At 42.2% G+C, this 72,089-nt stretch overlaps 1 protein-coding gene across 1 annotated transcript; it reads right to left on the bottom strand.

Moving 5' to 3' along the window:
* Positions 1–3,473: 3,473 nt before the first annotated feature.
* Positions 3,474–48,588, bottom strand: SLC9A8 (solute carrier family 9 member A8). The gene is made up of 16 exons (XM_024207299.2): positions 48,484–48,588; positions 46,908–47,086; positions 42,436–42,516; positions 30,431–30,489; positions 22,469–22,552; positions 20,918–21,019; positions 20,164–20,198; positions 18,239–18,382; positions 16,671–16,809; positions 13,844–13,949; positions 11,644–11,760; positions 9,854–9,936; positions 8,148–8,259; positions 7,454–7,674; positions 5,099–5,245; positions 3,474–3,780 (listed from the first exon to the last, which is right to left on the bottom strand). The coding sequence occupies exons 1-16, from the start codon at positions 48,495–48,497 to the stop codon at positions 3,673–3,675; spliced, it is 1,731 nt and encodes a 576-aa protein (XP_024063067.1). The 5' UTR covers positions 48,498–48,588; the 3' UTR covers positions 3,474–3,672.
* Positions 48,589–72,089: the final 23,501 nt, after the last annotated feature.

Genomic DNA, 72,089 nt, shown 5'->3' on the forward strand with positions numbered 1-72,089 from the left:
TCCTGCAAATGGACAAAGAGCTGGGCAGTGGTGGGTCATGGCTGACAAACAGATTTCTGAAATTATTACAATCCTAAAGGCACAAATGAAGAAAAACCAGAATAAGCTAACGAAACTGAGGCACACAAAGGCTAACTGGCTTGCCTGAGAGTCACATAGTGAGTCTGCAGCAAAGCTAGACTAGAACCCAGGAGTCCTGATTCCCCAGTGATGTGCCTTAACCACAAACCCATCCTTTCCTCTCAGATGCAAGTCTTTGATAAATCCATTAAATAGGATCTCGTTGTTAAAGCTTTTGCACAGTTGCTTTTTACATTTAAATAAAGTAAATATGCCTTGAAATTAGGAGTTTCAGGCTGCTTTCGTTAATTCAGAAAATATCAGTTCATTGCATCCATTTAATGTGTATTAAATTATTCGCAGCAAATGTTTCCTAATTTAGATCCAACTGTATTTTCAAAAATTACCAGCAGAGGGCAGGAAATGATCAATTTATCATGAGCTCTAACTTCCACAGAAGTCCAATATATTAGCATAGAACCTTCATTCATTTTATAGATTGCCTCGTCTTTCAGTGAAATAACTAGCTAACTGAGAACAGTGGCTCTGATCTTCGGCTGTTTTATGTTGCATCACCATTACAAAGTGGCTCTAAACCCATCCTAATGGCCACAGGGCAATCAGGGGACTCCAGTGGTGCAAGAGGCAACATAGCAGCTCATGTGCCACTCCTTCTCTCCACAGCTAACCTGTGGAATGTCTACAGAACAAGAGGTATGGCCAAGACTTCCCTAAACAAAGGGAGCACAGAGTGACTTAAAACTGTCTTTGCAGCTCTCCTGCTCCATCTGGAGGTGCACAGTGCACTATGCAGGCGTAGCCAAGAACTGGTACCATTGTGTTCTACACCACACAATTCTTAGGAACAGGTAAATCAGGACAATAGCTGCTATTTATTACTAGAAAGTTGAAATGATTGACATCTCAAGGATACAAAAATACCTGCAAGAACTGACAATTAACCTCAATTATTTAGTTACCATAGTGCATCAAAACCACAGAAACTGCTGTCTAACACGCAGCCCATTGTTTGAATGGGGAAAGCTGGGTCTCACCTGTATTTAAAAAAAACCAACACCACAATTTCTACCATTCTCCTGTAAGCCAAGAGCATATGCATCTGGCAAAGCGATTCTCATATACTCAGCAACCTCAAAAGGTTCCTAGCCCCCACAGCTTAAACTATTCTTTGTGAGCAAGTGTGACATCCCATAAAAAAACATACAAACGGGCACTTACTCTGGATGGGCACCTGAGGAAATAGCTGTATTATAAAGTGGAATTTACATTTTTCTCGCTCTCTATCACACACCCCTACCTTATAGTACTGCAGCTAGCGTTTTCACATCCTAAAAAATGTTTTCAAGCATATACCCCTAACTCTGAACTAGGAACAAAGATCAAATATTAGAATTTCCTTCAGCCTGGTTAGTATGATTCTTTACAGATCTGTTCTCCTCCCAAACAACAAGCAAGATGTGATTCTTCAGTACTCAACACTGGAAACAATCTGAGTTCATTCCCCTTCATGCTCACATTACGCAGCATGTTCCAGTTCTATAAAGCATGAAGCCAAATTCTGTTCACGTACAAGGGTAGGAAATAAAGTGCATTTCATGGTTGATTAGCAGAGAGAGGTTCCTTGATTTGTTACCCCCAAAAACATGTTATTTCCTAGTGAGATTAATTAGTTTTCAAGTGAAAATGTAGAAGTGAGTCTGAAATTAAAGTGAGGAGGGCTGGACTATACAATCAACCTTTTAATGGCAGCATCATGCAAATCACACATTGTCTCCCTCATTGGTGAGAGCACATTCTCTAACAGTTCTGCTTCTGCATGGGGCATAGCTTTAGGAGGCCCACATATTTAGTAATGCTCTGCTTCAAAGCTAAATTAATCAGCTATCAATGCCTAACTTTAGCATGTCTAATTTACAGCTGTTGGAAAGCTGCCAGCATCGAGTGCTGCCACTAGACTTGTTTCAAAGTGGGTATGTAGAAAAGGGAACCAAAACTTTAATTCACTTCCCTATTCACCTTAATCTGTATTGATTTAGGGGGTGCAGATATCACTAACGGTGGCTCGAAAGTACAGAATGCTCACCAGAGAGATTAGCCAGAAACTGCTGCACTTTTTTTTCTTAAACATCAGGACCAGCTTTCAAACACACACATATGAAAAACTAGTAAGTCAATCCATATTTAGGATTTTGAGCATTTATGCTTTTTGAACACATTCCTGAAGTGTCCTTTATTTGTCCAGAAAAAATACAATAGACCCATGATTGAAAATGCTCAGTAAAGTTTTTTTTTTTTTTAAAGCATGTGCAAATGACCAACTAGGCAATAAAAATTTGTATTTACTGTAGCTGAAACACAGTAAGTGTGCACCATGAAAAGGTGCACACGTGTGTGTGTGCAGTTCTGAACAAATGGTCCATTGCATGTGGGAAAAGCAAAACAGTGCTGATCATTTTTACACACTACTATGACCATAAAAAAATTAAAGTAGCAGGACAACTTAATGGAATGCTAAGTGTCTGGCATTTCCCAACAGAGGATGCTGCAGCAATGCATAATAAAGTCTTCCACCGCTGGGTTAGGTTTTCTGGGGACTTTTTCTGTGTTTCCAAAAAAACTATATGGAAAAGCCTGCTACTGATGCCTCTAGAATTTAAAAACCTTCCTACATTCCTCATGAACCCTCAGGCGTGTTAGGGATATTTCAGGAATTTAGGCAAAGCAAAAACGGCTGCTTCCTGAGATTCAAAGCCTGTAGCTAGGAGCAACCTTTTTTATTATAATTTTTGTTAAAAAAGTGTAACCATTTATAAGTTACAGGCGAGTGTGTGTGTGTGGTGGGGGGATAAGTAAAAAAACCTATGGATTTCAAATCCAGTTCTACGCTTTCTCATTTAAAAACACACTTTAGGCAATGGCAAGTACTGTGGATTAAGTCATTTCAACATTAAAAAAACAACAATGGCAGACACACTGAGTATTTAAAAGGTTCTGGTGCTTTTGTCCATGCACAATATCTGCTTCTTGTCTGGGGGCTCACTATGCATTCTGGATCCATAATATGCAAATTACAGTTTTGGTCCAGACAAAGATTCAATTATTTTTATTGGCACAAATTCACAGTATAAACCATCATGACTCCCCAAGATATGAATGAGTATTAAAGTATACAATAAAGTGCAACTCATTCTGTTTTGTGGAGCCGTATTATGGAACCTGTACTGTAACATGCATTTACAGCTTACATCAGAATGGAAGACACTCTTCTTCAAGGTTATTTCAATGCAGTTTTGAATGGGCTGAGTGAAACTTACAAGTGCTGTGATATTCAGAATTAAAAGGTACAGCTCTATCCTCAGCCCACATTCTGCTTTTGTGTTACTGTAGGGGGGGTCCTGCAGCGACCGGTCTTATGAAGTACTGTGTATATGGTTCTGTGAAATCTAAGTACAACAGCACATGGTGGGACCTGCAGTGGGAAGTCTTCAATCTTAATACCCTGGGCTTTTGTACAGTCAGAATCTTTTGTTACTTAAATCTAGTTTTTGGTGCTCTATGATAAACTCGTTACAATCCTCCTCCTCTAGCCTGCTATAGCAGCTCCTGTTCATCATCTTCAGACCCTGAGGGTCCTTGTCGCACCTCTTCATACCATTTGTTGGTGAGACTTTTCATCTGTATGCGTCCATGATGTAGGTCCTAAGGCAAAAGGAAATCAAAATTTCTGTTTAGATACAGCACTGTGTGAGTGAGAGTGACGATTTACTGCATCTTCATTAAATACCCTTCATTCCCATCGCTCCTGTCCCTAAGTGTAGACACAGTTATGCTCACAATGGAAAATAAACATCAATGTACAATCCGTCAGTGGTTATTTTCAGCAACAATTATTTCTGATGACAGATTTTTTCCCCCTGTGTTCTCCAGAGGCCCACAGAGCTGAGCTGTCAGCAGTAATGTTTTCTGGGTGGCCTGGCTCCGAATCGCCTTTCTTTGTATGTGCGTCAGGTTGAAGCAGGAAGCTTGTAGTCAGCTTCAGTGGCTCATTCTATCTTCCCAGGCCTTGGATGCTGCTCTGTTTTCCCGGCAGCCTATATTCTGGCTCCCTGGCACAAGGTGGACTGTAGCTCTGGTTTCCCAACCCCCCCCCGCCCCCCCACTGCCTGGTTCTATGGAACAGTGCAGGGAGCATGCCCTGGAATCTAATTAATTTTCTCTTGCAGGGAAAGGCGCAGAGCAAGAAGTAGCCTGAAAGCAGGTTTTACCAGGGCCCAGAGACAAAACAAAACATGCATGGTGCAGCAAAACGGTGAATTCCGCAACAAAAAATGCTGAATTCCACAGCATGTGGGGAAAAACAATCTGTGGCCGCAGAATCCCAGAGTCTACGGGGCTCTGAGTGAGAAGAGTAGAGCAGTTCACACCTCTCAGTCATAATTTGTAGAGAGCCTGAAGCAGAGGCATCAGGTTGCTTTCGAGTCACAGTTTCAAAATTCTCTTCACAAGGAGAAGGAGCAGAAACTTTTTAAGTGAGAGCTACAATTCCAGTGCACAACTCTGTGACAAAGGGTGAATTCTACAGCAAATCCCACAGCTGCAATATAACCAGTACTGCACCTGCTTGTGCCACAGGGTTTTTAAAAAGCATGCATGTGTGTGGGCAACATTTTACACTAACATTTTAGCTTTGCCAGGTCTGATGCTTCCATTTTTAGGCACAAATGTCTACTAAGCCTAGGTTTAGTAACCAAACTGTTGAAATAGGTATCTTAGTCTGTAACATTAAAGAAGAGTTTAATAAAAGCTCACACTTCTGTACATTTATTACAAACTTTGGAAGCCATGAAAAGTGTTAACTTAAATCAAATTAGCATTTTACAAGGCAGTCAACTCTCAATAAACAAGTAAGACTGGTCACCTCACTATGCCCAGCTCAAAAGTTGCAAGCCTTTGAATGGAATTCCACAAAATGCTATGCCAACACTTACCACAGAACAACAAAACAAGCAGAACCCACCTCCTGTGTGAGCCGCCTTGTGAAGAACGGATTCAAATACCTGGCATCAAGCCACATAAAGCCTTTGAGATCCTGGCGCTTTATGTAGTGGGCTTCATACTCTTCCTCTGTGAGTTCTGATAAATGTTCAGATTCAATGGTATTACCCTAAAAAGATCAGACATATTGGAATAACCTTATAAATCTGACCACTGCACCTTTGGCTTTTGTTTTGAACTTGTTCCTTTAAACAACTTTCACCTGCCTCTCATGATTGAGGTGCCAGTGGCCTCCCTCAGCGACACGGGACTAGCTATTATCGATTTGTATATGACTTAGTCCATCCTGAATCTTGCCTGTGTTTCCATGGGGGTTACTTTATTTTGTGCTGATCTATTTGTAATTAGATTGGGTTATAGTCATTACGTTAGATCCCTACATTTTCAATAGAGTTACTCACATAAATGTTGGTTTAGTAATGCTTTTACAATATTTTAAAATGACAAGCAGGGCTGGCTCCAGGCATCAGCTGAGTAAGCTGGTGCTTGGGGCGGCCAAAAAGCCAGAGCCGGCCCTGGTGACTAGGTTTTATCCCTTAGTGTATTTTCATAAGAACAGCCACACTGGGTCAGACCAATGGTCCATCTAGCTTAATATCCTGTCTTCTGACAGTGGCAAATGCTAGATACTTCACAGGGAATGACCAGAACAGGGCAATTGTCGAGTGATTCATCCCCTGTTGTCCAGTCCCAGCTTCTGGCAGTCAGAGGTTTAGTGACACAGAGTATGGGGTTGCATCCCTTGCCATCTTGGCTAATAGCCATTGATGAACCAATCCTCCATGAACTTATCTAATTCTTTTTTTAACCCAATTATATTTTGGCCTTCACAACATAACTTGGTAACAAGTTCCACAGGTTGACTCTGCATTGTGTGAAGAAGTTCATCCTTAAGTTTTTTTGTTTTTAAACCGGCTGCCTATTAATGTAATTGGGTGATCCCTGGCTCCCGTGTTATGTGAAGGGGTAAATAACACTTCCTTATTCACTTTCTCCACACCACTCACGATCTTACAGACCTCTATTGTATCTCCCTTTAGTCGTTTCTTTTCCAAGTTAAACAGTCATAGACTTTTTAATCTCTCCTCAGATAGAAGCAGTTTCATATCCCTAACCATTTTTGCTGCCCCTCTGTGTACCTTTTCCAATTCTAATATATCTTTTTTGAGATGGCTGACCAGAACTGCATGTAGTATTCAAGGTGTGGGCATACCATGGATTTATATAGTGACATTATGATATTTTCTATCTTATCTATCCCTTTCCTAATGGTTCCTAACGTTCTGTTAGCTTTTTTGACTGCCACTACACATTGAGCAGATGTTTTCAGAGACCTATCCACAATGACTCCAAGATCTCTTTCTTGAGTAGTAACAGCTAATGTAGATACCATCATTTGGTGTGTACAGTTGGGATTATGTTTTCCGATGTGCACTTATCAACATGGAATTTCATCTGGACCAACTTCTGTTGGTGAGAGAGACAAGCTTTCGAGCCAAACAGAGCTTTTCCCTCAGGTTTTTTTTATATATATATAGTGGCATTATGGTCACTATAATAGTGACCTAAAGAGCTCTCTGTGGCTCGAAAGCTTGTCTCTCTCACCAACAGAAGTTGGTTCAATAAAAGATATTACCTCACCCACCTTGTCTCTCTAATATCCTGGGACTGCCATGGGTAGAATTACTAGAACCCTTTGTAACTTTTCACAGTCAGCTTTGGACTTAACTATCTTGACCACAAGTTGAAAACCAACAATAAAGAGAATCCCCTAAACCAGGGGTTCCCAAACTTGGTTCGGAGCTTGTTCAGGGTAAGCCCCTGGCGGGCCACGAGACGCTTTGTTTACCTGAGCGTCCACAGGTACGGCCGCTCGCAGCTCCCAGTGGCTGCGGTTCGCCGTTCCCAACCAATGGGAGCTGCGGGAAGCGGCACAGGCTAGGCCACTACTTCCCACAGCTCCCATTGGTCGGGAACGGCGAACCGCGGCCACTGGGAGCTGCAAGCGGCCGTACCTGCAGACGCTCAGGTAAACAAAGTGTCTCGTGGCCCGCCAGGGACTTACTCTGAACAAGCCACAAACTAAGTTTGGGAACCCCTGCCCTAAACAAATCCTCCCCTAAAGGATGTCTCTGTCTGAACTGTGTGCTCCTCCACACTGTCTTAGCCCTTAATTTAAAAACTCCTTTCTTTGCTTTCATCTCTTTTTCCAACAGAAAGTACCACTGTATATTTATTATGCATTGATCTTTTTTGAAAATTAAAGAAAAGTATCAATGATCATTCATTTAAAAAAATCAGAATAAAAGGAACAAACCATCTTTTCAGTCTTGCTGAGGTTAATATCCTTCTTGTTTCTTCTTCGCGCTTTAGAATCCTCAATATCAATCAGTCTGATAAGGGGCATGGTTCCTCCACCCAACAATAAAATTGTGAATAACACAATAATGATAGTTGTGGTTCCAATGAGCTGCCGCTTTTCTATTGGCTCCAAGCCCAAATGGAGGCTCAGGGCATATGGAATTGCCCCACGTAAACCTGATCAGAGAGGATTATAAACCAAGAATAAAAACTACATCAACAGCAAGATTTGGCCTCTGCATCCTTATAAATGAACATGATGTTCAACCTATTAGAAGTCTCTTCTTCTAAACCTATTTCATGTTTTAAGGCTATCTAGGTTCGTATGATGTGCCCATAACCCTAGCATTTGATTGCCTATCTGAATTTCTAAACAAATCAGATCTCTACAGCTTTTGAATGCAAATCTGTCAAGCTATTAGGTCCCTAAAATCAGGCTATTTTAAAGGCAGTCTTTGTACACTTTCCCGGGCTGGGCTCTTTACTGCCTGGCTCACCTGCATAGGGAAAACATAGCATCGCGGCTGCATGTAGATTTGAGAAGGACACAAATGCCCATTTAGCGTTTGCACCATAGACAGAGGCACAGTATCATGCAGAGCAGCACCTACTATGATACACTATGCTGTAAACTCCAAGCTTAGACTTACCACTAAACCACATGATGAACATCATTTTGGGGGTGATTTTATGATCACGAAAGAAGTTGAGCAGGTAAGAGAGAGGAAAAATATTCACTGCTCTGCCAAACAGGACAAGCACCTGTTAACAGCAACAAATTAGATAATGAGTTAAAGGCTATTTAATGCATTACATCCATTCTCTATAGAGCAGTAAAAATTGTAACCAGTTTGTGAATAGTCAAGGTAATGTATTACTCTCAACATACATGCCTCATAACTAGCTATACTGGTAATCCAACTTAAAGCAATTGCTCAGCATAGGTCAATGTGGAGCTTACATTTTCAAACACCGAGTCATTGGAACTAAAACTCATTACAGAGAGACTATAGAAATAATTGAAAAAGTTACCAGATGCTGTTTTACAAATGACAAGTGAATTGAAAGCCAAGAGGGCATTCCAAAAAACCCAGGGATTCATTTGAGTGCAGGTTGAGCGCCTCTGATAGCCCCCCAAAAGCAGTCCAGCTCCTTTAATCATTTGTGGAGCATCTGAAAGGCAAGCAGAAATTTCTGCTGCCTCCCCATAGGCCAGTGCCTCAGAGAAACGGGCGGAAAGCCAAACGGCTGGTTATAATTCAGTCCCTCAGCACTTCCCAGAGATCATTGTAAAAGAACATACCCAATATGTGCAAATAGAATTATGAGAACTGAGGATAATTTTCTTCTACACAATGAATGTCAACAAATGACAAGGAAAATTCCGCTTAATAAGGTGGAGTTCCAGTAATGCTGCTCATCAAAGAACACCGCAATAAACATGCCTTGACAAGATAAATATCCTAGAGCTAGAACGTGTGGGAGTTCCTAGGGCTGTGCCCTTTTTCTGCATGGCAACCAGCCATAATTACTGCCTTTGCCTTTGGGCTGTGAAGGCAGTCTCCAACAAGAATGAAATGCCACTCTGCTTGTGAGAAGAGGTAGTTAAATGTAATGCATTGAGAGCAGCCTCTCAGCTCCCACAGATGAGACCAACACCTCAACGTCTCTCATGGCAGAACAAGGGCGCTTCTGAAGTATACACTCAAATGTGGCAGCATCTGGTGCTACCCTCTAGGCCAGCCCCACTGTGGATTAATATTTTGTTCTTTTCCCTCTGCGAAAGGGGAGCATGTTATGCATTTGTAAACTGATATGATAATAGTAACAGGCACGTTATCCTCGTGTGAGGCATAATCTAAAGTATCATTTATTTCTTTTACTTTGTAATTAAAATATGTAAAAAATTCAGGAACTTAAAATGTTACGTAGAGAAGAAGTGCTCCCCTCATAATCTTTCCACCCTTTGGGACTTCTGAAAAGGTGCTATTTTAATAAATCTGATTGAAAGTCAGACTCAAGCAGGGATTCTTCAGGTCTTTTCAAATAATCTCATACACACAAGCTGCACTAGCTACACTAGAATTCCTTAAAATATGCTCTTAGAAATCCATGCCAAAGTCGTGTGGACAATCAGAAGAAATAGTTAATTTCATTTCACTGCTGGGGATTCGGGATGCATGATGTACAATATAGAAATAGCCTGAGAATATTTTATGAAAAGATAAACATAGGAGGTTTTGTAAAAACATAACTCTTGAGCCCTATAGACCATGAAAAATACTGTAACGTTTTGTTTTGTTTTACAAATACTGTAAAAGGTTTTAAAAGCTTTCAGAGGAAAGTAAATACTTACTATGCACCAGATGACAAAGGACATTTCAAACTTGTGAGGAAAACTAAAAATGGACAGACCAAGAAATGCAAAAACACAGGTTTCTGAAAAAGAGATCAAACTTAGTTATTCAAATAAAACTATGCTGGTCAATAAAAGCTGGTATCTAAAACCTTTCCTACTCCTGTAATAGGCTATTACATACATTATATATATGCGCGCACACACTCCCTGCTTCTTTGACTCAGGCCAGATTCAAAATAGACATATCTACCATAATGCAGGGGCCAGATTCTGCCACCCTTACTCTCACTGAGCAGCACCTTACTCCATGAGTAGTCTGATTTCAGGAGTAAATATTAATCAGCGTGAAGAAGGCTAGCAGAATTTTACCCTAAATTACTGAAAAATGTCTTCACTGGTATGCTTGCCTGCTTGAAGAATTTGGGCCTGTTTCAAAGCCCATTGAAGTTAATGAAAAGACGCCCATTGACCCTAGTGGATTTTTTTAGATCAGGCCCTATATAAAAATGAATATCTCACAGAACTTTCAAACATTCTGAGTCAAACATTTTATTATAACGTTACATGCATAAATATTTAAATCTTACTAAATTACTGCACTTCTTAATGCTTTGCATGATAAATTAAAATACTGCATTATACAAGCAAATATATTGTTCTAACAACACATGGAAGTTATTTTTACAAATGTCTCTGATAGTGCCATTAACAATTACTAAGGCATTTTCATAATATCACTTTATTTCTGAAGCACAAAGTCAATATGCTATTTAGAACATTCAATGTGTTTTAAAATTATTAGACTTTGCATGTATATGATTACTGCATTTTCAGCTGATCTAGTCCTAGCAAAGCGGGCTCTTTGTTAGGAAGAGAGACAGAGACACTGAGACCTGGTCTACACTGGCCGGGGGGGGGGAATCAATCTAAGATACGCAACTTCAGCTATGAGAATAGCGTAGCTGAAGTCGACCTATCTTAGATCGAATTAAAATTACTTACTTTGCGTCCTCGCGGCGCGGGATTGACGGCCGCGGCTCCCCCGTCGACTTTGCTTCTGCCTCTCGCACTGCTGGAGTTCAGCAGTCGACGGGAGAGCGATCAGGATCGATTTATCGCATCTACACTACACACGATAAATCAATCCCTGATAGATCGATCGCTACCCGCCGATCCGGCGGGTAGTGTAGACATACCCTGCTATTCCTCTTGCACAAGGTATGGTATCATGCAGGTGCCCTTAAACGTAAGTTTATATTGTGATGCAGAATCTTCTCCCTTTCTTCCTCACAAATTTGGCCAACAGGAAAAAAAGGAAAGGCTACCAATTGCGTTGCTCTGGGTGGTTTGACTGGAGATACCTATTAATCTTTGCCAATGTCTGAAACACTATAATTTTTTCAAATAGCTTCTTTATATCCAAAACCGTTTTAAAAATAGGGACATGTTCAAGTCTCCTTCAATTGAAACTAGGCCAGAGGGGAAAAGGAGGCAAGAAGATCTATTTGGTTCTCAATTGTGTGTCAAGTCTTAGCTAGAGCTTGGACTGAAGGATGTGGGAGGGAGAAGATTTACTGTATAGCTTACCCAATATGTCAGTAAAGGTGACTTTAGACTACCTGGCAGCCTTCATAGTAGTAAGTGTGTTGGTAGAGACATGTAGTACTGATATACGACTGGCTAGAGGATCACTCAGCCTTCCCTCCTGACGCTAACAGAATCTTCCTTTCATACAAAACAAATATTAATCTAATGGATATTAGGCTCAAGCTAAAGGTAGTACCTACCACACATGAAACCAACGGCTCTCAGTGTCTGTTGCATTAGGATCTGTGTAACTGGGGAAAGGTTATGGTGTGTGTAGTGAGACATCACAATGCCAGAGAACAGGATTGCCATGATACCTGTGGATACAGTGCAACTGTCAAACAGCAGAATAATACTTAGCATTTATATGGAACTTTACAAACACTGCCTACTTAATCCTCACAACACCATCACAAGGTAGGATTATCCCATTTTACAGTTGGGAAAGCTGAGGAAGAGGTTAAGAGGGTGTCTACTCTAGGGGAAATTTTCCCATCATTGCTAACACTGGTTCAGCGCCATAGTCATAGGAACATTGGGAGCTCTAGTGTAGATGGATTGCTGGCTGCTGTTGGAATGTAATTCACCACATCAAGCTTGCACAGGTGTATTCAAGGGCAGGATCTGGAACTCCATGTCTAGTTTAAAGAATAAACCCTTGTTCTTTCAGGTTTTCCTATCAGGATGTCCATGAGGTGTGTAATACGCTGAACCCAAACCATGTTTTCCTGCTTTTAAATTTCCCTGACAAACAGCAAAGATAGGCAAGATCAAAAAGGAAAAACTCAAATCTATGGGGCTAGGAAATTGCATCATTTAATTCTCCAAGCAAAGTTTGTCTCCCCGCTCTACACACTGCTCACTATCAATCTGAGACAGGGGGGAATTTTATCGTTGGTAGGGAGAGATGGCACAATCCTTACGGCCCATGATGGAGCCAGGGTAAAGCTGCTGTGCAAGGTGGGCCTATGCACTCCCAGAATAATGCAGAGGGGGCCTCTAACCCAGCCATTTTAGGTTAGCATGGAAGGTAGCAGTGAGAGAGCTAAGGGAGGGGACATTAGGTTTACAATTATAAAGATCCTGTGGCCCTAACACCGTATGCAAGTGGCAGGTTGAGCCAGCAGTTGATATTCCACCCCATGGGCTGGAGCAGCAGCCTTAGAAAGTGAGGTAGTATGGTGCAGTCCTGCACCCTTGCTTTAAGTTGGGGGAGGATTACTTTACTCCATTTTCCATCCAGTTCTTGGGCTATATGTTTTACTTTCTCTGAGCACTCAAGAAGCAATAAGAAAGCATTATGTGCAGTGTTCAGTTGTTCATGGAGAGCTGAACATTTTAAAAAAGGCTTTAAAAGTTTCAAAAGCAACCCCAGGGTCTTGTTCCTGTGAAAGAGTGATTCCAAGATGGTGGCTGTGATTTTTGCAGTTCTGTGGAAACACATTACATTACTCACTTGTGAAGTTACTATGCTGTCACCTGTAAGGAATTTGTGGAATAAGTAAGCACAAGGCCACAACATGTTCCTCAAGAGGAAATCAACTGCGGTGAAGATTACGGAAAGGACTAAATGACATTTGGGAATAATGATAAACTTAATTGAGGGTTATAACACAATGCCCTGTTTAGTCAAAAACAAAGAAAGTTTGAAAAGCTAACAGTATTTGACTACAGCTACATGCCCAAACAGGAGTGGCCCTGATGAACTGGAATGGAAGGAAAAGAACACGTATCTGAAGTGTACTCAAAAGAATCCTTTGTTTGGAATGCAGAGATGACCTTTGTAGTTACAGAACATGACCAAGGTTATTCAGAGTTTCTACTCTTCTGATAAATCATTTTTGGAAGTAGTTTGAACAAATAAGGGAGTTTGTCGTTACAATGTGTTATGTACTTAAAAAAGAAGTGAAGTACTTTCTAATGTCAGCAATTAAGAAGTCATATTTGTAAACATTCTCTGCCATATACAATAATTAATGACTAATTTACAGTATTTTACTATGCAATACGTACCAGGAATAAAAAGGTTTCATGTTTTGAAATGTTTATGTAATATGCTCAGTATTTTAGCATAGCTTGTTTACAGGGCAAAGCCTATTTTCACAGCAACACCAAATACTTTAACACATTAAACCACTAGGTCAGGTTTCAAAATAGTTTACATTTCCATTTGTATGCCTTAGTAATGTGACTGTATGCACAGAGTAATTGTGCATGCAAATATGCAGAATGAGTCATTTGAAACTACAGTATTAATATTAGTGTCAATAGGTATCTCACACACATTGGAACACTGGGGGAAGAGAACCCAGTACCAGAAACTGAAAATCCTGTACATCCAGATTGCTAACTTTTTACAATTCAATAACTAATTTTGCACATATTCACTTTGCTGCCTACCTGAGAGTGAGATTCCTTCTGCAAGTCCATAAGGAAGATAAGCAAAGATAATCATCATCCCAAACTCCAGGGAGGGTGTTTTCCTTAAATCAATGTGCTTTAGTACGTACATATCAAACCATTAAGGAAAAAGTAAGAAAAGAAATCCACAGAAAAATTCTAATCTATTCCATATAGGTTCACCACTCACCACATTTCATATATTTGTTTCGTGAATAGCTAATATTACGCCTGTAAAACATCCTGTGGATTGATTAATCATTTCTGGGATGGAGGGTTTGAAGTGAAATTAAAGTTGGTGAAAGCTGTTAGACAGCCCTAGAGACTGAAGGCCACTGTTTTTTTACCGAGTACATAAAATATGGACAGCAGCATGCCAACGTGTTTAAACCTGGATCTGGAAGCACCACTTTTGTATGCACATTCACTTGTTGACCCCTCCACTCAGACTAGCAGACATTTCCAATCATGATGTGTATTCCTGTTCCTTCAGAACTGAACTGAGACCATCAAATTTATTGCAGAGAAGTCACAGAACAGTCTTCAAACAATAATGGCTTTCTATCAATATGGGATGGGTTAGAAGCTGGGACTCAGAACTGAAATGGCCCACACGTTTTCTCTCATTTCTACTTTTGACAGAAATAAAATCCTCTTTTGTCCTTGCTGAGACATTTATGAAAATGTGAGCTAACTTCTGACTGCATCTGTATTTGTTCTAGAAAGATTTACTAGGAGTGAAATCCTGGCTCCATTCAAATCAATGACATAGCTTCCACTGGTTTCAGAGTAGCAGCCGTGTTAGTCTGTATCCGCAAAAAGAACAGGAGTACTTGTGGCACCTTAGAGACTAACAAATTTATTTGAGCATAAGCTTTCGTGGGCTACAGCCCACTTCATCAGATGCATAGAATGGAACATATAGTAAGTAGATATATATACATACAGAGAACATGAAAAGGTGGAAGTAGCCATACCAACTGTAAGAAGCTAATTAATTAAGATGAGCTATTATCAGCAGGAGAAAAAAAACTTTTGGAGTGATAATCAAGATTTTAGACAGTTGACAAGAAGATGTGAGGACTGACTTCAATGAAGCCAGGATTTCACCCTGGCCTAGATTGCTTTTGAAGCAGCTGTAATACAGTTATTTCCCACTTAGCATCAAAGATTGAAAAAAATTAAAAGCAAAATGATTCTTTACTGTGAAAGTGCAAAGAGTTTAAGTTAGAACCAAACCTGGACCCCACATCTTAGCTGGCCAGGCTGCGAGCTGGGCTTCTCTCGGGAAGAAGGAAGCAGAGCAGAATCAGAGCTGTTCCATAGCTGGGGTTACAGCCTCAGGGCTGCAGCAGCACCCAAAGCAAGTGAATTCCCAACTCAGGAGGAGATTTAACCAGTGGCTCAGCATACACTACCTGTGAATCAGTGTAATCCACCAGTTCAGATTCACTGTAGCAGACCTCTACTACCTGTATGAGAGCGTCCCCTCTCCATATCATGCAGTGGAAATACAACATGGTTGCAGAGGAGGGGAGCAAGATTTCACCTTATATGTTTAGTAGGGCAAACATGCTCTATCTGTCATCAGTTGTATATTCAGCTAGATTTTGAGTTAGTTCCAAAAGGACATGACTGATCAGCGATAACATCTACATCAACATGTTCATGCACTTGACGAATCATGCTCTTGTCTCACTTTCAAAATAGTCCACATTCATCTTTGTTAAAATTCAGAAGACATCTGTGACATGGAAGTTCAGGTTCCTCCAGGCTAATGAACAGGCAAGTTTCAATCATATCTATCTGCCGGCAACTATTATAAATTTTATTTGCTTCACAGAAATATTTTACTCTAGCTAATATTTTCAGGCTCAAACAACAATAAAATATCAGAGCAGTTAAACTGCTTTTCTGTTTGGCCTTTTTCAGTTAGATATTATTGAATGAAAAATAGCTGCATCAGGAAAATGTCAGTCTCTCTCTTTTGCTGAGATGTTTTGAATGAATCAAAAGTGCATGGAACAATTCTAATGAACAAAGATAGCAAATGTGCCCATGTTTAAACAAACACTCTGGTCCTCTCATTTACAAAACAAAGTACTTGACAATATGGACAGGTTAAACAAATAACTAGCATAAGGCTAGCGCAAAAAATATGAAACAGGTTTCTATTTTAAACATTGAAGCAAGCTTTCAAAAGCAACAAAGGTGTCTGGTTTAAACAAACATCCTTCCTTATCTTAGGGGAGAAGCTCTCAGGTTGTTTAGCAACCAATTCAAGCTGGTGTAGAAAGCCACAGATATAATTCAGCATATAAACCCAAACTGAGCGGTATCCATATTCAGTTCGCTGAATATGACATGTAAGGCTGGAAGATTTCATGGTCTGACTTAAAAATTTCTTGGGGAAAGATATTTTTCTTATTTTTTAAAAATTAATTTACCATTTTTACATGTGAAAACTAGGACGTATGCTATTAAAATGGATCAATGTTGAAAACAGAATTAATATTGTGAATTTAGAAAACAACTAGCAAATTTATAACACTCTATCTACATATAATCTAAAATAGTATACAATAATTTAGACCTTAATTACAATCATCTAAGCATACAAAGCTTTTATGTAAGGTTTAAAAATAGGCCCATTAGTACTAATATTACAAACAAAATAAGCGAGAGAAAATATCATGCCCACAAAAAGACCTTATATAAAAATCATCCCTCTAAGGAACATTACAGAATGACTGGATGAAAATCATTGTTAGAACGGTAGACTTCACCAATTTATGCATGTGCATCACATTACCCCAAAAAAGGATATTAATGCAGAAATAAGGCCGGTAAGAGTGCCAAGTGCTGCAGAGCCAAAGAACATCTTAAGAAAGTAACCCAGTGCCTGGAGAAAGGTTTGCCATCCACTTACATCTGACATATTTTCTCTTGTCAAACCTTCTGCTGTGCTGGGAATGATTTTAAAAAAGAAAAAAACATTAGCAACAAACAGTTATGAAGACTTGATCTGAAAAAGCCAAATGTCTTTAGAAAAAAATTCAAGCAACCTACAGTTCTCTGTTGCTACTGCTTTTAAAAGGCTTTTACTGTGATATAACAAGAGCAATGTCAGAAGATATTAAATCAAGTGTTGGTATAATCCCTAAAGGGAAACCTAATTCCACTAAAAATCTGGAAATCTAACATTGCTCTTGTGAAATCTTCTCACAATGGATCAATAGGCTACAACGATGCCCAGCACAGCAACACAGGTTCCACACTTTTAGCAGGGAAAAGAAAATGCATTTTTCAATGGTAAAAACTCAAGGTTGGAGAAGGAATAAAAAGACAAATCACATGATCCTTATGTGGGAGAGTAAACAAACAAACAGAAAGCCCCATCCCCATATGGAGGAGAGAGGCTGCAGGGTCACTGAAGAAGGGCAAAATAAGTGATTTAGGGGAGAGGCTGGGAGGAAAGGGGAGAGCTCTTTGGATCCCATGGAATATGAAACTGCTACAACATGAGGCAATATGGAAAGAAAGAGCCCAATTGTGTTAGAGCTCACAGACCCCATGGCCTTATTGAAAAGTACCTATGATAGATAGTGGTTAAAGTACATTTCTTCCCTGAAAATGGCTATGTAAATATAGCACCTTTTTACTCAGGAGATCTGCTGTCCCTATGTATTCTTAGTGACATCTACTGACTTCAATGAAAACAGTAAAACTGGGGAACATTTTATTCCTGTCAGCCCTGCAGAACCAACATAGCTAAGAGAGGGTGAACTGGATTCTCTTCTGGCTCATGTACTGTCAATAGAATTCTTAACTTAATTCCCTTTGCAGGGCCACTAGTGCAACCCCACTGGCTTGCAGTCAGGATTCCATAAACCAATGACCAGGAGTCAGAGGCGCAATGACAGAAGGATTTGGCTAGCAAAATCTTTCTAAATAAGCCAGAAAGAACAAAGCTTGCTTTTCAGATCCCAGGACTGGGGTGAGGAGGGAAAAAATTTAACATGTAAACTGAGCAAATCTGATCTGGAATCAATGAAATAGTACTGAAATAGAGCTCAACAAAGTCACTTTATAAGGTAATTTTTCAGAGTAGAACTGCACTTTAAGAATAAGAGATAGTCAAGCTAATGTGATTGCTATTATAATATTAGAATAGAAGCAGAATGACAATACTTAGTTCTCCTGTTCTAACTTTGGATACATAGGCAAGCAACACAACGATATGAGATGAAAAACATGTATTTTCTGCCTGTACAGTTTTTGTTAAGAATCAGGAATTTTGTAAGTCTAAAAGGGGATCTGTAACAAAATTAATTAGAGCTTTATGGCCATCTACAAGGGAGTGCTACAGTACAGTACAAATTCAAATGCACTTACTTTGTCAGGACAATAGAGACTGCATCATTGAGAATACTTTCTCCAAAAACCAACATGTTAAGCACAGGATCTACGTTAAGGGCATTGAAGATGGCAATAGTAGCCACTGGGTCCACAGCAGATATTAAGGAGCCAAATGCAAAACTACGAGAATAAATAAAATCCAAAAAAGAAAACATGCCAATATAAATGTACAGCATATTTGATAATACTGACGAATGAAAAAGCCTGGAAAATACCAGTGGATTTTCTAGGGAACAGTATAGGTATATTTTGCAGAAAGTTGTATCTTCTCATTAAGGAGCACTTGACTAGCAAAATTTAAAACAAAAAGTAAGAGAATTTTTTTCTCTCTTTTTGGAAGAAAGGATCATCTGTTAAATACAGCAAAACTTGTTAATAGACCATGAATTCATGGGGATCTTGTGTACTCTGAGTTTTCCACCAAGCCTGATAACTCAGGCTGACCTATGGATGTCCAAGTTGCAAAGAAGTAGGAGCAATATGCCTCCCCAGACTTTCAGAAATAAGTAAAAGTGTCCCACTAAAAGCAAGAAAGGGAAATCTGTGGAAACAGATTTTCAATATGTGACAATCCAAACCACCAAATCAGATATGTACAATGATAGAGAGTGAACAGACTGTATAGAATCCCATTAACAATGTAAAACCTGCCCTAGACAGTTACTTGAAAAACTGACTGTGGTCACACTTGTATTTACTGTCATGCCATTAAAGTTATTGAAATTGAAAGAGGCTTTATCAACTAGGTGATGCCTAGTTTTCTTTCACAGTTAGAATATTTTACATTTCAGATTTCACATACACTGTCAGACTGTCAAACTTTTTTATTTTATTTTTTTAATGTAGGTTTCCTTACATCAGTATGTTGGGTTTTAGTTGTGCATACATAGTGGGGAACTTAATTATTTTGTCAGAAAAACCCCTGACATAGGAACTGACTCTCACATACTTATTCGTAGACTAGGCGACTAACAGAAAAGACTGAGTCAGACCAAAACAAGGAGCTGGTTTAGCCATGCTATCAGTTGCTACTTACAATACTCCTGCTATGTAGCACAAAAGGGAAACATTTAAAAAAAGATGCTAAAGCTTCCTTAGATCTTATACCAAAAGGTAGAGACCACAAAATCAAGAGCTGTCAGCTGTGCAAAGCCAGATGCTGGAGCCAGTAAGGAAGACATTTGCAGTTCATGCATACTTCTTCTTGTCACGTTTCCTGGTTCTGACTAAGCCAACAGATTTGTGGACTTTAATACAAATCTTCTGTGCTTGTGTACACGGTAAAAGACAAACCAAAACAAAAAAACAAAAAAGTAAATGCAAGTTCTCCATCCAGTTACACTGGATTTATACTAGTGTAACCAAGAGCAGAAATCTGACCTCTTGTGCAGTTTGGGGAGTTTCTAGAAAACTATGTTGAGCCTTTGCCAGCCAAGTGCTCTGAAAAGTCTATGGTATTAATTCTCACAAGTTCACTCCTTGTTTAAGGAGAAGCTCTGGGTAAGGAGGCCATCCCTTTATAATATATTTTAATTATGTCAGGTTATCAAACACACATCACAATTTACACATTTTAATTTTGAAGAAAAAAAAGATTTTGCAAGGAAAAAAATACTGTGAAAATATTTTTGTGCCAAGCTGTTCGTTATTGTGTTTCTGCTGCTCCAGTCACTTTGATCAGATAATGCTATCGATTAGTAAGTCTTAATATACTTCATTAGGAAAAAGGCATTACAAGAATTAAAAATGTTAATTCTGATTAATGATTTTACAAGTGATATTAAATCTAAGCGATCCAGAACACAATCAGAACACCTGGGCGAGTACTGTTCATCACATCTACTGCAGTATTTTGAAGAATGCCTCTTGGAAGATACTAGGCAATTTTACCAAGAACTTACCTGTCTGTCATGTTCAGTTTATAAATTACCTCAGCCTAAAAGGACAGGCCAAAAAAAAAAAAAAAAGTTACAATCAGCTGTGTAAAGATTTCATTTTATTAGTTTTACTAGGTATACATTTAGTATAATTTCATAAGAAGCTTTGTTTCAAACTTCACTTTAATCCTGATGTACACGTGTGCATCAGACAGCAAAATGATAAAAATGTTATAATAAATTAATAATTAATACCCAAGAAGTGCTTTACAGACTGTAAATTCTAACTAGAACTCACAGGACATCAGTGAGGTAGGGAATTATTGTTAGCCCCATTGTAGAGATGAGGAAATAAGAGATAGGAGAAAGATTAAATGAAGTTGCCCAAGCTATTCTGTGAGTCCGTGACAGAGCTAAGATTAGAACTCATAGAGGTGCCTTACTCCGGTCCTATGATCACTTCTTTAGTTTAGCCCATGCTGCATTTCTGAAAAAGCAATTCATTCTGATTCTCCTGTTTAATGCACTTTTCCACCTTGATACACCTTTTGTGCACCTCAGTTGCCTGACTTCAGGAGCTAACTAGGAAATTACATACACTGATAGACCTTCCCCCGCTTTTTGTAACGTAATGTGTGGGATACATGGTAATGTAAAGCTTATCATCAGTTCCTGTTTTATATAATCTTTTCCATTGACTATTGACCCTTCTTTGAAAGAATGGGCTTTCGAAGGACCATCCTATTACATGCAGGAGTTTCAAAGACATTTTTCTTACCTGACCCAGAAAATAAATTCCTCCACCTACAATGAAAGCTGAAATTGCTGTGCCAAACACAGAAAACAGAGTGATGGAACCTATGTTCTGAAAGAAGTTACCCTGAAAACACAAAAGCAAGACAGAGTGAGGTAGTGAAAATAAACTGTAAAACTAAAAATCCCCAAAACAACCTAAGAAGTTAAAAGCAGATTCCTATATATTTGTCCTCCAATTGCTGGGTTATCTGTGCTTAGCACTTGGTTGGACTGGGCTCAATGTACCCATATTCATATCTATACGAAGCAGGCAGGGGAAAGACATTTACAAGACTTGCTTTGACAGTGTGCATACACATGTACCAAAGCACAGCTGGGAGGCCTTCGTTTATTTCTATCAGTCTTGACCCTTTACGAACAGAGTTTCACCCTTAACTCAGAATCTCCTTGCTTGTTTTGTTATTTTCTTCTACATCCTTCAAATTAAATACATATTCTCCTACTATAAATCTGGAAATCCTTTATGTGCAATACTTTTTTAAAACTAATACATTTTGATGTTTGTACTTTACAAGTATGATTAAAGTGAAATTTTATTTCATTGCACAAACTTACTTTACTCCTAATAATTAAAATAGATTACACTAATCTCTTTCCTGGTCTTCTTTATGCAGGATCTAATTCTCATTTAGCTCAGTATGGTTATTAAGATTCTCCACACAGTGATACTAGAAGCCCTGGCTGATATTAATCATGGAATTAAAAGTTCATTCAGATTTAAGCTGTTATTAAAGAGCTGAGCAGCTAAAAGTACCTCCCAATATGTTGTAACAAGAAAACCCATCTGTTTTTTTAATAACATGAAGAATATATTTTAATATATTTACTTCCTATTTAGGGCCAATAGCTTTGATTTTAAACTCTTTGGGGCAAGGAATGTGTCTTCCAGCTTGTCACTAAAATACAACAGGGCCTTCTTGACTTCAGCCAAGCCCAAAGCAAAGGCTTAAAGTGTGGACACTACAGCCAAGTTCTAAAAAGGAAGAGAAAACTCTCTAGGGCTATGTCTACACTACACAGCTTTTAGCGACATGGCTGTGTCGCTAAAAGTCGCGCAGTGTAGCCGCTGTTTGTCGGCTCTCCTGCCGACAATACGCTGTTCACACCTGCACTTGTCGCAGCAAAACTTTTGTCTTTTGGAGGGTGCGGGGGGTTAACACCTCTGAAAGACAAAAGTTTTGTCATTCAATTGCCAGTGTAGACATAGCCAAGGTTTCTTCTTAGATCCTTCTTCCTTGATTTGCCTGCATCACATTAGAAACTTCTTGGAGAATGGAACATGACTCTTTATGTTTTTATAGTACTTAGTACATTGCCAATGCTCAGTTAATATGAGCAGAAACTACATGCCCTGCATTCTGGGTCCAAGAGGCCAAGTTCCACTCTCAATTCCATGAGTGTAAGTATGGTGGAATTCAATGCAATTATTCCAGAGTTGCATCACAGTAACTGAGGCAGAATTTGGTCCAAAGGAGAGATCAAGTTGTAAAATGATTACCTGGCAGTATCTCACCTTGTGTAATGAATATCCAGATTCAAATATAATAGGTGGAAGCAAGAGAAGAAAAAACATATTTGGACGAAACATTTCTTCCTCCTGCAAAATAAAAAACGCAAAGGGATTTCAAGGACTGCACAATAACTGAAATAATACCAAATCTAGTCCCTTCAAGTTTCTATCTAAATGGAAACATTTTTAAGAAGCAAAAATACTTGAAAATACAAATTATATTTAACCTGTCTCATTTTCCACCACTAAATAAAAGAGGATTACAGATGGTAAACAACCGTAGGATTGCCTTTTAAATAACTTTTTTACCTGATGTTTGAGACAGGACATGTTATTTATCATGAACCACTGTTCCCAAATGTACTGTATGGAAAACAGACTGCTTGCAAAAAAGAAAAATGTTTCTATATTACAGAAGCATTACCATTTTTATTGCAGGCTTTCAAAGCCTGAAAGGAAATTGGTGGAAAATGCTAAAAGGACACACCTTTCACCTTTAGGTCACTGATCTGAATCTAGTCCAGGACAGTAATTGCCAAATACTGTTGCCATTAGATAGCTGATCAGGGGACCATGTGAAATCAGTTCATCGTCTCAGTACAGTTCCTGGTGGGCACATGTGCATTTAAATACTTTGCATTTCTAAAGTGAAGACCTCACAGTGCTTTACAAAAGGTGAGTAAACTTTATTATCCCTTTCTTTACAGAGAGAGAAAACAATGAAGAAAGAGATCAAGGTCACATAGGGCCTGATCCAAAGTCCATTGCAGTCAATGAAAAGACTCATTTATTTCCATGAGCTTTAAATCAGGCTCACAGGATGCCAATGAAAAAATTTAAAGGGCTTGAGTCACATTTGCAAATGTAATTTATGTCCAGGTTAATGCCCTTTTACACTGTCACAGTGATGTAAATGAGCCTTAGGCTATTTCTACACTGCAAGCTAGGGGTGTGATTCCCCTGCTCATGTGCACATACTATCATTACGCTAGGCATGGCTATAAATAGCAGCGTATGCACAGTAGCACTGGTAGCAGTAGCACAGGCATGGCTGAGACATGCCAAGTACATACTCATCACAGGTAAGTACTCAGCACAGCTCATCAATGCCTCCACTGCCGCTACCAGCGCTAGTGCAGCTCCGCAGCTATTTATACTCACACTAGCTTGATGAGAGCTAACACGAGTATGTGTACACGAGCAAGACAATCAGATCCCTAGCTTGCTGTGTTGACATAGCTTTAATGTAAATGAGAATCAGGCTCTTAAGTCTCCTGACTCCTTGTCCTCTACTCTAAGCACTTGGGCTGCACTGCCTTACAAAAAGCCACCCTCAAAAATGGCTTTTTTTTTTTTTTTTTTGCTGGCACTCTGAGCAAAGAAGCTGAATCATTCGTGCACAATCTTTGGCCCAGTGTGGTTCTCTTTACATCCCCTGGTTCCCTGAAGATTCCAGGGGCACTGCCTAAGAAGCCTGCTGCCTTTATAAACAGCAACAAGGATTCTTTAAATCCAGGTTGAACAATATTAAGTCCTGACACTGTAACTCCTACGCTGTATCCTTGCAAGGACAAACTGCAACTTTGTTCCTAGTATCACCCTGCAAAACAGAAACACTTATCTATTTAAAACCTCATTCACATTTGCACATGTAATGAATTTACCTTCTTAACACAGAGGATTTATGTGGACTCATCAGCATACGAAACTCATCTCTCACACTGAAGTTTATTTCATGGAAATATAATTTATTAGATTTTTCCTTTATATGAAATTCAGTTTAGTAATATCTAATAATACCAGGTTTTCACTCTGATTTAATAACTGTACACTAGGCTACCCACTAAACACATTCTTTCTTTAGTATTACAATTTTTTAAATCTAGGTAAAAGTGAGAGCATAGGAAAAGAAGAGGACGAATTTAAGCACAGGACAAGCAGGTGATTATGGTGTCTGTTTTAGCCACCAAGAATCATATGAAAGTAAGTACAAGCTTTGCTGATCTCTAACTCAGACTTGGCTGCAAGAAATCTAAGTTGTAAAATTCTTAGGGCAAGGATGGGTTTCCTTATGTTTGTACTGAATGCAGTGCAAGTTCAATAAATAATAAAACTGCTATCCAAGACCTTGTTTGCTTCCTAGCCAGTGTCACCTTGACCTGCACCTCAACATGCTGCTGTTCCACACCGGAAATACTACTTTTAATGGATTGTTACATCCTTTGAAACAAATTAAGATCATAAGAATGGCTCTAGTGGGTCTGAAGTCCATCTAGCAGTGTCCTGTCTTCCAACTGTGGCCAATGCCAGATGCTTCAGAGGGCAATCATCGAGTGAGTCATCTTGACCTGACCATCTTGGCTAATAACCATTAATGGATCTATCCTCCATGAACTTATCTAATTCTTTTTTGCGCCCATTATATTTTTGGCCTTCACAACATCCTCTGGCAATAAGTTCCACAAGTTGACTGTGCTTTGTGTGTAGAAGTACTTCCCTTTGTTTTAAACATGGTGCCTATTAATTTCATTGGGTGACCTCTGGTTCTTGTGTTATGTGAAGTGGTAACATTTCCTTATTCACTTTTCTCCACACCATTCATGATTTTATAGACCTTTATTGTATCTCCCCTTAGTCATCTCTTTTGCAAGCTGAATAGTCCCTGTATTTTAATCTCTCCTCATATGGAAACTGTTCCATACCCCTAATAATTTTTGTTGACCTCTGTACTTTTTTCCATTTATATCTAATATATCTTTTTTGAGGTGCGGCAACCAGAACTGTATGCAGTATTCAAGATGTGGGCATACCATCGATCTATATACTGACATTATGATGTTTTCTGTCTTATTATCTATCCCTTTCCTAATATTCTGTTAGCTTTTTTTGATGCAGCTGCACACTGAACAGATATTTTTAGAGACCTATCCACAATGACTCCAAGATCTCTTTCTTGAGTGGTAACAGCTAATTTAGACTCCATCATTTTGTATGTATAGTTGGGATGATGATTGCAAATGTGCATTACTTTGCATTTATCTGCCATTTTGTTGCCCAGTAACCCAGTTTTGTGAGATTTTGTAACTCTTCGCAGTCTGCTTTGGACTTAACTATCTTGAGTAATTTTGCATCATCTGTAAACTTTGACACCTCAGTTTACCCCTTTTTTCCAGATCATTTATGAATATGTGGATCAGCGCAGGTCCCAGTACAGATCCCTGGGGGACACCACTATTTACCTCTCTCCATTCGGAAAACTGACCAATTATTCCGATCCTTTGTTTCCTGACTTTTAATCAGTTACTGATCCATGAGAGGACCTTCCTTTTTATCCCATGATTGCTTAAGAGCCTTTGTTGAGGCACCCTGTCAAAGGCTTTCTGAAAGCCCACATACACTATATCCACTGGACCACCCTTGTCCACGTTTGTTGACACCCTCAAAGAATTCTAATAGAGTGGTGAGGCATGATTTCCATTTACAAAAGGAATATTGTCTCTTCCCCAACAAATTGTGTTCATCTGTGTCTGATAATTCTGTTCTTCACCACAGTTTCAACCAATTGGCCCAGTGCTGAGGTAAGGCTTACCAACCTGTAATTGCCGATCACCTCTGGAAACTTTTTGAAAAATTGGAGTCACATTAGCTATCCTCCAGTCATTTGGTATAGAAGCTGATTTAAGTGATAGGTTATATACCACAGTTAGTAGTTCTGCAATTTCATATTTGAGTTCCTTCAGAACTCTTGGGTGAATACCATCTGGTCCTGGTGACTTATTACTGTTTAATTTATCAATTTGTTCCAAAACCTCCTCTACTGACACCTCAGTCTGGGACAGTTCCTTAGATTTATCACCTAAAAGAATGGCTCAGAGTTGTGGGAATTTCCCTCACATCCTCTGCAGTTAAGACTGATCCAAATAATTTGTTTAGCTTCTCCACAATGGCCTTGTCTTCCCTGAGTGCTCCTTTAGCACTTCAATTGTCCAGTGGCCCCACTGATTGTTTGGCAGGCTTCCTCCTTCTGATATATTTTTAAAAAAATTGCTGTTAGTTTTTGTGTCTTTTAATTTTGCGTTTCAAATTCTTTTTTGGCCTGCATAATTATACTTTTGCACGTGACTTCCCAGAGTTTATGCTCCATTGTATTTTCCTGAGTAGGCTTTGACTTCCCATTTTTAAAGGATGCCTTTTTGCCTCTAACCAACTCTTTTATTCTGTTTTGCCATGGTGGCATTTTTTGGTCCTCTTATTATTTTTTTTAATTGGGGGTATATATTTAATTTGAGCCTTTATTGTGGTGTTTTTAAAAAGTTTCCATGCAGTTTGTAGACATTTCACTCTTGTGACTGTTCCTTCTAATTTCCGTTTACCTATCTTCCTCATTTGTGTGTATTTCCCACTTTTGACATTAAATGCTACTGCGGTGGGCTTCTTTGGTATTTTCCCCCTTACAAGGATGTTTAATTTAATTGCATTACGGTTGCTATTACCGAGTGGTTCAGCTACAGTCACCTCTTGGACCAGATCCTGTGCTCCACTTAGGACTAAATCAAGAATTGCCACTCCCCTTGTGGGTTCCAGGACTAGCTGCTCCAAAAAGCAGTCTAAAAATTTTATCTCTGCATCCTGTTCTGAGGTTACATGTACCCAGTCAATACAGGCATAGTTGAGATTCCCCATTATTATTGAGTTTGCTATTTTTATAGCCTTTCTAATCTCCCTGAGCACTTCACATTCACCATCACCATCCTGGTCAGGTGGTCAGTAGTATATTCCTTCTGCTATACTCTTATAATTCAAGCCTGGAATTTCTATCCATAGAGATTCTATGGTACAGTTTGAGTCCTTTAAGATTTTGACTATATTTGACTCTATGCTTTCTTTCAACATATAGTGCCGTTTCCCCAATAGCATGATCTACTCCAGGGGTCTCAAACACGCGGCCTGTGGGCCGCATGAGCTCCCCGCCCCGCCCGCCGAAGTTATTTTATATGGCAGCTAAGCTCCCTGCTCCCCAATGTTGGGGCCGGGTCTCTCCCCCGGCCCTGCCTGCCACCCCCACGCATCTCCCCCGAGTGTCCCCCGGGCTCACTTGCTGCCCCTTCACTGCCCGGAGCCTGCAGCTCATGCTGACTCCGCTCAGCTCTGCCGGCTTCCGGCATCACCTGCTGCCGCAGGGTCCTAGTGCCCCCCCTCCACTAAGGCCAGGGCACTGCCCTTCCCCTTCCCTTCTGCCTTAGTTCTGAGCCTCTCCAATGCCGCGACCCTCTTCAATGACCCAAACCCCTCATCCCCAGCCCTCACCCCTGCACCCCCTCCTATCCCCAAACTCCATCCCAGAGCCTGCACCCCCCCACCCAAACTCCCTCCCAGAGCCTTAGGCAGGTGGGGGCGGAGTTTGGGGGGGCAGGTTCTGGGCACCACCAAAATTTCTACAAACCTGCCACCCCTGGAAGAGGCAGAGCAGGGGTGGAGTGGTGGTGCACCCAGTGCAGTGGGGGGGCTTTAACAGAAGTAAATCTAACTAAGTGTATGTTTTGTCCTTTGAGTGAGGTGCATTACTGTTGGTATCACTTAGCACTTTCCAGGAGGGAGGGGCGGAGGAGCAGGGAGCCGCACGCTCAGGGGAGGAGGTGGAGAAGAGACGGGGGCGGGGCCTCATGGAAGGGGTGGAGTGGGGGCAGAGCCAGGGGCAGCGAGGGGGGTGTGTGTCAGTGATGCGGCCCTCATGCCAATGCACTAGTCCTCATGTGGCCCTCGTGGTCATTTGAGTTTGAAACCCCGATCTACTCTGTCATTCCTATATATTTTGTACCCTGATATTACCATGCCCCATTGATTATCATCATTCTACCAAGTTTCTCTCATGCCTATTATATCAATATCCTTATTTAATACCAGGCACTTGAGTTCAACTATCTTATTACTGAGACTTCAAGCATCTGTATGCAAGCACTTATAAAAATTGTCAAAATTTACCTGTCTGCCTTCATGTGATGTAACTGAATGGGATTCTTGTTCATTTGATTGTTTCTCTTCAGTTCCTACCTGTACTTTATCAACTTCTATCCTCTCCTCTTTACTAGGATATAGAGAATCCCCATTAATAGATCTTCCCCTAAGGGATGTCGCTGTCTGAACCAAGTGCTCTTCCGCACCTGTTGGCTTTCCCAAGCCCTTAGTTTAAAACTCCTCTATGATTTTTTTAATTTTACATGCCAACAATCTGGTTCTGTTTTGGTTTAGGTGGAGCACATCCTTCCTATATAGGCTCCTCCTTTCCCAAAAGATTCCCCAGTTACTAATAAATCTAAACCCCTTCCCCCTACACCATCAGCTCATCCATGCATTGAGACCCTGCAGTTCAGCCTGTCCAACAGGCCCTGCATGTGGAACTGGAAGTATTTCAGAGAAGGATACTATGGAGCTCCTGGACTTTAATCTCTTACCTAGCAGCCTAAATTTGGCCTCTAGGACCTCTTTCCTACCTTTTCTTATGTCATTCCTACCTGCATGTACCACGACCACCGGCTCCTCTCCACACTGCACATAAAGTCTGTCTAGATGTCTTAAGAGATCTGCAAGAGATTTGCACCTGGCAGGCAATTCACCATGCGGTTCTCCCAGTCATCATAAACTCAACCATCTATATTTCTAATGACCAAATCCCCCATTATTATTACCTGTCTCTTCCTAATAACTAGAGTTCCCTACCCTGGAGGGGCATCCTCAGTGTGAGAGGATACCATGACATCATCTGGAATGAGGGTCCTAACTATGGGATTGTTTCCCTCCACTCCAGTTTGATGTTCTCCTTCCCAACACTTTCATCCTCCTCAACAGCACAGAGGCTGTTGAGGACAAACGCTTAAAGATTAAATTATCTTAAAATAAATCAGCAGTAAAACATCAAATAATCAAGAGCGAAATGCTTTCCTGATGCAGGTTAGCCTGCAGGGGATAAAATCCTCCTATAACTGTAGGATTCACCTCATGGAGTCACTGCTGTAGCATTCTCCTCTCATGGGGAGGGCTTTACAGTTATGCAGAGGCACAGACTAGAAACCTCATGGAGGGTGTGAGTCCTGGGACATCTGCACAAAGCCAGCCCCTCTGCACAACTACTTCACCTCTGTTAAGTCCTGGAAACAGGACTCATGTGCATGCCCTGCTTTGCTCTGTGACTTTTCCAACATGGCTCCCAGAGTATGGAAAATGCTGCTGCTCCAAGCACCTCTGGCTTCTGTAGCATTTATCGGTAAACAATTCTAGGGGTTCCCAAGAAACATGGAGTGCAAAATGCGAGTGTTTTAAGGAAGGGTTTGATTTATTACTCATTGGTGCTAAACACAGTCAATTGCTAAATTTTCAAAACCTAAAGCCATTTTAAAAATATAAACTCAGTAAATGCAGCTTCTTTTGATTTTTAGCAAAACAGTTTTGATGAAGGGTTTCTGCTCTTCTCTGCCAAGGCTGGCTCGACAGTCACAGGCAAAAAAAATTGCATTTGCATGAGTATAAGAACAGTATTTTATAAGAAGAGCCCCTACACTACTGACCGACCACAGTGACAGTACCAAGCACGTTGATTCAACCAGAAGGGGAGTTGTTAAGAAAAAATAATTGAACTTTGTTCCTTACTAAAATTGTTCCAATCCTGCAAGATACTGAGCACCCTCTATTGCCATTTAATTCAATGGGAATAGAAGAGGCAAGACACCTCGGAGAAGGTACCTACTATCCAGCAGGATCAGGCCCTTAACAGGGAAACACAAGTATCTGGTTGTGGTTATTCGAAAACAACCATGGTATGCAGCAAAAAAACCAACCACCACCCCAAAAAAACCAAAAAACCACCGTTCGGAACTAAGCCTAAAATAATTGATATTGCAAACAATAATCAACATTTAAAAAATCCCAGAGAACATGACTACAATTAAAAAGGAATTGCTTCAAATATACCTTCCAGTTGGCCAGTTTTTGAGACTCTATAATTTTTATAAATGCTCCCATGAGGATACCTGGAGGGAGAGAGCGAGAGAAAGAACATTCTTAATTCACTAATCATGAAACACATAACTCTTCAGGTTACTGTCACTGACTCTCTGTCGAGAGGATCTTAAATTGTTATTTGCAACTCCATAGACCTATTTTCTGCATATACTAAACAACATTATTAAAAGCAAAAGACAAGGCAAGATATAAATAAAGCAAAACATTTTCCCATTCCTAGAACAGCATATTAGAGGACTGTTTCTGTCTTACTAAAGTTTCTGTAGTACATTTCAAAATAAAACATGCTCATACTGCACCAAAGATTACCAGATAGGATATTTAAATGCTGTACACAAGTTTTGAGGGGGTTTTGTTCACAACTAATAAGGAAAATAGATTTTGGAGAACACTTTTGTAACTTTGCAATTTGTTTGTTTGTTTGTTTTTCATTTCTTTCATCAAGTGTGAACAGCAGGTTTATTTACTTAAAAAGGTTCATCTGTATGCAAATGAGAAACCCTATTTCTCTTCCTACTGAGTCAATTATTCAAATAGGGACTGATGGGTGAAATCCAACCTTGTATCAGCACTAGGTCTGCACAACACTGAAGGCCATTTAAACCATCAGAACAGGGCAGGAGTGGAAAATGAGAGTGCACAGACCCTCTGCAAAGAGATGGATTTCACCCTGATGTGAGCAAGAAGCAGCAAACTAGGCCCACTTCTGATCAGAGTGGGGAATCTGACAGAACCACTCCTCAAATGGGTGGACATACTGTAAAAGTCACCAGCAGGTATTAAATATATTGCCCATTTCACACGTGGTCATTTTATAGAATAATTACTAACCTAACCAAATATGTTAAAGGCTGAATTGCTAAAGCTCATGATGCTCTCCCACCGAATGCATCTCCAGAGAGATCTGAATGAAGACTTCAAACTAGGTTTTAGTGTGAGTCAGGGGCATAATTCATAGCCTGCCCCAAACGGATTACAGAAAGGGATGAGGCTTCATCTCGTTACTCAGACTCCGTTTTTGTGTTTCTCTGTTTGTTTACAGTGTGTGGGTGTAATAATCAAATGATAGCGCTTGGGAAAGGTGAAATACAGTGCATGAAAAGTACAAGATGACTAAGTAACTAAGAAGTTTTAAAGTATGTTTTCAAGGAAACTGATGTAATTTTTATTCTGTCACACTGTAGTTATCAAAAGAATTTCACAATAGCATCACATGGACCACTCCTGATGGATGCATCATACACATGATGTTCCATGAGGACTAAGCCTTCTTTCATACAAAAATATTTCAAGGGGCTTGTCCAAGCGGATACAAATAATTGCTCAGTGAGATGGTTTGAAAGGAGACCAAAAACAAAATGTTAATACAGGAACATCAAAGATCTGCTGTTCTTTGATGCAGGATGGAATCTGCCATGGTAATTCATAAGTCCCATTACCAATTTGTAGCCCTTCCACTCTGGGATGGGAGCTACGTTGGAAGCCAATGACTGGGAAATTGATTATTATTTGCTGAGCACCAACAGTAGGCTTGACTGTGTTAGAAACAGTACTGATGACAGAATATACCCCAGGGAAAATACATTCCAAATGAGAAAAACAGTATAACCCACATATATGAAGCAAAAATCAGCAGCAGAGACTTCAAGAAGTGTATTTTTCAAACGAACTTTCTATGTTTGATAGATTTTCATTGAGAAGCTCCCCGCGCTGGAATAAGTGTTTTAAGGGGGGTACTTTAGTGACAAGAAGGAAGTGACTTAGTGAATAATTATTGGGAGGGAATTACAGGTGTGGAGCAGAAGCAATCACAAAGGCATGAAGAGACGAGTGGAAGGTGGATACAAATGGAACATTCAGGAGGAAGAAGCGGTGGAAACTGGAAGAGGAAATGATTGTATAGATATGGCCCAGGGAAGGATTCTTTCTCCCTCTGCTGCTCTGTAATTACTTTAGATATTGCAACATATAATTTTGTAGTAACATTATTAATACCGGGAAGTGGATATGAAAGATGTTATATAACATTTATCATCAAACACTGAGGGTAAATATATGACTTTCAAATTGCTCCAGATAAGAGAGTTGAGCTATAGCCTGGGTTTACACACTAATCTGTCATTGACTGAGGGGTGGCTAACAGTCTAGGTCAATTCAATCTGCTCTCCACCACACCACCACTACACAGTTAGGTACACATGAGTAATGGAGCAAAGGAGCACTGAAGAAGGGGCACAGGCAACCTGGCATGTGTCCAAACCTTCAAGGTGCTTGCTGGGCACCCTTTACTCTTACTGATGTCAAGAGGGGTGGAGGATGCTCAGCATCCAACAGATGTTGTTCAGAACCTCATAGGAATTGAGGCCCTCTATCGATTTTAGCTTTCTACATCCACAGGTATCTAGTTGTGTGTTCAGGATGCATGAATAGATTTGCCCCATCTGGGAGAACTTCTTTTTCTGGGAAGATGGAAGAGCTGAATCACAAGCTGCACCACACAATAGTTGCATGGGCATTGGAAGGCCTTTCACCAAGCCTTTTGTTCCCTCTTAAAAAAAACATTATGCTCCCTGTTCTGATCAGGGCACCAGAAAAATCACTGTCTGTTGTACCAGTTCCTGAAATTTGTTCAGAGAACTTTCCACTTTAGCTTTGTTTGACTCTGGGAAATGGTAGCGACTTAGCTTATTACTTGAAACCTCTGCAGTCAACATATCTCCTGCATCTATTTTAATTACTGTCTTCATTCCCTGTTTATTTCTTACTCCTGACACCTCTGGGTAGCGATTTGTCAAAGAATGCAATCTGTTACATTCTAATCTAACACTTCAACTACCTCTCAAAGCTGTAGTCACACTAGCAATGATGATATAACATCTGTATGTTTGCTAATAACCTTTTTATAATGCTTGTGTATATTTCTTTGGTGGCTTATTCGCAAAGAATAGATATATCCTTTCTAGCTTTAGAACATAAGGATGGCCATACTGAGTCAGACCAAAGGTCCATCTAGCCCAGTATCCTGTCTTCTGACAGTGGCCAATGCCAGGTGCTTCAGAGGGAATGAACAGAACAGGTAATCATCAAGTGAGCCATCCTCCGTTGCCCATTCCTAGCTTCTGGCAAACAGAGGCTAGGGACACCATCCCTGCCCATCCTGGCTAACAGCCATTGATGGACCTATCCTCCATGAATTTATCTAGCTCTTTTTTGAACCCTGTTATAGTCTTTGCCTTCACAACATCCTCTGGCAAACAGTTCCACAGGTTGACTGTGCGTTGTGTGAAGAAATACTTCCTTTTATTTGTTTTATATGCAACTGCATTAAAATGGTAGAATCTTTATCAACATAATAAATATAAACTATAATCTTTAGTCTTCTGTAGTGTTGCAAAGTTCATTTATTACATGACTTTATTACAAACTGCTTTTAGGAATTCATCAAGTAGTTAAGACAATGTGATAAAAACAGTTAGTGCGTGCCTCTAAATCAGTTTTGCAAAACCTTCATGAAAATTTACCAGTTTAGGCACAAATTATTTATTACTAATCACGTTTACTATAGTAATGCCTAAAGAGGAACGTACTAAGGCCCCATTGTGCCATGCACTGCACAAACTTAGAGTAACAGACAGTCCCTACTTGGAGAACTACAATATAAATAAATCAAAATTTACCCATTTATCTTTTCCATGATGATAAATATATATGTATGTATATTTTACCTTGCCTGGGAAAAATAATCTCTTGCCCTGGGAAAGCAGAAGTTTGCAACTCTGCTCTAAATCTAACACTGAAGTTTGCATTTGTTTTATTTTTAAATAGATATTGCAGGTAACAGATATGATCAAATGGACTTGAATTACAACAGACATCAGGATTTCAAGATGTAAATACTTCGAGGGGACGTTGTGACAGACATGGCAATTTCCTGCAATATCATTGGAAGATCTTACTGTATTAAGTTTATGTATCACTGTATATAATTCCATAGGGGAGCATGACCACACCTACCCAAGATTTAAGAACAGTGCAGGGTGATAAGGCAAATGCACTCAGGCTGTAATGTCTCCAAAGATGTACTGCCACCTGGAGAGGCTCACATATTCTAGCTCAAACTGGGTTCTCCAGAGACCAATAGGCAGAGAAAGGACTTTTGGATAAATGGCCTGAATTTAAACTGACTCAGGGACTGCTTTCTGACCAAGCAAACATACAGGTCGGTCTGTCTAAGGAGGGATCCAATCCTTTCTAGGAAGGGTTGGAAGGACTTTGGCTTACTGAGGCCACATAAGACTGATGGGTGACCTCTGGTAAACATTTAGCATGTGAATAGGAATTTTTATTAGTTCTTATATGTTTTCTCGGTAATGCTTTCACCTTGCTTATAAAGAACTGTGTGGTAACTTGTAAGTATGGGCAATTACAGTTATTCATAGCCTCTGAGGAGATTGCAGATGCTGGTCTATCTAGGCAATCTGGCTTTCTGCAAATAACACAGTGTAGGCAGGGACCTGTGCAGCCTGGAAAAACCCAGTCAGGAGGGAGAGCGAGGCAAGTCTCTGACAAAGAGAAGGGATGGCTGAGAAGCCTAGAGTAGGTGCCCTTGCTGGACCACAGAGGGGGAGACACAGGGTGCAATTGCCCTGAACTGTGAGAGAGGACAGAACCAGCAGTTTGTCTCAGCTATTACAGGAGATACCCAAAATGTGTGCAGCGTATCTTGGTGAAACTCGCTTCAAGCAGAGGATCAGCACAGGGCTTATGCAGCACTTACAGCCTGCTTATACACAAAAATTAATAGAAGGCAATGAGGAAAGAAGGATGAACAGGAGGGGTGACAACCTCTAATGTCCCAATATCCCCCAGCGGTAGATGGGAGTTTCCCCTAATACCATAAGCCTACTGAACAATAAGAAGTTCATAAGGCAGCAGCAGAGTGTGAGTGGAAAAGAGGAGTAAAGGGAAGAAGCATTGGCGGGGGGTAATGGAGGCTGTGGTAGGCTGACTCCCCCAAATCTTGGCTAATGCTTCCCGCTGCAGACCCAGGGCTGGGCCACGGCAGGGCTCAGAGCTTCTCTGGGTGGCCCAGGCTCAGGGGTCCTTTGGACTGCTCCAGGCACTGGCAGTCTGGTCGGGGTACAGGGCAGCATTGGTGGGTCACCCGGTGAGAGCAAGGAGGAGGGGGGAAATGGAAGGAGCCTTCCCAAATGGGGGGGTGCACACACCGCCCATGGGAGGAAGCACAAGCTATACCAAGCTTATGACTTTTTAATGGGTACAAGCTAGTTCTAGCTACATAACATGCAAGACACCACTATGATTACCATAAAAAAGGAAGGACAGCTGTCCACATAGAATTCATCAGTATATTAGTTTGGAGGGATGCAGAATGAAAAAAACCTCCTGTGCTGGTTTTGGATAATGGAGGAAACCCACCTCGTTTTGTAGCAGACACTAAAACTGCTCTTCCTTAGAGGTTAGTTTAATGGCTGCACTTTTATCAGAGCAGATTTCTTACTATGTTATTGCTCAACGCTTTCGTCAAAGTGCAAGCTGGAAAGTTAATAGTCTCAAAGGCCAAAAGTCCTTCCTTTGATAACTTTATATCCAGCTCCTTGTTGAAAATAATCTTTGGCTTGAGAAATGAGCTACTGTTCAATGATAAACAAAGGGCCTGATTCTGATCTCCCATCGCTGTTGCACCAATGTAACTCCATTCACTTCAATGGAGCTACTTGGGACTTACATCTGAGTAAGGGAGATCAGAATCTGGTCCAGTGAATGCACTCATCTCCTGCCCCTCATAAGAGAAGTGTAGCTAGAAATTGCTAAAAGCAAAAGGAACAAACAATTAAGAAGATGATCATTGGCAGAAAAGCGATTATAAAAATAACTGTTCTGCTGTGCTATTAATTCTCCCTCAGTGACTGCCACAGCACATTTGCTTATATCTAACTTCTGGCACACAGGCAGAACTGGATACTTGAATATGTAGTTGAGCTCTTTCAGCTGCACAGATCATCACCAGTAATGAGGATTCTTTATTATGGCAATTAGCTGGCAATTTTGTTAATGAAGCAGAAGCTGTATCTCCTCTACAGAGCTGACAAGAGCAAAAATGTGATTCTGTTGGTAAACTAAACAGGTAAGACTCAAAAGATCAAGGCCAAACACAGCCCTGATGTAAGTGGCCACAACCCCTATTTACTTCAGTGCAACTGAACCTGCTTACACCAGGTCTAGATTTGGAAAGACAGCAGCTATGTAATAGTTCACATTCAAAACAGCATTGAATGTATTATCCTTGTGACAAAGTGGGAACTATTCTTAATGGTTTGCATAAATACTGTGTGTGTCTCTGTTTCTCCTATGTGCTGCATGTTTAACGAGGTGAGGGGAGAGGGTGTTTTTTGTTGCAGAGGATCAGGTGTGACCTCGCCTAGCAGTTGGGACCCCAAACAACGGCCTGGAGATTGGGCACCCTAGCAACTGCTGACTGAGAGGCCCACCCCATCTTGGAAGTCAGCCAATTCTGGTCAGTGGGAGGACAAAGGGCTGAGGAGAGTGGACCCCAGTGACCTGATTTCAGTCAGTGGGGGAACAAAGGATGGAAGGAAGAGGCCCAGGTAACCTGTTTGCCTGGAACCACAGACAAAGGATGGAGAAGGAAGGCAACATAGGATGATCAGCTTGAAGGACTGGGGACGTAGAGCAGCCTGAGCCCACTGGAACTAAGACAGAACCAGCTGGACTATGCTGAGACGTGCCAGGCTCAAGGGCCCTGAGAACTTCCTGTGCTGGGTTCAGACATTCAATAAACCCTTCTGTTTTACGCTGGCTGAGAGTCACTGCAGTCTAGAGATCGGGGTTGCATTGTGCCCTCTGGGTGTGGAGGCCCCAGGGGTCCAGAAAGTGAGTGGACTTCCTGAGGAGGCCCACAGTGAGAGACAGGGATGCTGAAGGCTCAGAGAGGTGCAGTTCTGGAAGGAGGTGGAGCCCAGAGCTTAACCACAAGAGTGAGTGTGACCCATAAGAAAGGCTGTCACATTCATGGGGGTTCCTCCCAGGGATCATAGGGAGCCAAGAGAGCATGGGGCCTGTGAGCCCATGACAATCATAGAGTATCAGGGTTGGAAGGGACCTCAGGAGGTCATCTAGTCCAACCCCCTGCTCAAAGCAGGACCCATCCCCAGACAGATTTTTGCCCTAGATCCCTAAATGGCCCCCTCAAGGATTGAACTCACAACCCTGGCGTTTAGCAGGCCAATGCTCAAGCCACTGAGCTATCCCTCCCCCACAATCTTATACTCCATCCAATTTGGAAACATCTTTAGATGCCTTTGCTGTGACCACCACTACCTATTACAAACCCTGAGCTGCAGTAGCAGCCTTACTTAGTTAGAGATCTTAGAAAGTTTCACTGCAGTCTCTATTGGGGTTGTGCTATGAGCAGGAGTACAGACCACAGTGGCCTAGCCACAGTCCTCCACTGCTGCTGTGAATGCTCTGCAGAAGGGAGAGAGAGAGCCTCTGCTGTTCCTGCGCAGTGTTCCCCAGAAGGAGTAGTAAAGCAACACTGACTTAGTTTCTCATATCAGTAAAACTCTGTTGTTTGTGAAGCCCTAGGGGCGGAATCTTCAAATAAGCCAAGAGTCAGAGGCCAAAACCGAACCGGCAGGAGCCATCAGTGAATAGTTACATTTCAGGATGGAGATTGCATCTGAGTTTACCTAAATCACAGTGATAGCTGACTGGATTAGGAGCCAAACGAAACGCCTACCCTTTCATCAGAAGTTGTGTGCGCGGTGCGGGAAAGAGGGATGGTGATATCCTCTTCTGTCCCTCCAACAGACTAACACTACACTGAAGCTCTGATATGGAAAGCACAAAGGAGATATTTTGGCAGTCTCCCTTTCTAACAATGACTTCTATTAATATATTTGCCCTAATGATAAAGTCACTCAGTTTCTGAGGGAACACTGCACATGCTGGGCCAAATTCTACTGTCCGTAACTCCAACTGACTTGAGTAAAGTAACTGAAAGCAGAATTTGGCCCAGAATGTATGTGCCTCTTCAAGTAGCACAGATAATGTAAAACATTCAGGAAATAGTTATTAGGCAAATTTACTTATTAACAAGCACCGAATATCAACAATTTAATCTCATTCCATAATTTCACAATGAAGCATTATTAAGCCTCATGTTGATGCTTGATGCAAAAGGAAAATTACCCTAAGGGGTCATAGTCAATGTTTGATGTATCCCTGTTTCCTGTCAGCTGCTTTTCTAACCCCATCATATATCATATTTTCTTTTGGTTTTACTGCAGTCGAAGCAAAATACCACATTCCCACTAAAGTGTGTGTACATCATTGCTCTAAACCACCTCACCAAGTAATGGAAAAAGAAACAGATTTTCTGAAATATGTAAGGCATTTTACAGAACATGAAAAGATACTACCCTACCCTAAAGATCTTACAGTCTAAATTAGATAAACACAGATAATCTGCCTCTTGCTGGAATAAATCTAGATACAGCAGGAAATGCTTGGTCTTCTAGAACAGTGTCTTTCGATCATTTTGATACTAGGGACTGGCTTGCTGCCTTCCTAAACTATGTCAGGAAGATCTCAGAGACCGGCACCAGTCATTGAGAAACCCTGCCCTAGGGCAGAGGTTCTCAACCTTTTTCTTTCTGAGCCCCCCTCCCCCCCGCCAACATATAAAAATTTCATGGTCCACCTGTGCCACAACAACTGTTTTTCTGAATACCCAGTAAATTAAAAGCCAGGGCCAGCATTAAGGGTTAGCAAGCAGGGCAATTCCCCAGGGCCCAGGACCACAGGGGGCCCTGCAAAGCTAAGTTGCTCAGGCTTCAGCTTTTAACTCTGGGTGGCAGGATTTGGGCTTTGGCTTTCTGCCCTGGGCCCCAGGGAGTCTAATGCCAGCCCTGCTCTTGGGTTTATTTTGGTGGACCCCCCTGAAACCTGCTTGCACAACCTCAAGGGGCCCCGGATCCCTCTTTGAGAACCGCTGTTCCAGAAATCTATCTAGGTCAGACTTGATGATCACAGTGATCCCTTCTGGCCTTGGAGTCTATGAACTGTTTGCTTCTCAATTTGAGACTAATCTGTGCCCAAATATGTTTTTTCAGATGAGTGTCCCTTTAAGCTAAAGGATTTCCTAATATAGATCTTGCTGTGGGCAATGTAATGTGCCATGAATCAAGTACTGTGAACTAAAAAGCAACTGCAATACGTCTTATGCTTGGGGAGGAGAGAATCTGATTTCCTTTCCACTTAGAAAGGACTTTGAATTCAGATCCTTTTGGCGCAACACCCAGAAGGTTGCAACATTCTTATTTCTGTGAAAGCCCTAAGGTTTTGCAAGCACCGGAGGGCTTTGTTTCCTCCAGCACAGTAATCTGATGGAGAGAACTTTGAGAATTTGTATGAAAACACAGTTAACCTACCAGAAAATGCAGCAGGCAGAAGTCCAGGAGAAAGATGAGAACTACTTGCTCAGTAGGTATGACACTACTACACTCCTAGGCCTAGTCTACACTGGGGGGATGGGGGGAGATTGATCTAAGTTACGCAACTTCAGCCACATGAATAACATAGCTGAAGTCGACACACTTAGATCGACTTACAGTGGTGTCTTCACCGCGGTGAGTCGACTGCTGCCGCTCCCCCGTTGACTCTGCCTGCGCCTCTCGCCGAGCTGGAGTACAGGAGGCGACGGGAGAGCGCTCGGGGGTCAATTTATCGTGTCTACACTAGACGCGATAAATCAATCCTTGCTGGATCGATCGCTGCCCGCCGATCCGGCTGGTAGTGAAGACATACCCTTAGTTTAGTATTATAGCTAAGCATCTTTTCCTTTGTGGTGTATTTTTAGACTGACAGTGTGAGTGCCACTAGTGACTGAAGTAAAAATATCACCACTGCACAAAGATTATGGTAAGCAGTTACAGAGACAGCTGAAAAGCTGCTGCCTGAGGTGACTTATGAAGTAAAATACTCTATTTCAGTGATAGGGATCTCTAGACAATATAATATCTACTTGAGTCCTGATTCTCTTCTCATTTACAGATTTGTAAATCAGGAGTAACTGCACAGAAATCAGTAGTTATACCAATGTATAACCACTGTGAGAGCAGAATCAGGCTCGTGAACTTTTCAGACTTACTAAGAAGTGGCGAAGAGCTAGATCTGAATTAAGGGTGGCATTCTCTTGCCTCAAGTCATAGAAAGAGCCCATGTGTACAATAGGGACAGTTCAGTATCTAGTAATCCAGGCAAGTTTTCAGGCTACTAGTGAAATTTATATTCTCAGAGTAGGTTAAATCACATGTACCACACATAAATTTCTTCTGCAATTAAAATAAACTGACCTCATAAATGGAGATAAGATTCATGGTAGCAGGTGCTACCATTGTATCTTACCCCAGGCTAATGAGGATGCATGAGCGAGAGGAAGTTGGTTAAGTATTCCCCTCCTCCTAGATGCATCCCAGTTTTGCAAAGAATTACACCTCACTCAGGTCCACCTTTGAAGTCAATGGGATTTAAGCACATATTGAAGTGCTTTCCTGTCCAGGGATGGACTTATGCACATCCTTAAGTTCTCTCCTGAATCAGGGTCTCAAAATCTAGACAGCAAGATAAAGCACTCTGTAAGGAAATATGGCATACTAGCAACATCCTGTCATTTGACCTTACTGGCCAGTTTATCTTTTTAATCTTGGCTTGTTCACTGAGCCTTGTGATTTCCTGCCCTCTTCCAATTTTAACTTCTGAAAGGCAGAGTAGCAATCTTCATGTTTCCAATCAGCTGACTGTGATAAGTCAGGTAGGAATAATAAAAAAGGAAAATGGAACCATCACCCAGCACTAGCGTTAAAATTACAGAATCCCAGGGCCACATTTTCAGAAGCGCTCAGTGTCCAGCAATTTCATTTGAGCTCTGAGGGCAGTGCTCAGCCCTTTTGAAAATCTGACCTGAAGATTCTATAATGTTAGCACTAGCACTGGGTGATGATTCCTTTTTCTTTTTGATTACTGGCTGATTTATCACATTCATCAGCTGATGAAGAACAATGGGAGCTGCTGGGTGCTGAGCACTTTTGAAAATCTAGTCACTTCATTTAGATGCCTAAATAGGAACAGGGTTCTTTTGAAAATCTGGCTCTCAGATGTTAAGAATGACAAATGACAAGGTGGGTCCAACACAGCTACAACACTGCAAAGCATATTAGGTCATTCTGTCCATTTCCCAACTGGTGTAGGATTGTTCCCTGAAGTAACACATTTTGCTTTGTCCAGTCTAGTTTTCAAATCATTTCGAAGATGGGGCTTCCACTTCCTCCTACGGGAAACTATTCCAAAGTAATGGATCTCACTATCAGAAAGATTCTCATGATATTTAGCATTCCAGTTTCCTTTTATTAATTTAATGCCAGTTATACCCTCTTTACCATGCGAGATATTTAGTCTCCCAACTTAGTGCTTGCACCTTCAGATATTTAGAGCGTTATCATGATTCCCCACTAAACACATCAAGCAAGTGCCCCAGTCCTGCAAAGTGGTCCATGTAAATGTGCTCTCATGGAGTCCAATTGATTTCAATAGGATTCCACACAGCCATAAGGGTCTGCTCACATGTATCACTTTGCAGGGTCATAACACATGCTTAGCTCTTTAACTCTTTCATAAATTAGTCCCTCCATCCCTAGAATTCCTGTAGCTCTTCTCTGAACTATGTCCAGTGTGCCTACATCTTTCTAGTAATAGTCAGCGCAGAAGTGAACACAGTAAGTAGTTCAGGCATTGTCACACCAGTTAAAGAGGGCACCAAAGTATGTAAACCCTATTTTTATCCAAAAATATTATAACATAAATCAAGTTTTCTTCAAAAATATTAAAAGTGTGGTCACAGAAATACTCACCTAAAGAAACAACAGCCACACTCTCTGGCAAGAAATGTAGTCTGTATTTTATCAGTAAATGCACCAATATGATGCAGATAGCTGTGGGGAAGAAGTAAAACAGTATTAAAATACGTAACTGGTAGGACAGAAAAAGACATTCTTCTAAACAATGTTCCATGAATACAAACTGTGAAACTTTCCTAGTAAAAAATAAATCTGAAAGTAATCAGATTATAAACTGTTGTTCAAATATTTCAATGATTCCTAGAAATGGGTTAAAATAATTAAAAGATGAATTAGTCAGAGGGGAAGGGGAATGTATACACACACACACTCACACACACATATATATATATATATAAAAACACACACACACACACACAAATTAACAGGGGATGGATCAAATTATGGACCTGTCAATCCCAAGAGTGTGTCTTTAAACTCTGTTTGATATTTGATAAAGCTAATTGTGACAAAGCAGAAAAGGAATTACTAAGGCTATCTTCATTCCCTTACCTCACTGTGCCAAATAATCATTTGGGGGTCTTTTGCTAATTCAGTTTCCAGCCTCCACAAGGCTCCTGCAACTAGACTGCAACAAAACCTGTTTCTGACTCAAGAACTAAAAAGCTTCTCTGAACTGCTCTTACTAATGGTAAGCTTTAGCAACTCCCCCTAGCTACCACTGAACTGTCTTTGTTCAAGGGGGCAATCTGATGTGCTTCTGATCTAGAGTTGATTGTGGCTTTCAAGCAGATCACTTATTTTATATGCTATTCCTTTGGAATATGGCCTCACTGAAAATAATGATTTTCAAGTACCTACAGCATGAGTGAACTTGTCCCTTATTGTCCTTTGTCCCACGGAAAAGGACTTTCCCTCTATACTGTTCAGAAATGGAAGTCATGCCACTGTGTTCAGAATTCTGCACATTGTTATACTCATATTGGTAGGCACCTCACACACAGCGTGCTTTGCATTTAGTAAATTTACAAGTAACAGGCCTGGTAGACTAGAGAACTGAGCAGAGACTCCTGATATATACAGTAATACTAGCTGTACTGTTGACAAGTGTTGGCCCTGGGCAAATCACTTACCTTCTGCATCTCGGTTTTCATATCTATAAAATGGGGATAATATCTACCTCACGAGGGAATTTGGACGATTAATTAATGTTTATATAGCACTTTGTGAATGTACAGCTCTTACTACTGCCTTATTAATAATACAATTTCTGTTTAGCAGATCCAAATGCCAGCACCTTCCTACTTCTATTCTATTTCTTTGAACAAAAAAGAAATACTGTGGTGCAACTGTAGGCTCAGATAATGGACTCCTACCAGTACAGATATTACAATGAGTGGCAGGTTGGTTGCCCATCTAATTCCATAGCTATTTGATACCTATTCTCTTGGCAATAGTTTGTCCAGTTGGTAATTGACTATTTAATCTGCTCTGCCCACACCCTCTTCTATGGGCATGACATGAAGCAGTCAAGAGATTGACAAGAAAATGCTTCAAATGGTTTCGTGGAGGGTTTGAGTGTCACACAAGGAAGGCAAAGAAGATTAAGGGCCCGTAACACAGGTCAGGGGAGCTTGCGGGCCACGTTTATCTACTAGGATGCTGTATAAAATGGAAAGAAGTGTTACAAAGATAGGCCCTTTTGGCCAAACAAGGTACTGAAGTTAAACTGGGGTTTGTCTTAATAGATAAGCAGACTGCAGAAACCTGGGGCCAGAGACTAAGCAGTGTCACTTCTGGCCTGCTGAATTTTGGGCTTAGATGGGAACCTATCCAGCCCTAAAGTAAAGCAGCTCCTTCGGCTACTCTAATTTAGGGCAGCTTCCCATAGCTGTCTAGGGGCTACTTTACAATCCAAAACAGTCAAAGCCCAGAGCACTCTGGCCACACCCTCCTTCATCCCCACCACACTCTCTGTCAGATGCTATGAATGGGGCAGCACAGAGCTCTTATACTGGCTATCCACTGCTCTAGAAACTCGCCTTTGCTGGGGGGAGGGGGAAAAGAGGGAGGAAAGGGAAATTCAGCCGCGTCCAAGATCCATTATGCTGCTGGAGTGGTGTAACGGGGCTGGAATGTAGCCAAGAATTGTGGCCCTACTCTTTAGCCCTAGGAAAAGATGCAGAAACTTTACCATGAATAAGCCTTTTAAATTCCAATTGACACACACACTCAGAATTTTTCTTTTAAACTTCATGTTTTTTCTGATCTATTGCATTTTGTTTTGATTTTTCTTTAATACCTACTCAAATATCACTTTGGTATTGGTCACAGGGAGAACATCAGAGGGAGATGTGCATATATCTAAAGGACTGGGTTTTCTCTTTGTTGCATTTAATAAAATATACTTCAAAGAGGGTGACACAGGTAGGATTTTATCCAAGTGGACTTATAAAATTTGCTGTTATGACAAATACACACATGCTTTCCTACTGAGTTTGCCAGATTGTGACACAAACCACATATCAACACTGCAAACAGTGATCATCTAGAACAGGGGTCGGCAACCTCTGGCACACGGCTCGCTAGGGTAAGGCCAATAGGGGTGGCGGGAAGCGGCGCGGGCGAGGGATGTGCTGGCCGCGGCTTCCTGCCGCCCCTATTGGCCTGGGACGGCGAACCGCGGCCAGTGGGGGCCGCGATCAGCCGAACCTGCCGCGTCAGCAGGTAAATAAACTAGCCCGGCCCGCCAGGGTGCTTACCCTAGCGAGCCGCTTGCCAGAGGTTGCCGACCCCTGATCTAGAAGATATTGAAGAACCAAGCAAGTAATATTACATACTTCTTCAGAAAGGATCTCTTATTGTGGTTTGTTTATAGGTCCCCCACTTTGCTTGTATTTCATACAGCAAGAGGTAGGACAAAACCCTTAAACACGCTACTGAAATTGTGTTGTTACAGTTTTGACTACCGTATAGTTTACACTAGATCGGGGCAGGCAAACTTTTTGGCCTGAGGGCCGCATCAGGTTTCATAAATTGTATGGAGGGCCGGTTAGGGTAGGGGGTCGTGGCCCGGCCCTCACCTCCTATGTGCCATCCCCCCCCCCCGGGACTCCTGCCCCATCCAACCCGCCCTGTTCCCTGACGGCCCCTCTGGAACCCCTGTCCCATCCACACACCACCACTCCCTGTCCCGACTGCCCCCGGACCCCCGCCGCCTCATCCAATCCCTCCTCTCATTCCTGACCGCCCCCCGCCCCCTCTGGAACCCCTGCCCCATCCAACCACCCCTTCTCCCTGTCCCCTGACTCTCCCCGGAACCCCTGCCCCTGACTGCCCCCCACTGCCCCATCCACCCCCCTCCTTCCTGACTGCCCCCCGGGACCCCTGCCCCCATTCAACCCCATTTCCCCCCTGACCACCATCCACACCCCGGCCCCCTGACCACCACCCCAAACTCCCCTGCCCCCTTACCGCACTGCCTGGAGCACCAGTGGCTGGCGGCGCTACAGCCGCACTGCCCGGCTGGAGCCGGGCCACTCTGCCGCCGCCGCCACCACAACGCTGCACAGAGCACCGGGTCAGGCCGGGCTCTGCAGCTGCGCTGCCCCAGGAGCTCACAGCCCCGCCCCCCAGACCATTGCGCTGGCAGCGGAGCGAGAGAGCCGAGGCTGTGGGGGAGTGGGGACAGCAGGGGAAGGGCCGGGTGAGCCTCCCGGGCCAGGTGCTCGGGGGCTGAACAGGACTGTCCCGCGGGCCGGATGTGGCCCGCGGGCTGTAGTTTGCCCACCCCTGCACTAGATAGATATCAATTAACACTGTTTATCAAAAAGTTGTATAATGTAAACAGACAGACTTACTGATGGCCCAGATTTTCAGAAAAATTGAGTGTGCAACTGTATGTGCAAAATATCTGTGCAATTATCACAAATTAGTGTTCAAATTGGGTAAGTGTACATGCCTATGGAAAACTGTGGCAATTTTCACTATAGTTACCTAATTTATGTATAATTACGGTAACTGCGCATGCAAATTCTATACAGGTTCTTACACCGCACTCTTCACCATCGCTGAGCGCCTTCCAGCAGTGCTTTAAGCGACGTGACTAAAGTCTCTCATGTGTTCGCTCATCCTCTCAAGGGAAAAACTGTGCATAGTGCAGTATTTTGTTTTGGTAGGACACACACACACACACTGCTCTGTGTTTATATTAAAGACAAGGGCAAAGAAACATGCCTTGCACTTGGAGCAGAAGGTGGTGAGGTCTGTGAGGGTCCTTAGTTCCCTCAGGAGTTTATTCCACAGTCACTCAGTTCCACAAGCTCACCTTTTTGAACACGTAATTGCATATCCAACTTTTCTAAAAACCTGGGTCGATATGACAAACTTTCATGGCTAGGGGTTTGTAGGAGAAATACAGCACCATACTAAAAAAGTATCCCCAGGACTCATGCATCTTACAAATGTTTCAGACATAATACAAACTCAACAGTGAACAATAAGAGATTTTTCAGTTCAGCATTCACCTAATACAAGGAGACTAAAGAATATAGTCATGCCACTAGATTGCTCCTCTTGCTGAGCTTGGACTCCAGTCTGCACTGGAAGGATAGGTTTGGCAGGTGTAGGAACCACCAGTTTAGTAGTAACGGACAGCGTGGTGCGGAGGGTGACATTGAGGACTTCATGGGTAGCATTTGAGAACCTGTCAGGGCAAAACAGAACATGATTAGACTTAGCAAAAGCTGGACATTGTGGGGGAGGTCGGTCAGGGGGAAGCACAAAACTACTGAAAGATTAAAAACAAAACTCATCAACAAGTTATCTTGGCAACAGAATTAATGATAATCATGTGCAGCTGCCTTAAAGAAGTGGTCCCCAATAATGGGCCCACGTGCAAGTACTAGGATTTCAGGCTCGTGGAATAATTTATTGCTGAATTCTTTCACTCACTGTGTGCAAAGAATACTTTGTATTGGAGCTGGGATTTAGCACACAGATGAATGGAAGGTGTGCAGTGTGGACAGGGACTTATTTTGTTTAGTTTGTCCAGTGCAACAAATCTACTGTAATCTCCATGGAGGTGCCATGGTATTGCATTTGCACACTACTGTACCAGGCAAAGTGGCAATATTTTGAGGGACCCTTCCCCTATACATTAAATACTGCATCAGGACATTTGATGACCATTCTTTGCCTTGTTACCATGTTAAAACTGAGATGCGCCTATGATTCACTTAATGGTACTTAAGCCTTCCCACCTTTAAAGATAAACCACTCTGCTACACCCCAGTGCACCAGTACTGCCTGGCCATCATTTGACTGTGCATGTCCTATCCATGGGGCTTGCATCATGCCAAACCTCAACTGTAAGACAAACATACCTGCCAGGGCAGGCTGGCTCACTCACAACCCAAGGGAAGGGGCAAGCCCCATCCTGCTCAGATGAGCCTCACAGAGTTGCCTCTTGGTTAATTTGCGCATCAGTGCATGTGTGCTGGGGAGGGGCTTGTTATGCCTGTACAAATGTGGCAGCGGGACCAGACAGCCCCGTTTCATAGAATACCAGGGTTGGAAGGTACCTCAGGCCGTCATCTAGTCCAACCCCCTGCTCAAAGCAGGGCCCATCCCCAGACAGATTTCTGCCCCAGATCCCTAAATGGCCGCCTCAAGAATTGAACTCACAACGCTGGGTTTAACAGGCCAATGCTCAAACCACTGAGCTATCCCTCCCCCCAGAGGGGCTCGCAGTGGTTGCACTGGGCAGACCCATTTCACGGGGGAGAGGGCCTTGCGATTCCTGTGGCCGGGCCGGTGGCCCCGTTTCACAAGGGGCCCAGTAGCGATGTCAGGGCCCCTTGGGCGGGGGGAGGGGGGCACACAGCAGTTATACACTCACTGGATAAGCCAGGGCAATGGAGCTACGGGGGTGGCTACCACTGCCCCTCCCCCACAGCGAGAGCCCCTGGCCTGGGGCTGGGCCTGAAATGAGGGGCTCGGCCTCCCGCCCCCGTATTCCCGCCCCGCTGGGGAGAGGGCCTGGTCCCCCCGTCCTGCAAACTCTCCCCTCGTCCCACAGCGCCCTACAGAGAATCAACTCACTCCACTTCCGCCATCGTGCCGCTCGCTCCGCCCCGGCCCCGCCCCTTCTTCCTGAGTCCTCCACAGCGCTTAGGGTCGGGAGCGGCTGCGCAGTGCGCCTCCTGCTTCCGGGTTCTGCCAGCGGCGGCGCTCTAGGCAACTCTATGGTGAGAGAAGGGGCGGGACGAGGAGGGTGAGGTTTAACCGTGACGGAAAAGGTACAGGCACAGCTCACGTGACCCCAGGGGGGGGGGTGGTGTCACGTGACGAGTGGGACCTGTCCGTCCCGTAATACGAGAGCCACCGCCCTCCCCCGGGAGCGCCTTGTGGGGAGGAATGTAGAGAGCAGCCACCGCGTCATGCCAGTGTGCTGTGGCCTCACGCGGTTGCCATGGCATCGTGCTGGGTCATCGCGTCGCTGGTGTCGCCAGCCCCCAAATCTGAAATTGCCCCCCCCCGCACCCCCGGGAATCCCGAGCTTTCCTAACAGCCGCCGCGGTTACTATTATTCCCGTCCAGTGAGTGACACGTCAGTACAGCCACGCCACGGTCCCAAGCGACGCGCTGACCACAGCCGCCAACTGTAGGGGGAGGGGGACGGACTTAACTCTTCTCAATGGCAGTCGAGCTCGTGGTGTAATCACGTGGCTCCAGGAGCTGGGGTTGTAAGAAAACACTCAATATCTTCAGCCTCACCCTACCCTTGCAAGTGCTGGCAAGCAACGCTGCGTCAGCGGATGGTGTGATTGTGCAGCCGTGCCAGCGTGCTGGGTCCTCACACCGCGTCTACGTGTAGTGCTGCCTAAAGAAACATCTCTGCATCGGCAGGTCGCCTTATGCTGTGATCCGATTCAATGATACCGAAACTCTGTGTGCCTGGAAGCGTGGCCAAGTGTCATTTTTGTCTGATCATGGTGCTGTTTTGATGCAGTGATTGGTTCGGAAGCACCATTGAAATTATCTCGATGTTATCCTGGCTTGACAAAGCCCTGGGTGGGATGATTTAGTTGGGGTTGGTCCTGCTTTGAGCAGGAGGTTGGACTAGATGACCTCCTGAGGTCTCTTCCAACTCTAATCTTCTATGATTCAATCACTGAAGTGTGATAATCCATTTCAAGATATCTTCATGTTGTGTCAGAATGGTTCTTTCATCCTGATGCTAAACCAAAATGCAATTGTCTCCAAATAGCATTGTATCAAACTACCCTCAAGCTGAATCAGAATACTGTGTCTCAAAATCCGTGTCAAAACATACTTGGATGAAAATGTCTAACTCATAAAAATATCACCAAATTGTGCCACAAGAAAGGGAAAGGACAACTGAATGGTAAGGGCATAAGCCTGAGACTAGGGAAATGCAGTTTCAATTCTCTGCTTTCCCACACACTTCCTGTGTGGCCTGTATCATTTAACTTCTCTGTGCCACAGTTCTACATCTGTAAAATAGAGATGATAGCGCTTTGGTGTTGTGAGGATAAAATACATTAAAGATGGTAAAGAGGTGAGATACTACAGTGTAAGTACTAAAATAGATAGCTGTGCCATGTTATTCCTTTGTAAGGCTCTTTTTCCGCCCCTGCAAGGAATCTAAGGATCTGTCACTTCACTTTCCAATAAGAGTGCCTCAAGAAAATAGCTGGATTTGTGCACACAGGCATATGTGCCTGCACATTTTGGGTGCATTTTTGGAGGCCCATTTGAAGTTGTAATCCAAGTTTAATAATTGGGATTATTATTCATTATGCATACACATTCCAGTAATGGTTAGGGTTTTTGCAGACACTTACCTACTCACTTTGTATATGTGTTTGTGAATGTTATTCTAACATGCATCAAAATGTAATAAAATGTAGGTGTGTTTAAAAAAAATGTTAAAACTGGAGGAGGTGCTATTCCTCCCTCCCCCATTTTAGGACCATGCTTGCAATTTATAGAAAGGTCATGTTTATGACTCAGGCTTCCTGTCATTTTCTGGACAGATATACCCCCACAACTCTCCCTGTACAATCAGCTTTGGGTGGCTATGTAGTATCATACTTCTCTAAAGCTGATGGATACGATCAGTGGAAGTGTTAGAGTCACCATAAGGGTTCATATGCTACCCACCCCAGGACCTTGTGCAGTAAGCATACCCAGAGATAAGGGGACATGGCTAAGGCTGTTGTGTGCCCTGGTGATGTGCCTCAGCTGCTGGAATGGTCCTTGGGAGCCATGGGCAGCTAGCCCAGCAAGCATCTTTCAGTCATCAATGGTCCTAGGATTGGTGTGGAACAAAGGTATTTTCTAGCCACTTGTGCCCCTTCCCCTTCCCTGACACCTGAGCTGTGCCTGGCACAAAAGGACAGACTCTTGGACCTAGCCATGGTAGTCTGAAAATTTAGCTGGAGTTTACTTTTTTATGGTGCTTTTTTTAGGGTTATTATATTTCCTGACTGGTGTGATCTAGTCCAGTAGCTCTGAACCTTTCCAGACTACTGTACCCCTTTCAGGAGTCTGATTTGTCTTGCATACCCCAAAGTTTTACCTTACTTAAAAAGTACTTGCTTACAATATCAGACATAAAAATGCAAACGTGTCACAGCCACTATTACCGACAAATTGCTTACTTTCTCATTTTTACCATATCATTATAAAATACATCAATTGGAATATAAATATTGTACTTACATTTCAGTCTATAGTATATAGAGCAATATAAAGTCATTGTCAGTATGAAATGTTAGTTTCTACTGACTTCGCTAGTGCTTTTTAGGTAGCCTGTTGTAAAACTAGGCAAGTATCTAGATGAGTTGATGTACCCCACCCCTCGTAAAACCTCTGCATACTCCCAGAGGATACATGTACCCCTGGTTGAGAACCACTGATCTAGAAGCTCCACATTTGTTTGTTGGCTTTGCTGAAGAGATGAGCCTTTAATAAAAAGGGATTGTAATGTGTCTAAAGTGCAAGGCCAGTAATAGAACTGTTTATAATATAGAAGGAGGTCAGTTTAACTCCAGCTGCTTGACTCAGCTGGGGCAAAAGTGGGGAACGGATTGGGGGGCAGGGGACCAGAGAAAATGTATTGGGACAAGAATTTGGGAAGGGGAATAAAGGGGAGGGGATTTGGGGGACCTGGACTGAGAATAGAGAATCAGAGAGACATAGAAGGGTGGCACGGAGCCATGCTCCCAGCCTTAGTATGGGTAGGCTCTGAAGGAAGCCAAAGGAGGCGATGCATTGGAGGAGGGCAGCGTGCTGATGTGGAATGGCAGGAGGGTTGCAATATGGGCAGGGGACCCCAGGAGCATAGGAAAGGAGAGCAAGGAATGTGGGCAAGGGAGATGGACCTGGAAGGGGGTACAAAGAACCAGGGGAGGCATATAAGGTGTTTGTGTATGGGAACTGGGGAGACATACATGAAGATTGGGAAATACAGAGAGTTTATAGTTTCCAGGGCAGAACTTGAGGGGTGTAAATTATTATAGCTCCATTGAAATCAAGTCTCAGCCTTCAAATCTATAGACTGCTAGCAGAGTTATCTCAGGCGATCTCATTGGTACATCTCTCAGACAGCCAGGACCCAGACCATATAGGGTTACAAACTATATAATACTCCATGACGATGACGGGAACAATCCTCATTTCCTGTTCTTGATTCAGAGGTGGAACATACCACAGTGCTTGACATTTTGACCTAGAGACATCACTGAAGGAAACAAAAAACAAACTTACTGTCAGTGACACTGATAGTAACTGAATCAAATACTAGGCTGGCATAATTGCACAGATGGGCTCTTCATGCTCTGAGAGCACCAGCACAACACAAACTGATCATTTTTTGCAGGAGGACTTTCTGCAGACTTTTCATTTGTGGTTTTTTGATGTGTGTCTAATGAGCATCTGCTGGCAAATGTGTGTGTTGAAATGATTCTTTTAAAAGTTCCCAGGAATTTCATAATTGTTTAAAATTCATCCAAAATGATGTGGCTGTAGGTATCATTGTATTTAATCTTATTTCTTGAATAATACAGAGTAGCCTAAATAAATAATTATGATTATAATTAAGAGCAGACACACGTGAGTACCTGACTATATGTAACCCGTGCACTGGAAGCTTGGGAGAAATAATTAATCTTTAGGTCTAGGGCAAATTCTCTTCTCAGTTATACCAGTGTAAATGTGTAGGTAACTAGCTGCAGTCAGCAGAGTTACTTTAGATTTACTCTTGAAGAAAGAAGGAATGGTCCATTGATTAGGGTGGTAGCCTTGGGCTTAGAAAGCCAGGGGTCAAGTTCCTGCTGTGCCACAAACTTCCTATGTGACCTTGGCCAAGTCACTTGGTCTTTCCCTGGCTCAATTCTCCATCTGTAAAATGGAGAAAATAGTACTTCTCTACCTCACAGGGTGTTGTGTAGATAAATACATTAAGGATTGTGGTAATTGGGAGCTATAGAAGAACCTGAGATATACTTACATCAGTGAAACTAATAGCTGAAGTTGGGCCTTTTTATCTAAGATGTTTATAAGATGTTCTTTATCATGGCATCTTGGCTCTGCAATGGAAAAAAATAAGTGAAAGGAATTACTTTCTTTGAGTGAAGATAAGACAGGGATCAAATTTTCAGCTGACCTCAAGTCAGCTTCTGATTTTGGGTGCCCACTTTTGCACATGCAGGACAATGGCTGGCTGTTGGAGCTGCATGTGGAAAATGGGATGCAGGCCCACTTTGCAGGCAAAATCAGTTGGGTGTTCTAAAGATGATATGTAACATCAGAACCTGAATGGGCCTAAGATGGTCCACGTCCCTTGCTTGCATGTTTGTGAGTTTATAGAAGGATTATACCAGCAGTGCTCTAGCATCCATCCTGTTGATACAACGCCCTCACCTCAGAGGTGCTCAGTGCCCCGAGATGTGTTCAGCATTCCTCTGGATCAGGCTCACAGCGACTCCTCAAATGCTGTCAGACCCATGCCAGACACAGTGGATGCTAATGAACTGTTGTGAAATTACCTATTTGTCAGAAGATCATCTGCTTGCAGTCCCTTATTTTATTTCCCCCCCTACACTTCAGAATGGGGTTGAGGAAAGAGAACTCATTGTACGCTGAGTGGACTGATGATGAATTACTTTTGCTATCAAACTCAGGATATGTATTAATTTTCGAGAGGAAGGCTAAGCATGCCACTGAAAGAAGGGAGAGGAAGAGACAGCCATGTAATGTACTTGCTTTATTGCTTTTGGGCAGATAGGGAGGATTCTCTCAGGCTGACTGATAAAATACTGAAAATTGTTTCAAACCCTTCACATAACAGATTTGTTTTTATATCTTCTTAACTTATCTTAATCTTAATAAAATATATTTGGAAAGATCTGAGCATGAGCCATTAGCAGATAGCACCTCTCCTGCCCCCTTTGTATTAGTTACTTGGAAATCGTTAGGTACTTTGGAGTCCAGTGGTTTGTTTGCTTTTCATTTAATATTTCTCTATTTTAAAGTAATAAATCCTGAGTTTATACAGGACAGTTGGAGATGTAAATAAATCACACCTTATGGGCTGTGGGCAGTGCTGGGCATGATGTACCAGCAGAGTCAACACTTTATGACTGTTATCAGTCATAAAATAATAAAGAATGAAACTGACACAGAGCCAGCCCAACAGGAATCCAAAGGGCACAGGGAGGGGACATTGTTCAGGGATACTGTCATATCACACCCTTGCTGGCAGGCTCAGCAGAATGGCCAAGGACAGTGGGCCATGGAGCGTGAACTCCCCTCTCACCATGGTCAGGGTTGAGGCACGTTAATTAAAAGGGGGACAGTATAGGGAAGAGTTTATTGGTAGTTGGCTGATGGAATGCTGCATAATCCATGTCTTCACCAGCCTTTTCCCATCTTCAGTTGGCGTGCAGATCTCCTTGACCACTGAGGGATTTCACAGGCTCATTTCCTCTGTCTCCTTTGTAAATACTAACTATTAACGATAATAAATAAATAGTAATGTATTTACTTATAATGCAGTAGAACCTAGGAGCCCCACTCAATGATGAAAGCTCCATTGTGCCAGATACTCTGCAGCCAATGTATAGAACCCAGGTTTTCTGCCTCCCAGGCCAGTGCCCCAGCCACTGGACCACACTGCCTCTGCTAGTTGAGCATTGTTCCTAATGGATAAAATGGGGTCAGGTCACTTATCCAAGATGACACAGCAAGTCAGTGGCAGAGCTAGGAATAAGAAACTCAGTGTGTTGACTCTTACTCTAACTACCAAACCACACGCTCTCTCACAGTTCCTTTTTTATTAGAGGAATTTTTTTTTCAAGGGCACATCTCTGAAGCTTTCATCAGTAGAATGTCCTGCTTCTTAGGCTATCTCTGTAATTCCTCCTCAGGATAACATTGGCTATGTTTCTTAAAGCATAGCTCTCATGAACACACAGCATACAAATCACTTCTAGTACGCTACACACAGGTCCTATATTTTACATCTAGAGACATCAGTTCCCAACACTGTATGGCCTTTCTTGCCCTAAATAAAGGACTGGAATAGGGTCCTTGGTCTCTGGAGCTGAGATAGAGGGAGACGTGCAGATTTAAGGGACATGCAAAGAGAAATCCAGAATGATAAAGGCTTAGCACTAGCAATGGGCAGAGGCCACTCATGACAATCTGCCATCCTAGGCAAACTTCAGTATGCTACCCGCTCCAGCTCTCTAGAACAGAGAGGGGAGAAGGGATGCAGTGAGCCTTCTGATGTTTCAGTACTTGTGGTAGGGGTGCAGGGGGAGGGAGGTGACGGGGGTGTGTGTCAAGTTGCAGGTTGTAGCACCATTTACTCACGGTTGGCCCAGCTCTCCTTCTGTCATGACGGGGCAGCCAGGCAAAATTTGAGTGGGGGGGGGGGCATTCTGACCTGGCATATGGGGTTGCAGCACCACTCAGGTTTGGCCCAGCTGCCCCAGCCACCCTATGCAGAATCTGCCACCTTAGGCAGCTGCCTAGTTTGCCTATAGCTAGTGCAGCCCTGATCACAGGTCAAAGTTGATTTAATGAAACAAATAAACATGATGAATTAACATGGAATAGAAACTATGTAGCTAGGCATTCCAAAGCTGAGGTGAGACATTCATGGGGGACTTTTAAGAAAGAGGAAGGGTTGAGGTTATCCAGTTAATAGGATTATTTCCTTGGCCAGATGAGGGGATCCTCCTTGGAATCCTCTCTTCTGACGGAGAAGTGATGTCAACTAGCCTCATTTGTTTTCACCTCTATAGTGTAAAAAATGAGCCCTCACTAGGGATCTTCCAGCAACCACTCCTTTTCTCTATGCCAGAACCTGAGGTCCTGCCTCAGGTCCCCCCCTCATCTCTGAAGTAACTAGCTAGGAGTCAATGGAATTCTGCCTATGTGAAGCTAGTATAAGTGACTGCAGAATCAGAACCTGGGTCTTTACTGAGGCAGCCTTCCATTGACTTCAATGGGAGTTTGCCAGAGAAAGGACCGAGTAAAATCTGAGTTAGAGTCTCCGGATTTGGCCTGGTGTTAGAAGTTTCAGTCCCCTCTGCTTCACAGGATCACTATTGATTTTAAGTTACTGCAAACCTAAGAAATCTGCAGTGTCCACAAGACATAGACTTAAATGTGTTTGGTCAGCTTAAAATGTCCTTTTAAACTTGATCGTTTAAGCACAGATTATGTAACATTCAGAGTTTATTCCTGTAATTGCACATTGAAAAGCAAAATCTAGTTTGCATTGTTATAAGGCACTGTCTTTAGTGAACTATAGCCTTTAGCAACATTCAGCAGCTGTGAAGAACGAATCAACGATACTTAAGAATATAAAAATCCATGCACCTTGATATGCAAGCTGTGGTGCTAGCGCTCTGTATTGGAGGGGATGTGTGTGTGGGGGGGGGGCTCAATCAGAATGGGGGGGGCTGGGGCCAGACTCTCCCTGCCAGCCATTTGCGTGGCCTGGTGGAGATTTAAAGGGCCAGGGGCTTCCAGCCGCCGCCGCCAGCGCTACCCTGGGGCTGCAGCAGTGATTTAAAGGGCCGGAGCCCCGGGCCCTTTAAATCACCAGCGGAGCCCCATCGTAGCGGTAGCAGCAGCTGGGAGCCTTGGGGCTCTGGCCCCTGCCGGGAGCCCCAGGCCCTTTTAAATTGCTGGGCCCCAGGGAAGCTGCCCCTTTTGGCCCCCCTCATCAGTGGCCCTGCCGGTACGGTCGGCTGTGTACCGGCTCTTACTGGTATGCTGGACTGGACTGGACTGGCTTACTTTCACCTCTGCTTGGATCTGACTAAAATATAATTTGTGATTGGTTAAAGCATCTCTTCCAAAAAGCATCCTGTCTTGATCTGAAGATATCAAGAGATGGAGAGTCCACCACTTCCCATGGTAGTTTGTGCCAATGGTTAATCATCATCACTGTTAATAATATGTGCATAAATTTAATTTGAATTTGTATGGCTTCAGCTTCCAGGTGTTGGTTCTTGCTATGCCTTGTTTCCATTCAAGATCACATGGCACTTGTGATAACTGTCAGAATGTTAGCGATGGTGTCTTGACTGAATTCCAATATGGATGATCACACTCTGCCTCCCTAAAACTCCCAATGAGTTTTTATTGCCAAATGATATTCCACATATCCTGTCCCATCTTTTGTACTATTGCTGTGTGTTCTTCTGAGTACAGGGTGTCAAATACAGTGGTGGCAAGAGCAACATAATGGATAAGATGGGTAGGTGGATAGACAGGCAGAACATCCACAACCCCTATTGACTTCATTTGGAATTGAGGGTACTTAGCCTCTCACAGGAAGTGCTTTGCATCTTGCAAGTTCCCGAAGAGCTGACTGCATTTCAGTAACAAATCAGTTTTAAGGTGCCTTGGGCTCCTTGCACAGAAAGATGTTATATAAATGTAAGATCATTATCATACCAGATGAGACCACACGGTAGGTTCATATGGTCCAGACTCCTGTCTTTGGCAATACCTGGTGCTTCTAAGCATTAGGTTTTCTGTTTTTGTAAAAGGTAGCAATTTGGCAGGGAGAGTCTTAGTGTTTCAGTAAAAAGTATTAGGCCAGAATACAATGGCTGGTGCTATATAAATATCCAGGACAACTGGAGAGATACGCTGGCCTTGGGCCACATATAAAAGTTCCATTAAAAGAAAAGGGAGCTGTTTGCGTGGATCAGACACAACACAGAATTAAAATCTCCTTGTAGTAAAATCTGCATACAAATAAACATGGGGAGTATATTCAACAATGAACATCAAGAAAGATGGGATCTATATAGTAACTTGTTTGTAAAGTGTTGCAATGAACTGGAGTGTGTGAGTGTATATGCGCGCTCGCTCTCTTTCTCTCTCTCTCTCTCTGCTGGAAAGAATCAGAACTGATTAGCTGTGTGTCACAGGCCCTATATTGATATACTAACTAATAAAGTTTCTTGGACTCAAGTGGGTGAAGCTTATGCTTTTGAAATAAGAGGACCTGGGTTCTATTCCCATTGCTATAAAATTCAGAATGGCCTTACTGAACAGCATAGTGGTGGTTATGAAGCCCCAAGTAACTAATGGTTTGTTACAATGTCATATATATTGTTTATGGCTTGGTAGTCTGAGTAAGTATTATTATTTTATTTGTTACATGTAACCCTACATCCAAACTGAATGGGTCTGGTTTTAGTTACGTTTGATGCTGGGAAATTTCTGGTGGTTAATTTTTCTGATGGATACTGTAAAGCTGACTAATCCATTGAAACACTCCATCCAAGGCTGCCTGAGCACGCAGCCTTGGATGGAGTTACACATTTTATGTTCTAGAAAATGTATGCAAATAGCTTTTTGAAAACATTCTCATCACCATCCACATTAAAAGCAATTAACTTCCCTCATAGTGACACTTCCATGCAAAAAATATTACACAGTATGTCAGCAAAACCTGAGTGCAGCCAAGTAAATCATTAGTGGCAATAACTCTGGTCTTTGAACCGTTGTTCTCCAGATGAGGTAAAAATCATTTCGAATAGAAGCCACCGTAGCAGCTGTGTTCAGAGCAGGGCAAAGGCCTCTCTAGCTTGATATCACCTTTTCCACTCTGTCATGCTTTCTCTTGCAAAGACTTTGGAATTGGATATTTATAGAACAGCAAGAACCTCCCCCCCACCTCCGCTAATATGAAGAATACTGAGCAAAGGAGGAAAATAAGCAGGATTTACTTGGAATAAACTAGATATAGAAAGAGGAGGTAAAATCTCCCTTTTGGGGGAAAAAAAGTAAAAATGCAAATGGTACTAAATGCTGGGAATAGATAGGAATTAAAGGTAGAAGAGAGAGAACCAAAAATGACCCTTAGGGTTTTTATACGCTTGAAATGCTGTAGGGGCACAGCTGAAGCACTGCAGCTGCACCCCAGTGGTGCTTCAGTGTAGATACTACCTACACTGATGGGAGGGGTTCTCCCATCAGCATAGGTAATACACCTTCCTGAGACGCAGTAGCTAGGTCAACAGAATTCTTCCATTGACCTAGGGCTGTCTACACCGGGAGTTAAGTTGGCTTAAGTATGTCACTCAGGGGTATGGATTTTTCACCTAGATTTTAGTGTAGACCAGACTTTAGGTTTGCAGTAGTCCACATTGGGGATAATCAGCACTCTTAATCACTGATTCATCAAAGCATTTAAGCACGCATTTAAATCCCACTAAAGTCAATGGGTATGTCTACACAGCCCACAGCAGCGATGCATGGCTTGTATCAGCATCAGAATATAGCTGTGTAGACAGTGCAATGCTTCCACTAAAGCCCCAATTCAACAAAGTTCTTAAACCCATGCTTAGGACCCATTCGGTACGGTCCATGACAGTGAGCCTCCTAGCCCAGGTTGAAAAACTCTGGCTTGTGAGGCTCACACTAGTGCTCTAAAAATAGCTGTGTAGACAGCGCTTTGAAGTTGTGGCCCCAGGCTGGAGCTCCAGCTCTCAACTTAAGAACATAAGAACAGCCATACTGGGTCAGTCTAATGGTCCATCTAGACCAGTATCCTGTCTTTTAACAGTGGCTGGTGCCAGATGCTTCAGAGTTAATGAACAGACCAAGGCAATCATTGAGTGATCCATCCCCTGTTGTCCAGTCCCAGCATCTGGCAGTCAAAGGATTAGAATGTCCAGAGCATGGGGTTGCATCCCCTGATCATCTTAGCTAATAGCCACTGATGGACCTATTCTCCATGAACTTATCTAATTATTTTTTTAACGCAATTATACTTTTGGCCTTTAAAACATCCTCTAGCAATGAGTTAAACGGGATGACTGTGCATTGTGTGAAGAAGTACTTTTTTTTGTTTGTTTTAAACCTGTTGTCTATTAATTTCATTGGTGAGCCCTGGTTCATGTGTCATATGAAGAGATAAATAACACTTACTTATTCACTTTCTCTCCACCATTCATGATTTTATAGACATCTAACATATCCCCCTTAGTTATATATTTTCCAAGTAGAACAGTCCCAGTTTTTTTAATCTCTCCTCATACAGAATTAGTTTCATACCCCTAATTATTTTGTTGCTCTTCTGTGTACTTTTTCCAATTCTAATATATCTTTTTTTGAGATGGGGCAACCAGAACTGCACACAGTATTCAAGGTGTGGGCAGACCATAGCTTTAAATAGTGGCATTATGATATTTACTGTCTTATTAGCTATCCCTTTCCTAATGGTTCTAACATTGTTAGCTTGTTTTACTATATTGTTGCTCAGTCACCTAGTTTTGTGTTCTTATGAGAGGTTCTAGTGACCTTAGTGAGAGAGTGTAAGAGACCCTGTCAGCTATAGACTGTCCTTCTTTTCTTTTGCACGTTAGCACTGTCTCCTTCCCCATGCTCAAAGATGTAGGAACTCACCTACAACCCAGTGTGGGAGAAAGGCAGCTGCCAAATGTGGGACACTTACCAGCAGAGATGGGCTCAGGCTCAAACCAAACTCCAGATCATACTCCAAAACTTAATGGTTCCCTGAGCCTAAGCCTGCACTACATTACACCAGTTTTACACAGGGGTAACTACATTGACTTCAGGGCTAACTGAACATCCCGAATCCAAACCCACCAGGTTAGAGTTTTGCAGCTAAATCCATCTCTGTAGGTCAGCATCACAACACCTGGAAAAGAAAATATCTGGCCCTGCTAATGTATATTTATTAGCCCCCATGTGTAAAAAACGGGGAGTTCATCTGAATAATTTGAAATCTTCTCTGCCCAATGTGCTTTTGAAAGTCTTATAATTACTTAATTGAACTACATTTAAATTAATTGTGATGTGCTAAGAGCTGATATTGTGCTCCTTGTACAAGACATATTAAGAAAATATCCCAGGACAGTGTTACACTCAAATATGCAAATTCATTTGTATATCTAACTTGTACACACAAATGACCAACTAGCAGTATTGCTAGTACTTGCAATTTAGACATGTAAATCCATACCTACTTTTGTGTGCATATCTGTACATGCATCAATCGGAAAATCCTGGTTCTGATCTTCTGAGTAAAACTGCATGAACTGTTCATTAGAAATAATTAATTTGGCAGATTTACACCTTTTTAATTGTTTTGTTTGTTATTTGATTAATAGAGTTTAGGAACCATGTTTCAGCCTGCTGGATTTTTGCTAACTATTCATACTAAGTATTCAGAGTTTACTGTTCGAGCTGGGTAACTGGCCTGCAAAGTCACAGGATATGGTTTCTACCTTCTGACCTCAGATGAACAGAGAATACTCTTGATCATTAACAGCTACCTGTATTCACACAAATTACCCCCCCCCCCCCCGCAAGTCTTTATGCAGACACAACACAGGTAGGCAATGTTTGTAGAAAAGCAGACAAAAAATGATCTGATTGTGGCTGGATCAAACTGAGCTCTGGATTTAGTGAGCATACTCACAAATATTTCTGCCTATTGTTCTCAAACTCTGGTTCTGGTTAGAACAGTCCTCTGTGCTAATGTGGTTAATGCTGTAAGCAATGCAGATGCAGTCATGCTCTTTATTTCTTGTACTTGGTGATTGAAATCTATTATGCACATTCTTCTGCTTAAAGCCTGACAAGGTGGTTGCTGTATAACTGACACCCATATATTTGGAAGACTTCAGATTTCTTATGACAAATTAATTTAATCTTTTTAATACTCTGGCCCATTTGGGAAGTTAATTAACAGGATGAGTGTGGACTCGATTTTTCTATTTCATGTGTATCCAAACAGGAGCTTTCTTTTATTATAACAGTGCCCACTAGCACGGCTGTACTTTAAGGTTTGTTACCATTTCTGTGATAGAAACCTCATATTTCAGCATTTGTTGCTAGGCCATAAAAAATAGACAAGATTTAAAACCTGACGTGAAAAAAAAAATCCATGTCTTTGTTTTCAAGTCACAGGAGAGCAAAAGCAATGAGTTGCTGAGTTCAGTTGTTTCTTTTATGCCACTATCACTCAAAAATGATTTTGTCATTTAAGCTGATGTTGCGGAGTCCTGTCGTTTATAATGCACGTGAGTACCTGGGGCTATTTTAGGGGGAGGGGAAAGTGGCCAAGTTTATTTTGTCTAGAAGTGTGGGTCATTACCTGGCCCAAATCCTGCTTGACTTATTTGCATAAATAAATGTGTGCTGTTGGGCCTAGTCCTGCTCTGTTTGAAACCACTAGGGTTGTGCTGTGATTGTGTACTACAATTCATATCAAATGCAGTACTAGCCTGTTGGAATGAGCACAGCACTGGAAACACGAAACACCTGATCTCTAATCCCACTCCTGACAGTGACTCCCTCTGTGGCTATGGGCAAGTCACTTAACATCTCTGTGCCTCATGTTGCTCATCTGTATAATGGAATAATAATAATAGCTATATTGCAGGGTGTAGTGAGGATTCATTTGTTTATATTTGTAAAGCCCTTTGATGGCGAGGAGCACTACACACATGCTAAGTATCTCTTCCCACACCCCTTTCCACTGCCTAGCTCCATCCAGTGCTTTCTCTTGACTTTTCCCTCCTCCCACACCCACTCCATGCCTTCTTTCATGCAGGCCTGTATACCTGGAATAGCCTCCTAATTAATGCTTGCAACTGGCCTCCCAGTCCCATGAAGGCCTACCTAGTGTCACAGAATCAGTGCCTAGTGCCTACCTACCTAGTGTCACAGAATCACCGGGCCGATGCTCTGGAACTACTCCATACAAAGCCAGTCAGGACTCTGGTGTAGCATGCATCCTCTCTCTGAGCATATTGTCACCAGGGCAAGAAGCTGACCCAGCTTCGACCTTCCTGGATCTGACCTCAGAGCATTCAGCATCCCCACCCTCGGAAGGGCACTGCTAGCAAGTTTGGATCACAATGTTAGGAGTCCAAACCTTGGGCTATGCCCAAAGAATATACAATGCAACTGAGGAGGAGGTGTGCAATAGTGGCTTTATGTCACCTTTGTACTCCTCCAGTCCTGGGCCAGCTGTGTACCTGAAGGCTGCTCTACTTTGTGCCAGGTGACCAAAGATAGTGGTCAGGTGAGTGTAAGGGAGGCTCAGCCATACCCCTTGGCCACATCCTCTATATTGTATGTAAAGGGGGAGAGTGGTATGTTCTGAGTTTGTACAGCACCTAGCACAATAGGGCCCTGGTCTGTGACTGGGGTTCTTAGGCATCAATGCAATACTACTACTAATACAAATAACAATAATAATAGAAACTGCTGGGTAAACCTGTGGAGGATCCATTTATGCTGGAGTGATCTCCCTAAGGCTGTCCCAAGGCCTGGCAGGCCCCTCCCTGCAGTGCTAGAGCCCTGAGTCCCCCCTCCCTGTGGGGCAGAAGCCCCGGCCGGTGCCTCCCCACAGGGCTGGAGCTCCGAGCCCTGAAACTCCCTTTCCCGCAGGGCTGGAGCCATGAGCCCTGGCTGGCGCCTCTTGTGGGGTTGGAGTCCCAAGCCCCGGCAGGCTCACCCAGCTCTTGAACTTCTGAAGATTATTGTATGCAGCTCGGAGAGTGAGTACATTTTTCCACCCCTCGTATATAGAACAGTATGAACAAGTCATTGTATGAAATTTTAGTTTTTACTGACTTTGCCAGTGTTTTTTATGTAGCCTGTTGTAAAACTAGGCAAATATCTAGATGAGTTGATGTACCCCCGGAAGACCTCTGCGTACACCGAGGAATACACGTACCCCTGATTAAGAATCACTGAGGTCTGAAATCTATCATTTGCACACAACTTATGCACAATAAGAGGCAGAACTGAGCCCCCTTTGAAATTTTAGCCTTCAAGTTCTCATCCTGTGCCCATTGAAGTGAGTGGCAATGCTTCAATTTACTTCAGTGGGTACAAGGTCAAGCCCTCAATGCCTGTGACACAGCAACTGTATTAGCACTTGAGGTGTACATTATTTGAGGGACATTCTAATAAGCACTTGGTGGGGTTATGACATAACAGTGAATGTATCTTCCCACATCTTCCAGTCCCCTTTGCTACTGCAGACACTATAGCCAATGCTATAATTACACTTGATCCCAGATAATGAATTAACACAGGTTATTTTATATTTAGAATGAACTTTATTCAGTCAAACTTTGTGCCTTGGTTACAAGTTAATGTTACTTCCTTTTGAGTCTGATGTTTTTGCTTTGAGTCTTATTTCAAGTTCTGAGGAGCTTTACTACTCAGATCCTGGCATTATCATGCTTATTCTGTGAGACACATGGATACATCCTGGCTTCCTGAATGTATTTATTTTCTCCAATGACATTCCATAGTTTCCTTAGCTAAGGAAGACCCTAGAACAGTTCAGCACTAGGCTTTACTAGCCTTGTATATCAGGAAGCCAGGAGTGAACTTTTTCTGTGGGCATTTATAATCAGTTACTATTTAGTTGCATAAAAATCGTTTCTTGCTCAACTTGATCATGTCAATAGATCATGAAAGGGTAAAAATAAAGAAATGAATAGCAGGGAGAAATTCTTGGAAGGGCACTGCTAGCAAGTTTGGATCATAATGTCAGGAGTCCATACCTTGGGCTATGCCCAAAGAATATACAATGCAACTCAGGAGGAGATGTGTAATAGTGGCTTTATGTCACCTTTGTACTCCTCCAGTCCTGGGTCAGTTGTGCACCTAAAGGCTGCTCTAATTTGTGCCAGGTGACCAAAGATAGTGGTCAGGTGGGAGTAAGGGAGGCCCAACCATACCCCTTTGCCCTTGGCCACATCCTCTATATTGTATGTAAAGGGGGAGAGTGGTGTGTTCTGAGTTTGTACAGCACCTAGCACAATAGGGCACTGGTCTGTGACTGGGGCTCTTAGGCATCAATGCAATACTACTGCTAATAAAAATAACAATAATAATAGAAACTGCTGTGTAAACCTGTGGAGGATCCATCTGTGCTGGAGTGATCTCCCTAAGGCTGTCTAAAATGGCGTTAGAGCCACTTTGTGTCAGTGCAAAGTGGCCACAGCTCAGCCCAGGATCAGGGGTTATTAAAAAAACCAAACCTAGTATTACCAGAAACGTTTTGGTTTTTAAATTCAAATAAAAATATTTAAATGTAGACATTTCCCTGCTGTGTTTTATCAGTCCAGCTTCTGTCATGTTGCACTAAGGGCTTGAGAACCGCAAAGTGAAAGTGATTAGAAATAAAACTAACTGAGGAATCTAATTTAACCATCCCAGCTCAGTGAAAACAGCCTGCAGGCCAAGATAAGAGGAAATAGCATTTTAATAATTATTTCCATTTGAAGCGCTAAATGACATGATTCTCAAACTTTTCTTTGCTGTCGGCCACTTCCTAAGTTTCAGACCATCTTTATTCCCAGCCCCTATTCTTTACACCAGTGGTTCCCAAACTTGTTCCACCGCTTGTGCAAGGAAAGCCCCTGGCGGGCCGGGCTGGTTTGTTTACCTGCCGCGTCCGGAGGTTCAGCCGATCGTGGCTCCCAGTGGCCGCGGTTCGCCGCTCCAGGCCAATGGGGGCTGCAGGAAGCGGCGCGGGCCAAGGGACATACTGGCCGCCGCTTCCAGCAGCTCCCATTGGCCTGGAGCAGCGAACCGTGGCCACTGGAAGCCGCGATCGGCCGAACCTGCGGACGCAACAGGTAAACAAACCAGCCTGGCCCTCCAGGAGCTTTCCCTGCACAAGCAGCGGAACAAGTTTGGGAACCACTGCTTTACACTATACCTTCTGTGTGGCAAGTGGGGAGTTTAGTTACATGAATAAAGACTATGAGGACAGAGTCAAGGAGACAAGATGAAAATGAATTCACTTCAACGCAAGGGGTGCAGGAGCTTGGTTACATCTAAAGACAGGCCTGAGGTGTGAAATTCAGAACTGGATTCCAATTCCCACATAGTTTGAGACTGGTCTGATATGGGAAGTGATATGCTGCCAATAGTTAAACAGAAGACTCCCTCCCACAAACATTTCCCCCACTAGCCTGTATTTAACTCCTTGCTCAGTGGAACTCGTGGACAGGAGTGAAAGACTTATTGAAATATAGGAATTAACATATCAGATCAGACCAGTGGTACATTTAGTCTAATAACCTCTCTCTGTCACTAGCCAAAACCGGGCACTTCAGAGGAAGATGTTAAGATCCTCTTAATAGACAGCTATAGAAGTTAGTGTGTAATCTGTGCTATGAAGGATTTATATCCCATATTTAAAAAAAATCTTATCTAATGTAACAGTGAATATTCTCATTATCCATACACGTCTAATCTTTTTTTAAAATCCTACGAAGCTCTGAGTCTCAATGATGACTTGTGGCAGTGAGTTCTACTGGTTAATTATGCATTTTGTTAAAAAAAAATTTTTTTTGCAGTATCCCCTGGAATAGCCTCTTTGTCATATATTATGAGAAGGTAAATAGGAGTACCTGATTTATTATACTATTTAATTCATTATATTGTTTACCTCTATCATGTCCCCTCTTATTCATCTCCTCTTTAAACTAAACTGTTCCAATCTTTTCATCTCTCTTCATATGGAACTTTTTCCACGTCTCTAATAGTTTTCATTGCCTGTCTTTGGACCATTTCTATTTTTGCTGTATATATGCATATATGTTTAGTTAGGTTGACAGGAACTGAGCATTCTAAGTGAGGGCATATCATTGATTTATATAATGGCATTTTAATATTGATATGATTTATTTTCAATCACATTTTTTATACAGTCCAACACTTCGCTTGTTTTGACGTCCACTGCTTACCAAGCAGAGGTTTCCATTAAGCTTGTCATACTTGCAGTGTATGGTGAAATCCTGAAACTATTAGTAAATGGGAGCTTTGCCATTGAGTTCAATGGAGCCAGAATTTCACCTCTGGTTTTACTCTTAGTTGTTAATTTAAAATCCAGCAGTGCATCTGAGTTGTCCAAATTTTTCCTTCCAATGTACATTGACTTGCATGATTCAATATTGAGTGTCATCTACCACTGTGTTGCCCATTCACCTAGCTGTGTGAGGTCCCTCTGAAGTTCCTCACAATCTTTCATAGGCTTCACTAACCTAGGGAATTTTGTGTCACTTGTAGTTTTTGCCACCTTACTGTTCACCCCCTTTCAGAGATCATTAATAAATATATTAAACAACACTACTCCTAGTACAGAACATTTGGCACTCCACTGTTAAGCTTTTGCCATGTTGAAAATTGACCATTTTTCCTAATCTTTTTTTCCCCATTAGCCAATTTCAAATCTCTGACAGTACATTACTTCTCATGTCATGACCACTTCGTTATTTAATAGCTTCTTGTGAGGGACTTTGTCAAATGCTTTTTGAAAATCCAAATAAACTATAACCACTGGATTTCCTTTATCCACTATCTAGGAGAGCCTGGAATGTTTTCCCTTGGAAAATGTTTGAAAGTACCTGCCATCTGGTGCAATCTGGTGCATTCCACAGAAAAGAGATTTTGCTCCTCCGAGGCATTTTTATGAGCCCCAGGGTAAGTCATCTCTTGTAGGGATAAATTAGAAGTATCCAGAGATGGGCTAACACCATCAGAGACAGACAGTATTGATATGTCTTCATGGAAAAAAAACCCTGCCTCAGTGAGTCTCAGAGCCCAAGTCTGCAGATGCCAAAAATAGACGTGTAGACGTTCGAGCTCAGGCTCTGAAGCCCGAGCAGGTAGGTGGATTTCAGAGCCCAAGCTCCAGCCCAAGCCTGAATGTCTACACAGCTATTTTAGTGCCATAGTGTGAGCCTGTCTGTGGACTCACTGCCACAGGCTTTTTGGTTTTGTGTTTTTGTTTTGTTTTTTGCTGTGCAGACATACTCAGAGAAAGCACCTCAACCTTTTGAAAAGGTCACTGACAAACTCTTAATATTTTGACCTATCATTCCACAGCTAATTACTTCAAGGTGAAAAGGTGTCTCTTTCAAAACATTTTGATTGGTATTGTCTTCTTGCGGGGCGGGGTGGGGGTGGGGGGGGGGAGGATGTGACACTCCGAAAAAGCCAGCTCTCAGACACACCTTGGGAAGTGCATGGTGTAAGAGTCATCAATAAACCAGTGCCCATTTCTGCCAGACCTGAAGAAGAGTCCTGCGTAACTTGAAAGCTTGTCTCTTTCACCAACAGAAGTTGGTCCAGTAAAAGATATTACCTCATCCACCTTGTGTCTCTTCTGTGGTTGTCAGTCCTGATCTTTCAAAGGCACCTTAACTTTACACATGTGACTAGTCCCATTGACTTCAGTGGGATGACTCACATTCTTGAAGTTAAGCACGTGCATAAATTCTATCAGGATTAGGGCCTTAATAGTCTTGGTAGAAAGCTTAGCAGGTGGAGCAGTCAGAAAACAGGTCTGAACCAGTCCCTCCTGCAAAGAGAACATTTCAACTCTGATGTTCTTGCAGTTAAGTATTAAAACATCTTAATAAATACTTATGTGCCTCCAGTCTCTTAACTATTACTCCAGACACAACAACATTAAATAAATTGACAGTACACCTAAGTGCTAGTCCGTACCCAGCCTTTAGTCTCATGCTACCAGTGCCACCTAGGTGTGATCTTATTATGAAATTAAGCACACACCCTGTTGTGTCTTTTATAAAACTTGTAAAGTTAGATTCATGGCTGCATCAATAATTATTTTTCAATGGTCCTGCATGAAGAGCCATATGCTATGTATTTATGCTGTGCACTGTGTGTATATGCGGGTGTGTTGTTTAAAATGTATACATTGCTACCACACACATATCCTTATGGTCCAATTATAATACTTCCACTGACTTTAAAGGGCTCATGATCAGACCTAAATGTTGAAAACTGGGTATTTGAAAAATGGGAAAAAAATCATTAATTTTTTTGACTGGGGTTGCAAAATAAAGTAATCAACTGTAACTCCCAGTCATTCCCTGCATGGCACAGCTACCATCACCTACCATCTCTCTTAAATAAAATATTTGATAGTGATCATAGGAAGAGCTGCAGGGAAAATGAAATTGCAAACTAACTAGTACTGAATAACAAAGGGTCAGATGCTGAGAGATGCTGACCATCACCAGCCTTACAGGGGAAGTATTCTACACGCACAGGATTGGACCACTAGATAGTCTCCTCTTTGACACCTGAATTGAAAGTGCCAGGCTCTACAAAGATATTGGTAACTCATAAAATGCTAGCTGGACTTTTAATGTCTTGGCACCATTCTGTAATTTGTTGAAGCTGGCAGAACAAATATCATCCCCCTAAACTGGGTACCAGTTCCATGCTAGGGGTGTGTAGAAACTGTCAGAGGCAGACTTTGATAAATTTCCAGCTGATCAGAGACTGGACTGTCATTTAATGAGAACTTCCAAAAAGTGCTGTTAATTTTTTTACAGGGGTGAAGGAGTGCTCTGAGAATTCTACCTATTTTCTTCTACTCCTTTATGGCCACATTATGCTACCCTTACTCATGTTTGGTAGCACCTTACTTTGCAAGTAGTCCCAATTGACTCTTATAGAACTTCACATGGGGTCAGATTCTTCTCAATGGCCTTGTCTTTATTAGGGAAAAAAAGGTGTGTTCTTAACTTGATGTTGCTAACTTGAGGTAACTTACCTGAGGTCAAATTCTAGTGAAGCTAAGGCAGTTTGTAGTTTTCACATGAGTTAGCAGGTCAAGTGATGAGTTACTGTATCGCAATTTGGCTTTCAAACTTTTAGCCCCAAATTCTAAGAATTACCCATGAAAAAATATGCTTGCACAATTGCATGACTAATCTGCATTGGCAGTTGTTGCAGTTGTGTGCGTATAGTGATGGTTACTGTGCAGGTAAACAGCCAGTGAGAAATCTGAACTGTCATTTGCCTGCATTTAGCACAACAGAGTAAACAACTGCAGAAGTTGCATGTTTGGTTACGCTCACACTTTTGCATGAGCAATTGTGTAGGTGCAGTTCTGAAAATGGGGACCCTAACTCTTGTCTATGTTGTCTACAAACTTTATTTTTGTTCTTCCGTATCTTTTCTATCCCTGTACCTGCAGTCTTCAGCCTTGGTTATACACCCTTCAAATCTGGACTGTAACAAGTCGATATATATGTATGCAGCTTGTGGCACTGACTGACGAAGTCAAAAGACAAATATGTTATCCCTTTCATTGCATTGTCTTTTATTCATAAATGATTGCACTTTCTTACACATTTACAGGAGGCAGCATGCGGAAATATTGTGCCCAGTTCATCTCTTTATAGTTCTATGCTGCTAGCTGCTTCCTCCTGTTCCAAAATGTCAATCTGTTCTGGATTTGCACTCTGCTTTCACCAGTTTATACTTTTCATTAAACCTGTGTGTTTACTGACACAATAGAATATATAAACTATTTGTTCAGGGCTATTACCACCAAACTAGCTGGTACCCCATCCACTGTGGGCTAGGTGCACACAATCAAACAAGGCTATTAAGCAGGGATGCTATTACAGCGTCTGGTTTGGCAGGCAGTGATTCAGTTGAAAAAAGCCATCAGGACTTCCTGCAGAAGCTGAGGCTAGCCTGGGCTACCAGCAGAATCTGCACCTACCTGGCAGACATAAGATTGCTAATATGGCCTGGAACAGACCCAGGTGCAATATGAGAGACAAGCACAGCAGCTCCCTGTAGAGCAGGGTTTCTCAAACTTAATTGCACCACGACCCCCTTCTGACAACAAAAATTACTATATGACCCCAGAAGGGGGACCGAAGCTTGAGCCCACCTGAGCCCCACAGCCCTGGGCAGGGGGGCAAAGCTGAAGCCCTCATGCTTCAGATTCAGCCCCAGGTGGTGGGGCTCGGGCTTCAGGCCCGGGTCCCAGCAAGTCTAAGGCAGCCTTGGCAACCCTCTTTTAATGGGGTCACAACCCACTTTGCAGTCCTGACCCACAGTTTGAAAACCGCTGCTGTCGAAGTATCTGAGGAAGAGCAAAGAAGCAAAGGGCCCTTCTCCTTGGACCCTGAAGTTCTAGCCTTTTCCCATTTCCTCCAGTATTCACCACCTCTGAGATGTCAGCTCTTTCTAGCTGACAATTCTCCCAGCTCTGCTAGATAGCAGGAAATGTCCTACTGATGCCCCAAATGATGCAGAGCTGAAGAAGTGGAAATCACAGTGCAAGAGTAATTGAGTGGGAGCAGCAGAGCATAGGAGAGGGAGGCAGGGCTGCTGGGAGGATGTCTGGCTTAATGGATATTAAAATTCGTATCCTCTCTGCTTCACCAATGTGAAACTCCCTCATCTCTCTGCCTTCCTCCTTCTCCATTCCTCCACTACCCCTTTTCTGTCCTCCCTCCCTGCACTTGCTCTTCACATTTCCTTCTCATTTCTGTGTCACCAGAACACTTCTGCTTTCTGCCTTCCCCTTTCCATCCATCAAACAACAAAATCAAAGGAACAAATTAAGGACACTCTGTACCTTGTAATGTGCTTCTCCCCCTCTCCATGGAGTGCTGCCCCCTCTCCTTAGAGTATTTTGAGTGTGCTGCTGGTGGCTGTCCTTCATAGGCACTCTCTGAACAGCCTTGAAGCACTGCTCCTCCTCTTATGTGCAGTGTAAGAGCAGAGAAAGACAGAGGAAAGTGGAGGAACAGCATCACTGCAGGGTAGGCGTATATCACAGTCTTAGCAGCACTGAGTCATAAACATTGAGAGGGGCAAGAGACATAATTACAATCAGTAAATACTTCGAATTTATGTTATACTTTCCAACCAAGTTTCTCAAAGGAAAGGTAAGGATTATTATTGTCAATTTACAGATTAGTTTGTGACTCATGGGGTTATTCTTAGTGTGGAAGTCTCCAGACTAAATATAATTATTTTTATTTAGGTTTCAGAGTAGCAGCCGTGTTAGTCTGTATCCGCAAAAAGAACAGGAGTACTTGTGGCACCTTAGAGACTAACAAATTTATTAGAGCATAAGCTTTCGTGGGCTACAACCCGTGGGTTGTAGCCCACGAAAGCTTATGCTCTAATAAATTTGTTAGTGAAGTGGGTTGTAGCCCACGAAAGCTTATGCTCTAATAAATTTGTTAGTCTCTAAGGTGCCACAAGTACTCCTGTTATTTTTATTTATTTATTACTTATTTGTATTCCTGTCACTCCTAGGAACTCCACCTTAGATCGAGACTGAATAAAGGCTT

Source organism: Terrapene carolina, unplaced genomic scaffold (genome assembly GCF_002925995.2).
Source record: "Terrapene carolina triunguis isolate 2854851 unplaced genomic scaffold, T_m_triunguis-2.0 Scaffold130, whole genome shotgun sequence".
Taxonomy (NCBI): domain Eukaryota; kingdom Metazoa; phylum Chordata; order Testudines; family Emydidae; genus Terrapene; species Terrapene triunguis.

Coding starts and splice junctions, on each gene's coding strand:
- SLC9A8 (XM_024207299.2), bottom strand. Junction 30,490..42,435: donor TGTGGCTGTTGTTTCTTTAG/GTGAGTATTTCT, acceptor CTCTCCCTCCAG/GTATCCTCATGGGAGCATTT. Junction 13,950..16,670: donor CCGGCCTTATTTCTGCATTA/ATATCCTTTTTT, acceptor TTTGATATGTAC/GTACTAAAGCACATTGATTT.